Here is a 70,573-nt window from a genome sequence, read left to right as displayed (position 1 = left end):
CCAAAGAAAGCAGCAAAAGGAAGTAATGGTAAAGCTGTAAGAAGGGTTCTTAATCCCTAAAGCCATGCTGGGTAGATGGGAAACCCTCCTTTTGGGCACTGCTCAGAGTTGTGCGTTAAAACAGGAGAAACTGGGAAGGGTGGGAGGTGGGTGAGGTGACTGGTTCTGGTCCAGCTGTGGTCATGCTGGCCAGTATCTCACTTCTGATCCTATAAGGTGACTTGAAGGTGACTGTTCTTGCTGTGGAGTGACCTGTCTGCAGGGCTGTGTTGTTCCTGAAAATCAAGGTGGCCTCATGTTTAGACAATCGATAGAGACCTTCATGTTCCTTGGGAGTCTTGAACAGAGAGCATCGTGAAGGCTGAAGCCAGGTCCTCAGTTACTTTTCTTTGTATTAAGGGGGTCCCCTTCCTTAATTCTGCCAGCTGCCCCAGACTTGCCCCTCCCTCCACCCCACAGCCTAGGTCCCTCCTTTCAGCTGACCTGTAGTTTGTGATCTCAGGTGGCCTTAGATACCCCCTGAAAAACTTGTAGGGAAACTTGTTGAGTGCCAGGAAGTCACACCCCCTTCCTCCTCAGGCCTCAGGGCAGTTGGGCCTTGAGGTCTCAGATCTGTGACTCAGCCAGGACGGGGAGGGGCAAGGAAGAGGAGGAATGGAGTGACTCAGCACCTCATCACAAGGTTGGAGGTTGGGGTGAAACCATTTCCCACTTAGCATTGGGGCCACCGCAACCTTCTAGCTCCATCCCCTCCTTCTATTCCCTCCCCTGCAAAGTCCCCTCCCCCTGCACTTAGAGAGCCTATGGCCATCTTGGTGCTCTGTGGGGTCAAGGGCATCTGGACTGAGCTTTCTCCTGTGTCATTTAGTGACAGCTAATGGGACAGGGGTCTCAGAGCCAACAAGCAAGGATGGAAAGGCCTAAACACACACACACACACACACACACACACACACACACACACAGAGCCAGGCCTAGCAGCCAGAAGGAGGAAATAGGGGAGGCTGGGGCTGGGGACTGTGCGTGTGTGTGTGCATGTATGTGTGTGTGTGCGCGTGCGTGTGTGTGTGTTTGTGTGTGTGTATGTGGGGTGTGTGTGGTGTGTGAGGTGTGTGGTGTGTGTGCATGTGTGTGTGTGCGTGTGTGCATGTGTGTGTGTGTGCGTGTGTGTGTGTTTGTGTGTGTGTATGTGGGGTGTGTGTGGTGTGTGAGGTGTGTGTGCATGTGTGTGTGTGTGTGTGTGTGTGTGGTGTGTGTGTATTCAGAGGTAGCATGCTGAGGGGAAGCTGTGAGCTAACCCAAACCCCAGCCAAGGCTGACTCTGCCTGACCCTGAATCATGGCAGAGAGGAATTGAGGCTCCTGAGCAGAACTTAGGCCAGCTGACAGGAGACAGAAGCAGAGGCAACCTCCAACAGGCCTGTAGTCCCAGGAACGTCCAGAGGTCTTCGAAGACATTTCCCAGCCTCCTGAGGGAGCTGGGGAAGTGGACCTGGGAACTGGCTCAGAGGGACCACCCACAGGGACTCAGACAGCATGAGAGCCCTTCTCTACTCCTAATCACCTTTAACTAAGAGCTCAAGGTTTACAGGACCAAAAGCCTCCTGCAGTCTGCCTCTGAGGCCTGGGCTGCTCCTTCTGCTGCTTGAATGCCACATTTTCATCACTCGTATTAGACAAGAGTATCATTGTCATAAAGAAACCCTCGGATACTATACATTTGCCTCCCTCTCCCAGTCCTCCTTACTCACGATTTTACCTCAACTCTGTTGCCTTTTCAGTTAGCAATGTGTATCTCTGGATTTTTTTTTTTTTTCGGAGCTGGGGACCGAACCCACGGCCTTGCGCTTGCTAGGCAAGCGCTCTACCACTGAGCTAAATCCCCAACCCCGTATCTCTGGATTCTTTTTTTTTTTTTTAAAGATTTATTTATTTTATATATGTGAGTACACTGTCGCTGTCCTCACCAGAAGAGGGCATCAGATCCCATTACAGATGGTTGTGAGCCACCATGTGGTTGCTGGGAATTGAACTCAGAACCTCTGGAAGAGCAGTCAGTGCTCTTAACCGCTGAGCCATCTCTCCAGCCCGTATCTCTGGATTCTTAAGTCATGACTCCACAGCTTGATTGTTTGTCACCCCGAACCCTATCCTGCTCTGTGGACATAGACCACACTTCTATCCAACCACTGTCTGAAAGACGTCTGTGTTCCTTTAGGTTAACACGATTGTGGATAAATCCCCGTCATGCTGCATTCGAAAGGTTTTGCACAAACGTAAGTTTCTTTTCTGTTCTGTTTCTTGAGACAGACTGGTCTCCAACTCTCCTTCCTGCCTCCGCTTCCTCAGTCACAAGCCCTCCATGCCTCACTTCAGTCTCTAACTTCCCTGAGTAAATACCCAGGAGAACAATTGCTGAATTGTATGGCGAGAGAACATTTAGTTTTGAAAGAGAACACCACGCTGTTTTCCAAAGTGTCTATACCATTCTGCACCCTCACCACAATGAGTGGGACTGCCCACTGCCTCCCTGCCCTACCCTAAGCCAGTGTCGTCACCCTTTTGGATTTGGGCTACCAAGTAGGCGTGTAGTGGTGTCTCATTGTTGTTTTAATCTGTAATTCTCCTGGTGATGGCAGGTGACAGGCATCTGTTCTGAATAATTGCCTTTGAGATTCTGTCTTTGGCTGTGTGATTGTTCAGACCTTTCGACCATTTTTGTTTATTATTTGTATTTTTAAGAAAGTGTCCCACACGATTACTCAGATTACCCTGGAACTCAGAGCAATCCTCTTCCTAAACCTTGCTGTTTAAACAAATCTGCTGCTTCCCAGGCAACGAAGGAGCCATTTTTGTGTTTCCTTCCTCCTAGGTCTTCAGTGCCCCTGGGATTTATTGATTGTTCAGTTTAGTGCAAGAGAAGCATCATTAACACTACTTCAACTTTAGTGCACTCAGGAGTAGCTTTTCTCCACTGCCCTTCCCCCCATCTGGATAAATCCTTGGTGATCTTCTTCCTTTGCTTCCACCTACTGTGTCCACACCATCCTGTCCTGATTGCTGAACAAAATGCTCACCCCTCTTCACTGAAATGATTGCTGTCTGGGTCAGATTGCTCAACCCAGCGTTTGACAGTGGTTTCTGCCTTCCACCTCATGCATCAGCCAGGCTGCCTAACCTCATGGCCAGACCTTTCATAAGACACTTTCTTCAGGGCTCCCAGGTTACTCCTCTCTCATGGCTTCTGTCTCCAGTGGTACAAAACTTTGACCGAGGGTGATGTTCTGCTTCTATGCCAGGTGGCCCTGTCTCCTGGACTCAAATGGCTCCTGCTACTCACCCATACCTCAGGCATACCCTGCAGGTGCACGCTGGACCTGAACTTGTAAAGTTGAGCTCCTGCCTCCTTCCCTAGGTTCCTTCCTCTCACAGAGCACCTCTTAACCCAACGAACACCACTAGCCTAGCTGTTTCAGATAGCCCTCTGCAAAGTCACTACTGATCTCTAGTCCTGCTACCATGTGTGGAGCCAACAAAGAAACCTTCCTATAGAGCAGAGCCCGACTTCCTCTTCCCACCTCAGGATCCAGGCCCTGCTGCTTCCTTGCACCCGGACAGCTGCTGAGGCTCCAAGTTGGCCTCCTCCCTCTCCTGAGGACCCAGTGTCCCTGTTCACTCCTCTGCCTGTTTCTTTCTCTCCTCCCCCCATAGACTGAGACTTGAGCTATCTTGAGCCTCTTCTCTTAGTCATCTAGTATCCCTGGCCCTTGCCCACCTCCTTAGAGCTGCTCAAATGAGGCCTCTGTAATTGCAACATCCCCCCCCCCATGACTTCCTGCACCCTATCTCTGCACCAGCTTTTGGGTTTTGCATGAACTTCCAGGTTCCTGTTTTGTCTGTCCTCACCTCAAGGAAGACTCCAGGAAGGCAGGACTTTCTGCATTTTTCCCTTTTGACACCAAGAGCAGAGGCTGGTGTACAGTTGGTATTCAGTAGCAATGGGAACCCAAGAGGAATGCAGCAATACTGGGAGACCCCAGAGAGGCCTGGCCCATGAGGCATTGTGTGACCCCTGTGGGGGGTTCTGAATCGAAGTCTAGCAGAGTAGCTTCCAATCACTTGGGCCTGGGCTATCTCACCTCAGAACCTTGCAAGGCTGGGGATGGTCTCTAAGCAATGAATGTCTCCACGAGAAGGAAGTGTTACACAGAGGGTGCTGCACAGGCCTGCTCCCCTTCCTGCCCGTCCACCATATCCGGACCCATTGTTAAATGGATAGGAGAAGCTTGGGGTGGGAAAGATGCTATGCAGCTCCCTAGCCTGAGGGCCTAGTCTTTAAGGAAAAGAAAGGACCACTCTGTTTCTGGAGGCAGCTGCACGTGCTGTAGGTACCCAGGCCTCATATCTAGGCTGGTTTCTCCCATCAGCCTCTTCATTCCCCTCAGGCTACGCACCCAATAAGACCTGTGTCCCTACTGAGTGCATCTGTTCTGGCCTGGTGTACTTGGAACCCCAAGAAACCCCTCTGCTGTGTCATAAGTCAATGGGCCTCTCAAAATGCACCAGGGTCAGTGAACGGTGCAGTTGGTGAGGGTTGAAGACTGAGCCCTGATGAGTGTATCGCTGGACCGAAAGTGGATGACTAACGACAGAATTACAGGACCTGAACACACTGACCCTTTACTGGCTGGAGAATATAAAAGGCGAGCCTGGTGCAAACAGGTCGTTAGTCAGCCTAGCAGGTGTAGAGGGCCTGAAGGCCTGAGACAGGCAGAGAGGGAGGGTATACTCTAGTATGGTGGGCGAACTCAGGTGTTCTAGAAGCTATGGCCCATCCCTGAGCTCTGTCAGGTGAGAGGGGATCAGAAGATACACACCTGAGCCTCCATCTCTGAGCCTCCCAGGTCCAGTGGAGTAGCAGCTACAGGACTGGGTGCATCCAGGTATTCACTCACACAGACTGTAGGACTCCTACCATGTACCAGGTATGGGGGAACCCAGGGACAGAGGCAGCTAGAGCTCTTTGTAGAAAATGGATGGCAGAGGGTCTCTGGGGGTCCCTGCTAGCCTCTTACCCTGTGGCTTCTATGAGCCACACATGAGTGCAGCTGACCACTACATCCTGGCTTGAGTCATGCTGACACACACTGCTCATTCCCTTAAGCAACCTGGTCATCTCACAGATATCTGTATTGGCACATGAGAAACTCACAACACTATTTATGGCAGGGCTGGGAGACCCAGCTTGGTGCCCCAGAGAACCTTTTACCCACCCATGATCCAGCAGTTGTCTCTAGATAGCAGCCCTAGGAAGCAAACAACTCCAGGGCCAGGCTGGCCTTGTCTCTTGGGCTACCAAAGAATAGTCTTAGATCCAAAGGAGTAGAGGGTCAGATTTCAAGATCTTAGGGCAGCTCTTGCCCTCACACGCAAGCTTTAGGCAATGTGTGCATTGCTGATTGTGGAAGAAGGATCCAGGCTGTAACAGTGACCCTGAGAGGAGAGCCTTGGCGGAGGTCAAGTGCTCAACTTAATGTAACAGATGAGAATTGTAGCCCTGAACCTGGGGAACCGGTATAGCTCATGTGTCCATCTGTAGAGGGGACTTTGAGGCGTTTACCTCCTTAGTACAGGCAGATCATATCCAAAAGTGGTCCCTGGATCAGATCCTGGCAAGGCTCCTCAGTGTTCCCGTCCTTGTTTGGACACCACCTCTAAGAGAGCACTCCCCCCACCCCCCATGATGAAGAGATGGACTCTGCCTCTCTCAACCAGCACCCAATTCATTTGCTGACACCAAGCAGGGCAATAAAGAGTGAAGTAGCAAAGACCCAAAGGGCCTCTTCTCACTGCAACCCCCTGCCATTCCCCCTCTCTTCTCTTCAAGCGCACACAGGTCCTGACTCCTTGTATCATTAGATGCATGGTGCAGGACTAGGCCTGCATTCAATATTGCTACATTTTGAATTTTATTGCTACATTATGAATTTGCATGCTAGGTGTTCCAGCTTAAGCAAAAAGGGTATCTCTCTGGGGAGATGAGTAGGTAGTGCTTTGAAGAGGTTGGAGAATGCTGGTCCAAGAGTCCATAGAGGCTCCTGGGAATCTCTCAAGGAGGAACAGAGCTGAGAGCAAAGGGTTGAGTTTAAGCTGATACCTAGGAAAGGGTCAGGGCCCAATCAGACAAAGACCACATCCTGGTAGTGGTAACCCCAATTATGCAAGAACACAGATCAGGGAGGGGCGAAGCTGAGAGCCGGGTCTGTCCCAATGGAAGCTTCCGGGCCTGCCAAGTCTTTCTTCCCCCACGTGACTCGCATCCAGAAATTCTCTAGTCTCAGGAAAGTCAGCGGGCGCGTTCCCGAGCGCCGTGCGTAGGCCCAGAGTAGGGCACGCCTGCGCTAGGGCAGTGTTGGAGGCGGGTCCGGATCGCTCCGCCCCTCGCCCGCGTCTCACGTGACCCGTTGAGGGGCAAACAAGCGGATCAGCTGACTCCGCCGGACTGCGGTGTCATCCTGCCTATAAGCCGGCGACCTCTGGCATTAAGCTTTGCTCTCTTCGGGCCGTCGCGACCATGCAGACCCCCGGCGTCTTGCTGCTCATTCTCGGCCTCCTGGCTGCGTCCTCCTCCGCGCTTATCAGGTGAGGACCGGCTCTGGGTTCGGAGATGCAGGGCGCGTCACCTGGAGTCCCGCGTGCTCCGGCCGTGCTGGAATGCACCTGTGCACCCAGCACAGCCTTCCGCAGGGTCCCACAGACTATGGGGCGAGAGACTCAAAATGCAGGGGTCTGGGTCCATGACTTCTATGGTCGAACAGGAGGGGACAGTAGGTGCCCACAAGTGGGTCTGGGTCCAGCCTCCCATAGGGCGGTGGGGGTGGGCGTGGGGGGCTTCTGAGGAGCAGTGCTGCTTCATGGGTAGGATTCTAATGAATACCAACCCAGCTGTGAAAGTCGGAAGACCTAGTAGGCCCTTGTCCCCCCCAGAACCTCGGCAGGCCTTTCCTTTTAAGGGACTCAGGTTGACAGCTGTGCACTGGTGCATAGTCTCCGAAGTTTACTCAAAGATGGTCCCCTTGTCTTGGGTGGTGAATCTCTCTCCTCCTCCCTCCTGAGTTACACAAGTCCCAGAGAGAGAAGGTATGGAGTGGCCCAATTCAAATACCTTGGGCCTGAGGTCTGCCCCACTGGGAACCAGGCCCTTCTTAGGTCTGTGGACGAGGCTTTTGTGCTGGATGAGGCCTTTGTGGTAGGCTGTGTGTTTTCCCACTCTGTGATGGAGTTCCTATTCATGGCTGGTGGATGAGGCCATAAGCTTTTAGAGTAGAGCTGGCTCGGCCGGCTGGGCACCAGGGTTGGATTGGAAGGAGCACAGCCTGTAGGCTGCAAGCCGGGGCTGGGTAGCCTCCGTGGAGCCATTGTAGGCAGTGGCCTAGGCTCGATCCTGCCCTGGTCTTGCCTGCCCTACCCTCAGGCTTCCCTTCTCTGGGAGAGGTGGTGTTGGTAGTGGTACAAGGAACTCCAGGATCCCGGGGAATAGGCACCAGAAACAAAGCCGTGCTCTTAACGATTGTTGGCATGTTTCCTGACCTTTGCAGGGCGTGTGCTTCCCCCAAGCCCCAGGCCTCTTCCAGCCCACTACTCTTAGGCAAGAACCCTATCTTTCAGGAGCATGCACTGAGCATGCCAGGAAAGGTCAGCTGTGACCTTGGATACAAATCCCTGGGCAGAGAAGTTTCATCAAGTGATTACAGATTCAGGCCAGCTCTCCTTGGGAGCAGGAGCAAACTGGGGGTGCAGAGGTGACCTGGAGGACAGGGCAGAGACCCCTCTCCCTCTGCTAACTAATGATGGAGTCCCCTATTTAGACCTGCATCAGGGCTGCAAGAAGCATATGTGGGCCTTGAGTATGTGTGGTGGTGGTAGAACATGTAGGTTTCTTGGGTGAAGAGTGCTGGATCTTGTGCAGCAGGGATGGCTAGGGAGAGCATGGGGACTTGGTGTTGAAGTTTCATGGGTGGTTAGGGGAAGAACCTCTAGAGAGTGTCCAGGATGATACCTCACGGCAAGCCTGGTGGTGGTGGTTGGTGGGCCTCCTTTTTGTAGAGTCCAGATAGGAACTGATGTGGCTAAGGGCCAGGTTCAGTGGATTAACCCGTGAGTTCTGTGTGCACCTTGCTTTGGATGCACCTGCTTCTCCTCCTCCTCCTCCCCCTCCTCCTTCCCCTCCCTCTTCCTCCTCTGCCTCTTCCTGGTATAGGATTGGGTTCACCAGGGCACTGGATACAAGTGCCTAGCCACACCCTAAACAGAACCCACTAGCCAGGGAAGACTAGAGTAGGCAGAGGAGAGGAGCTGGGGCCCAGTATGTGCTGTTTGTTTCACTCTGGAACGACTGAGAACCACCTGACTGGGATGTGGTTGGTTAGGGAAAGGGGTGGGCCCACTAGCCTATCCTTGGACACGAGGAGCGAGCTTCTGTGACTGAACTGAGGAGTCTGTGGTAGTGATAGGATATCCGTAGCTGATTTGGTGGGCCGGTGGGCCTATGGCTTCAGGGCAGGAGTTTGTTACATGTTGTGGCCATTTTGAGATATTTAATTGGACATAATTTGCTAGAGGCACTGAGGTATGTACAGGCCTGGCTGGCAGTCATTCTGTATTAAGAGGGCTGCCCTGGACCAGCCTGGAGTATCCTGAGGTGGGAGGTTGGAGGACACAGCAGTCAAAGTTGGGTGCTAACATACCTTTATCCCATCTTGACAGAATCCCCCTGCGCAAGTTCACATCCATCCGTCGGACTATGACGGAAGTGGGAGGCTCTGTGGAAGACCTGATCCTTAAAGGTCCCATAACCAAGTACTCCATGCAGTCATCTCCTAGGACCAAGGAGCCAGTGTCAGAGTTACTAAAAAACTACCTGGATGTGAGTGGAGTTGTATTTTGGGGGTCTTGCTTGGGGGGGGGGGTGAGTATGGGAGGGGCCAGCTCCCTTGGCTCAGTAGCCAGTTCTTTATGGAAGGAGCACCTTCTCCGGAGGGTGGGCTTCCAGGTTCAGCCATGCCACTCCTTGCTTACCAGCTCCTCATTCCTGCCATCCTAGAATCCTTGCCCCTCTGCCTGGCCAGGCCTGCTCAGGCTAAAGGATGGGTTAGGGTGGCATTGCTTGGTATTTGCAGAAGGCTCTTCCTGGGTCTGAGATTTTTTTCCTTTGTTTTGTCAGTGGTACTAGGACTGAGCCTAGGGCCTCCTATAGGATGGGCAAATGCTTGGCGACATATCCAGTCCTGCCCTCTCTAACCCCACATTGTCTTGAATATAGACTTTTCAGCTCAGCTACTGCTGGTGATAAGTCTCATCCTTAGGACTGTCCCATGGTGATGGAGTGACCTAGAATCAAACCAAGTCTGGCCTGAGCCTGCCCCAGGGCTGAGTTGTGGGAGCCTGGGAGAGCATTACTGGACCTATACAGGTCTAACTTGTAGACCTGTCGGTGTCCTATGAGAGACTTATGATCCTCTTCAAGATTAGCCATGCTCCCTGCTTTTTTCAGTGCCTCCCTCCCTCCCCCTTTCTCTGGGCTTGACTAGGGCCTTGTACACATTAGGCAATTGCTCTACCACTGTATTCTGTAGCCACCCCCTTTTCTTGTTTTTGAGCCAGCCTTGAACCTACAACAATCAATCCTCCTAACTTGGCCTCCTGAATGGTTGAGATTACAGGTCTGGCTCAGCGGCCCACTCTCCTCTAAGGGAATATAGGCCCCAGGAGAAACATTCTGCAAGTCACGAGGTGAGCTGGTCCCAGCTCTGTGGAAGGTTCTGGGCCAGAGGCTGGCATCTCTTATGTCCCTGCCCCCTAAGTCTTATAAGCCAAGGATGACTGCAGCCCTGGACTTTGTGGCCCACTGGGCTAAATTGGCAGTGCCTTCTGTCTTGTCTGACCCAATCTATGGCAGTGACAGGAAGCATGAGACCCAGGCTTGTGACTGGCTGAGGAAGGTGGAAGGTCTGTCTGTCTGGGTCCAGCTGGTGGTTTCCTAGACACGCTCACACACTAGCAAAGTACAGCTTGCTGAGTAACAACCCCTCCCCCAACCACCCCACACACAGTTACTTCTCTTGGGTTTTCTGACACTCTGTTGTTAAATGGGATTGGACCCTGGGTCTTGTATCCACCAGTGGCTCAGACTTCTTCCTGGACAGAGAGAATATGAGTGACCCACAGCTACTAGGTGACAACTGGGCTTCCCCTTGGAGAGGTTTGGGAACCCCTGTGCTTGCCTAGCCCCTGGAGCTGGCAGCCCTGGTGGACTCTGCTGTCTGAGTGAATAAATGGGGAACCAAGGCCAGATTTCTCTGCTGTGATGAAGTGACCAAGTTGGGACAAGTACTGTTGTCCCCACGGTGCCCCTCTCATTTGTCCCATAGGACAGTCTCCAGTCTGAGGCTTGTGGAGGAGGGGCAGGCAGGAATTAAGGCCTTCAGTCGGGTGTGACACTCTCAAACAGCAGAGGGGCCGTCCTGGCTAGCTTTATCCATGGCCCAGTTCTTCCCCAGTCCCACAGTACAGTAGGTAAAGGGGCCGAGAGTTCAGCACTGGGTCTCAGGCTCACTCGCCTACAGTCTATTCTTTGGGAGTCCTACTCCCCGTTCAGGGTCTAATTGGAGATGCATGTACTGGCTGAGGCCTGGACCCTAGAAGCATTCCCTCCCTCAGCCTAGGCCTTTCAGAGTTTGTTTCCTATACAGCCAGAGCCCTGTCAGGTACCTCCTCTCACCTTGATGAACATTGTTTCTTCCCCAGGCCCAGTACTATGGTGAGATCGGCATTGGGACTCCCCCACAGTGTTTCACAGTCGTCTTTGACACTGGCTCCTCTAACCTGTGGGTCCCCTCCATTCATTGCAAGCTGCTGGACATAGCCTGCTGTGAGTCTCCCTGCTACCCTCTCTCTCGGGACCCTTGAGCATGCCTCGCTCTGGCGTGCTCTGGCTCTGCTATTGTATACTCTCAGCCATGCTTAGTGGCCTTGGAACAATGAGGGTGACAGAGGCTCTCCTGTGAGGATCTGTGAGCAGCTAATATCTACTTCCCTCTCTGGGGAGAGGGGTTCTAGCTCCATCTCTTTGAAGAGCTGGCATATAGGTGAGGCTGTGGGAGGCAGGTTGGGCCTCAGATGCCTGGATATAGACCACCTCCTGGATAGGTTTTTCCTACCTGTCCAGTACATCAAACAGGCTCTGCTCCTCTGTTCTGCCCTGAGGTACCCACTTACCTGGTCTTGTCAGCTGCAGCCTTGGTAGAGAACCTGGGGATCTTGCTGGTCAAGGATTGAACAAGGGCTGGGCAGCCTGTAAGGCCAAGGCCGAGGCTTCATATATATAGCCCACGGGCCACGGGGTCCTCAGTGTGGGCATGGGTCATGCTATAGGCCCAATGGGAGAGGTAGCCTGAGCTGCTGGCCCCAAAGCACCCCCGGGAGGCAGGCAGACTAACAGGAAGACCTGTTCCCTTACAGGGGTCCACCACAAGTACAACAGTGACAAGTCCAGCACCTATGTGAAGAATGGCACATCCTTCGACATCCACTACGGCTCAGGTAGCCTCTCTGGGTACCTGAGCCAGGACACTGTGTCGGTGAGTCCCTGGGGGCCTGTCCTTGGAGCTCAGAGGCCCCATCATGGCTTGTGAGCAACTGCTGCTGAGGGGAGAGGGCATGGTGTCACTAGCCCAACTCCAACAGCCTAAGATGACTGCTGAATTTGGATGACTGTGGCAGTGCTGGGTGATAGGGAACAAAGGCCCTGGAGCAGGAGAACCCAGCTTGCCAAGTAGTGAGGAAGCAAATGGGAAGGACACGGGAGTGGGCAGCCTTAATGTATCCAAACTGGAGGGACAGTCAAGCGTTCTCAGGGTTGGCAGAGTCAGAGTTGAAGCATAGAGTGTCAGCTAGTGGGGACTACCACGCTGAGGGGCTGCTGACACAGCCTGGTCAGTGAGCCACGAGCAGATCTGCTGCTGGTCTGCTGGTGTTGGCTTGGGAGGACTGTGCTGGATGCGTTAGATTTGAGGTGCTGGCAGGGTATCTGTTTTTCTTTTTTCAGTTTTTCAAAACGGGGTTTTTCTGTGTAGCCATGGCTGTCCTGGAAATGGCTCTGTAGACCAGGCTGGCCTCCAACTTGAAGAGCTCTGCCTGCCTCTGCCTCTCAAGTGCTGGGATTAAAGGTGTGTGCCACCACCACTCAGCTGCCCGCCTACTGTCTTAAGGATGGCCTTGAGGAAGGTCTGGGCCAAGGGGCCAGGCCTGGGATAGAAAAGGTCCTGAAGCCTGCTGAGGCTGAGATGGGTTGGGAAATCTTGTCTGTATTGGAACAAGTACTGTGAAGGAGCTAGGAGGGAGTGTGTCTGGACTAGGCTGGGCTCTTTGTCTGTAGGAAGGTCTTGTAGTTCGAGCCTTCTTCAAAGGAGAGGCCATTCATAGCACCAGGACAGCAGGGCTGCAGGGACTGAAGGACTATGTCAAGCAGTCCTTCCAAGATGGGACAGGAAGCTGCAAATCCTGTCAACTGGGCCCTGCCGCTTGTGACTAGGAGTCCAGCTAACATCCTGCTTACTTGGCCTTGGGTGGTGATACTCTGTACCTGTGAGATCAGAGCTCTTCCCTTTCCTTGTCTGTGGAGGGTTCCTTGTGGTACTTCTCAGGGGCCCTTCAGTGCACAGGATGTTAGCCACCTGCGTGAGCGTCTTCCGACACGTTCTCCGCAGCAGCTCTTTCCACTTCCTGCTCTGGTTCGAGCTGCAGTCTCAGCTTGGTGGGGCGGGCTGATGGCAGGCAGAGGGAGTGTGGCTTCAGGGTGACAGTTGTTGTGGGCTACCCAGCTGCTCAGGCTGCAGGCCTAGTGGCTTGTCCTCAGGTCCAAGGGCAAGAACTACACTGTCCTGGTAGATATAGATATGGAAAGGCATAGGCAAGGTGAGAGCTGAGGCAGAAGCACCTCCCTCCTGCTTCTCGTGCCTGGTTAACACGAAGTCCTCATAAGTCCCTCAGAGAGGAACCCTGTGTCCTTGTCTTCAGCTGTGTGGCTATGTCAAGCACTTCTGTACGAGTTCTGCTTTTTTGACTGTCCTGAGGGAGAATGTCAGCTGTGACGTATCTGCTCTGGCTTTCAGGTTCCATGTAAGTCAGACTTAGGAGGTATCAAGGTGGAGAAACAGATCTTTGGGGAAGCCACCAAGCAGCCTGGAGTCGTATTCATCGCAGCCAAGTTTGATGGCATCTTGGGCATGGGCTACCCTTTTATCTCTGTTAACAATGTGCTCCCGGTCTTCGACAACCTGATGAAACAGAAGCTGGTGGAAAAGAACATCTTCTCCTTCTACCTGAACAGGTGCAGTAGGAGAGGCGTGGCTCTCATCCTCCCTGGAGCTCAGCTCCAGGGTGAAAGATACAGCTGGGACTTGAGAGCCTGTGCTGAAGGCTTGGCCATGGCATCAGACCTAAGGGGATCGGGTAGGCAGGAGTTAGTTACTGTTACCTGCTTGGGAGAGAAAGCCATGTGCCAGGGACTTTAGCCAGGAGATGCTGGTTGCCTGGATCAGAGTCTCAGCTGCTGGGTCAGGACCCAGGCACTGGTAAGAGCAGATGTAGTCTCTGCTTGGGCTGCTAGTCGCTAGGAGAGACATGGGTATGAGCTTTGATCTGTGACACTCCTCTGGGGACAGGGTCCGGGAACCTTTCCTAGGGCAGAATCAGAAGTCACTGGGGAGGTCTGAGAGCCCTGGGTTATACATTGAGAGTGGCCTTGGGGGAGGGAGTTGTCTCTCCCTGAGAGATTGGGGACCTTTCTGTTAGCAGAGATCCTACACACACGCACACGGACATGTACACACCCACCCCCTTGCAGGGAGCTTCCAGCCTTCCAGTCTCCTGCCTCCTGCAAGCCTGTCCAACAGTCTTGTTCAGGAACTTCACAAGATGGGCAGCTGGGTATATGGGGCTCCTCTCTTGCTAGGTTTAGCTCCTGGGTGTGGGTGGGGTGTAAGTAGGTAGCCTCCTTCCTACTCCAAGTTGCGCTGCCGACCACACCCTCCTTCTCTGGGCTGACTTACTTGCATGTCTAGCAAGGGTAACCTCCATACTCTATTTGTAGGTCTGAACCCTAACCCTTATTGATGGGCACTGGCCCCGTGCCAGCCCAGAATCTTCTAGTTTTACTTTTCCCTGTCTATTTCTGTCCCTTGTTTAAATGGTGACTACCCAGTTCACTCTGGGCATAGTGGCTTCCCTAGAGGCAGGGGCATGGATCAGTGGACAGGGTCATTGACTTCTGGGCTCTGCTTCCTAGAGTAGGTGGGTGCCCCAAAGTTAGACAGGCTGGGCATAGCAGCACATGCTTTTAATCCCAACACTCAAGAGGCAGAAGCAGGAGGATCTCTGTGAGTTCAAGGACAGCCAGAGAACTACATCAAGAGACACTGTCTCAGAAAACAAAAACAAGTTGGCCAAGTCGAAGCCTGGAGACGTCTGTCTTATCTCAGTCCCATGGTGCCTTAGGGGCCCACAAATACCACTTGGCCTATAAGTCTTAAGTCTCTGTTCTAGGATCTCAATATACCCATCTTCCCTTGCTGGTGCCTGTCTTTTAGGAGGAGCCCTCCCAGGCTCAGCAACTAGGAATGGATGTGGTAGCTACAGCCTGGGCCCCAGGGTACTTACTGTGCCAGCTGGGTTTCAGGCTGGTGACCCAGAGGTGTGGCTACTGAGTAGGCGGGTGTAAAACCAGCAGAGTGATCAGGCAGTGTGGGTGGAACGTCGGCGAGAAGAGGAGAGGCAGGGCCGGTATCCATCGTGTTTCCACCTAGGATTTCAGAGGCAATGACAAGCCAAAGCCAGGCCAGGGTGGAGACTTGGGTAGGAGAACAGGGTGAGGCTTGGGGATCCACGGGCCAGGAGGAAGATGTGGAACCTGATTAGGAAGGCCTGGCAGGATGGCAACTTCCCTTTAACTTTGGGTAATTGTGCCCCAGAGTGATGCCTAGCCGGGTGACATTCATGTTCCCCGGACCCCCGAGGTTGGAGGGGACAAGCTTATACTTACTTGCTGACTGCCTGAGAGCACTCAGTGTTGTGGCTGTAGACTGCGCTCCCTGTGTTCTGTTTGAGGGTATGGTGGGCATTCCCATGAGACTAGAGGTGGGGGGAGTTGAGAGAAGGGTTTGGAGGAGAAAGAGTGATAGCAAGTGCTACATCCATGGCTGAAGCCTGCTCAGCCTCTCAGGACCATGGCCCTGGCTTCCTCTTAGAAGCCCGCCTTGAATTTTGCCAGGCAGAGAAGGCATCCCTGTTCTTCAGCTCCAGCCTGACTGAGCCTTGGCCTTGGCTACCAGTGACTGACCCTGAACACCTGCAGCCAGCATCCTGCAGAGAAGGGCCAGCTGTACCCAGCAGCTTATGTGGGACTGGGCTGGAAGCCCCTCCCTGGGGTGACAGGCTCCACTTTCCTCTTCTCTGTGAGTCTTCCTATACCTGTAGGATCAAGGTTGCTCAGCAGGGCAGCAGATGCAGAAACGGGAACTTAGCTTAGGATCTGAGCCCTAGGCTGGCTGAGCCCTAGGCTTATCTCTGGCCAGGCAGGGCAACATGAATGTGTCATGTCAGAAACATAAATGGGCATGTTTCTGTCTTTCAGCAGTGTTAGAATTTATTGAGTAACTCTAAATTCACATGCTAAATAAATGCATTTACTCCAATTTGCCAAGTAACCCCAAATTTACTTGGTAGCCAACCGTTGGTATCATGGATTTTTTTATTCTGATTTTTTTTTTAATGTGTGTCTGTGTGGGGGTATATTCGTGTGTGTGCAGTTGCCAGTGGAGGCCAGGAAGAGGGTGATGGATTCCCAGGAGCTGGGAAGTGAACTCAGTCCTCTGTAAGAGCAGCAAGCTCTCTTAGCCACTGAGCCGTCTCTCCAGCCAGTTATATTCAGATCTTAATTAAAAACACCAGCAGGTCACATGTTACCACCCTTCACACAATATTGCCTGTATATAGGGTCAGGTTCCAGACTAGCTAAGAAAGGGCTGCAGGGCCCAGGGAGGGTGTATAGAAATCAGAAGTAGAAAGCTGAAACAAACACAGGAAGAATAGGGAACCACAGAAGAAGTCAGTCACAGACACAGAAATGTCAGTCGCAGGTTTTGGTGACAGGGTCACTTTGGAAGTGCACTGAGTTCAAAGGCAGGAGAATCTGTTTGAGCCTACAGCCTGGGGACAGAACCAAGGGTTCTTTGCCAAGGAAAGAATTCCTGGATCAGGCTCATCAGTAGGCTTGCTGCGTTTCAGCCTTAGGTTGTCCCTTGGTAATCCCAGGTGAGGGGTTGTCACATCTGGTGTGACTGATAAGCTGGAGTTCACATAAGCTAGGATCCGATAGTCTCGGTTGTGGTTTATCAGTTCGTTTCTCCTGGTGTGCTGACAGTGGGGATTTGCTTGTGTAAATAAGATACAGAGCCATTCTTCCTGCTACTTATACTCAGGATGGAATGACTGAGGCTAAGGATGTCCCTTTCAGAGCAGGTCCATCTGTCCTCAACAGTTCCCCAGGTCTCTCCCCAGGGAAGCCCTTCTTGGTTATCCCACTTAACCCCCTTCCTCTGATTTCTGGCCCCTTGCTGACCCTTCTGAACTGTGGGTAGAGACTGACCACTTATTTCCTCCCAGGGACCCAACCGGGCAACCTGGAGGAGAACTAATGCTTGGCGGCACTGACTCCAGATACTACCACGGGGAGCTGTCCTACCTGAACGTCACCCGAAAGGCCTACTGGCAGGTGCACATGGACCAGTGAGTCATGGGTGTTGCTGGGAATGTTATGTTGGGGTGGCGTGCGGGAAGCCTGGGGCTCTATTTAGCCATCTCCTCATTTTGTAACCCTGAAACATTCAGGGTCCTGAATAAGTTGGTTGGTCCTGAGATAAAAAAGAAGCAGGTGTCTTCACAGGGGGGGTGGGGGTCTATACAAGCTGTGCACCATACTCACCTGTGACAGGGCGAGGTTATTAATACATCTTCCCCCACCCCCCTACTCCCAGGCTGGAGGTGGGCAGCGAGCTGACTCTGTGCAAGGGAGGCTGTGAGGCTATTGTGGACACAGGGACGTCTCTTCTGGTGGGGCCTGTGGACGAGGTGAAGGAACTACAGAAGGCCATTGGGGCAGTGCCTCTCATCCAGGGCGAGGTAAGCCACAGGCCTGTGTGGGCTGGCCAGCAGGCATAGGGGGTACCCGAGACCATACCTTCAATGCCATGTTCCCTCTTGTGTGTTTTAGTATATGATCCCTTGTGAGAAGGTGTCCAGCCTGCCCATTATCACCTTTAAGCTAGGAGGCCAAAACTATGAACTACACCCAGAGAAGTACATACTCAAGGTGAGTGGGTGTGGGCAGTGGCAGTGTGAATCCGGGACACCTTGAGTGAAATGGGGATCATGTGATCATGTGACCATTCTGGCCCTACAGGTATCGCAGGCTGGAAAGACGATCTGCCTGAGTGGCTTCATGGGGATGGACATACCCCCTCCCAGTGGGCCGCTCTGGATCCTGGGCGATGTCTTTATTGGCTGCTACTACACCGTGTTTGACAGAGAATACAATAGGGTCGGCTTTGCCAAGGCTGCCACACTCTAACTTGCTCCTTCTTCACTGTCAGGGAACTGGATCAGAGTCCAGTAGAGAAAGCCAGCCAGCCCCATCCCTCCACCTGCCCCACTCACACATATTCACACTCGCCTAGTGTTGCTGGGCCCTTGGGAGGCCTGGCTGGAGCTGGTCCAGCTGTTCTGTTCTGTGGTCCCTGTCCCTGGGTTCAGATTGCTGCCCTCCGCCTGTCTGAAGGAGGCCAAGGCCTACCCAGTACAAAAGGCTGCCTTTAAAGGCCCCTACTGGCTTGGTAGCTGCCGGGATGGATTGTCTTGTCCTGCTGCCCTTTGCTGCGTGGGCAGCACTCTGAAGCAGGCAAATGGGTCTTGGGATCCCTCCCAGAAACCTGCTCTGACCAGACCCTCAGGCAGCCTGGGGATGGCACCAAGCTCTACTGCCCCACTATCTCTGGCCTGGCAAAGGCCTGAAGGTGAGCAGAAGGAGCAAGAGGACAGAAGCAAAACTATATGAACCTGGGGGGGGTTACCTGGGACCTGACCCCACCCTCCTGGGAAGGCATGCTTCAGCCTGGGGCAGAGGTAGGATGGCTGACTGGTTTTGGCTGGCCTCTGCTGCCCTCATCCTGGGCTAGTCAGATGGGAGCCAAAGTTGATATACAAATAAAGTTGTTTTGGGCCTCTTTCTCTGTTGTTGGTGTGCTCTGTACTGTTCCTGAATTGGGGTCTTAGGGATGGAGGTAGCTAGACCAGGGGGACCCAGTGCTACTGAGGGCTAATTCAATGGCAGGCTGGCTGCTGGTGGTGGGTGCAGGTTTGGCTTTCGGCACCAGGCCAGTGAACAGAGGGGACTCCTGAGGCTCTGGCTTGCTCTCTGGCCTTGTGGGCAAGATGAGTCTGGTCTAGAACTGGCAGGTTCTGGGACCTCAGGCAGTAGTCAGAGGCCGGATGTGGCCTTGGCTAGAGGCCATGAAGCAGGCCTAGAATTCTGGGTTAGGGCCTGTGTTGAATCATTTTCAGAGGTGGCCAGGCTAGCACCTGCTGTGCTTTGCCAGGGAATCAGCCTATTCCCAGAAGAAGTGGAATAAGCCTTATGGGAATCTTGGGCTCCATACTTTCCCTTTTCAACAGTCAGTCCTTTAGGCCTGGGTCAGAAAAGCCATCTGCTGGTGCTGAGTGCCCTGGACAGTCTCCTTGCCTGGGGCTGTGCCAGGCCCAAGAAGCAGCCTTGTGCTTTTTTGAGTCAAGCCAGTGCTGGAACCTACCTGCCTGCCTGCCTGGGGTCTTTGAGTTCAGAGGTCAGAACTTCCTTTTCATGGGCTGCAGTTGTTCTAGAAGCATTGGTGTGAAGGTTGGGCTTCAGGGGGAGAAGTGGGTGAACACAGGTTCAAATACAACAGTGAAGGCAACCAGCAGGGTTTTAAACAGGAGTTGGCGACTCCTTACTGGTAGGAGAGAGATCCCTTTTGGAATCCGCTCTGGAGTCTTAGAGCCCCTTCCCCATGCTAGCAGGAGCACGATATAGGGAAGTGTGACTCTTGTAACCTTTTGGGGTTGTCCTGGCACCCTTTGCCTGCTGGGCAGTGGCAGTCATTGTTTTCAATAGGGGACTTTTGGGGTGGGGGGATATGTCCCAGAGCTGAGCCCTGTAAAGCCACTTCTGGGGAACGTCCACTGAGGAGGGCTGCCAGACTGAGGAGGGCTGCCAGAAGGCCAGTGAACATGTACCCAGTGTTCTCTGAAATCTGAGCAAGGAGTCTCACAGGGCCTGGCAGGGCTTCTGGAGACTAGTGTTATCAAAGGCTTGTGCACCAAAGCTTTACACAGCTCCTCCCTCCCCTGTGGGTCTGAGGCTGAGCTGCACTGCCAGGCCTGCCTGCTGCTGCTGCTCCCGCAGCCGCCAGCCGCCGCCGCCACCACCACCACCCAGGGATGCCCTGGGGAGGACCCTGGACTCTAGCTCAGGGTTCACATCCGTCTCTTAGCAGAATGACCTTCACATCCGATTGCGTGCGCCTTCAGGCCCTGGCAAGAATCAGGACCCTGGCTGCAGGCAGGGCTAGGAAATCTAGCTATAAAACCCTGTACTCTAGCTTTCTCGTGGGTGTTTCTTCCCCTCAATCCCCTGACCAGGGCATTAATGAGGCCAGACCATACCCAAGCCTTTCCCTCACCAGCTGAAGGTGTAAGAGTTGGGACACGGACTTCAGAGCCCTAAAGCTGACTTTTGGGAAGAGGATCCTGACTCAGCCTTCACCTTGCCATTGACCTTGAACGGACCCTGCCCTGAAGGCCAAAGGACCAACCCTCTGCTTCCTGAAGTCTGAGGCTTACAGGCTGAACGTGCCAAGGGCAGCACCTGACCCAGGTTGTGTGGTGAGGAGGGTCTCCAGAGTGCACATGGGTGTAATTAGTTGGGTGGTACACAGCCACTTGCAGACATGTTTGGTTGTCAGGCCCTTGGGATCCAAAGGAGTGGTGGAGTTGGATGAGGGAGAACTGACTTCCTGGCACAGCCCACTTGCCCCCAGGCTTATTGGATGAACAAGGCTAGGCTCCATGAGGGAGTGCCCAGAAGAAAGCCAAGAAAAGGTGGGAGGGGTCCCTGCCGGTGTGGAAATTAATTCCACCCACTCAAGGAGGGTGGCTTTTTTTTCCCCCTACATTTAGATCCACTTCGCACTGAAAATTCCTGATATGCAGAAATGAGCTGTGCCAGGGGTCAGCAGGGGTCAGAGGTGGGGTTTGGGCTGGAAAGGGAGGATCTTGGCATGGGGCAGGGCTTAATCAGGAGACCAGGCCTTGAAGAAGGACTCAGGGTTCAGAGAGCCCAGGTTCCAGGAGACCAGAAAGACTAGGGTCTAAGCAGCCTGGGAAAGGGTCCCAGAGAAGAGCTAGGGAGAAAGGGATGGAGAGAGGAAGGCAGAAAACAAGACTTTTGCACAGAGTTTGGGAACTTCAGAGTAGGGTGAAGAGGACCTACGAGAACTCCACCTCCACATGGTGAGGTAGGGATTTTGAGGGAGTGAAGGCAATTGGGGGCTCTCTGTGGCAAAGGAAGCCCATTGGGGCATATCTGGAGCTGGGGATTAGTTGAAGACAAATGCCCAAGAAAGACTGAGGATGGGGGTAAGGTGGGGAGAGAAGAAACTGCTTGGGACTGAGCCTTAGAGGACAGTATTGTGTGAGGGCAAGTCTGTATAAGGACTGAGCAGTGTCAGGACCCAGGATGGGGGTCAGAAAGGCCATGAGCAGGTACATGAACTAAGCTCCAAGGAGGCCAGCAGAGCGGTGTCTGGGAGGAACCAGGCTTCTGAGTAGCACACCTGTCCCTGAGGGCAGAGGGGAACTTGTGAAGCAGGGGTAGGCAAGCCTGTTACAGGTCAGATATTTCAAGCCCCACTTATGATGAACAGGATCAGAATGACTGAGCCAAGCTTGCTAGGGTCAGACTTGGGAGACAGGAACTCCAAGAGTGGGGTTCAGAGCAGGACTCTGAAGATTGTTGGTGAAGGGCCTGGACTTGGACTCTGAAGGAAAAAGCCCTGGACATTGACCTTGGGGGCTTGGGAGACAGGACTGAATGAAGATGGCGTTCCTCTGGGGTTTGGTGTTGCATCCCCAATCAGGTAGGAACTATGAACTGCCGTCTATAGACTTCAAGGGACCAGAGATTCCAAAACGAAGCCTGATTAGGGATGGCGACTAGAGCCGCTCAGGCAGGGCTCAGCTAATAGTGAGGTTGGAGATCAGCTGGGCAGGAACAAGAAAGAGAGAGGTGGGTGAGAGCTTAAAAAGCTGATACCAGGACAGGGCCTCATGGGAAAAGGCTAGGACTGTCATAGGATTGAGAGTGGCAGGTGGGACTCAACAGGGCAAGAGGATGAGCTGCTAGGTAAAGGGTTCTGAAGGCACAGGTCTTGGGACTAAGAAGGCTCAGTGGATAAAATGTAGGGAGAGGGAGGGCAACCATGGGAACAAAGTGGAGTGCTCAGCAGACAGACTTGCCAGGACCTGAGGACCCATTTGAGCACAGGTGGAGTAGGGTAGCAGCGGCTTGGTGGTCGGTGGATATGGGAACCATGCAGCTGATGGGTTAGAGGGGTGTCAGCCTTGCCCTGCTCCGGACTCCCCGGGGTCCTGGCTTCCGGGCTAGCGGGCCCCCTCCCTCCCTAGGGAGGAGGCGGAGGTGTCTGCGACGCTGCCGTGAGTCAGGCTCTGGCTGCAGCCACGGCCGGCCTGGCGCTGCGGAGCGCGCGCGGGCAGCGGGGGAGGCAGCGGCGCCAGCCCCGCTCGCTCCCCGCCCCCAAGGTTGGGCCGCTGGGACGCGATCAGCGGGCAGACAGCGGCCCGGGAGAGCGGAAGGACGCGCGCTCCGAGGCTCAGGGGTCCGACCCACTCGCCGAGTCGCCAGTAGGTGAGCGGTACTGGTGGCTGCTGCAACCAACGGTTAGATTAGGGGCCACCCAGCCCTGCCACAGCCCCCTGCTATCATCTCACGGGCGCCGGGTGCGCCTAGTGGCGCAGAGCTCCGGCGCCAAGCTGTCTCTTGGAACTGTCTATTTCGCAGAGTGTCATTGTGGGTCTCCTGGTGACACGGGGATGGGGGTGGGGGGACAAGAGGGGAGGCTTGACAGTGTGCGCTCTTAGGGTCTCCCGGTGCCGCTTTCTGTTGGCTTTGGGAGGCGATGAGCGCGAGTTTGTAGTCCTGCACCTGCGTGGATCCACTGGTGATGTGCCTGAGCCTGTGGGGTGGTGTGTAGCGCTGCTTGTCTGGGTGGGCAATTGTTTACCTGGCACGTCTGGGCGCGCGGGTGTGCTGGGGCTGGAGGCCGGTGATGGTGTGTGTGGTGCGTCTTGGTGTGTATGTGCTTCAGCGAGCGCTTTTCATTCTGCCAGTTGGTGACTAGAGCAGTGTCACTGTAGGTCTGAATGCCCTGAGTGCGTGGAGATGCGGGGCGCTCTGCTTATCGCAACAGGGTGTCACTCAGGGTGCTGAGGGGGTGCTGTTGTGTGTGTCAGTAGGCGCAGATGGCAAAGCGATGAAAAGCCCTGATGTGCTTGCCAAGACTACTGCGAATGGCTTTGGTATTGGCTGTGGCTGGCTGGGTGGGGGAGGCAGGTGGCAGGCAGACTGGCAGCTGGCAACCTCGCGGGGATTTCCATCTCCTGAAGATCATTTATGGGACTGTAGGGGAGATGCTGCAAGGCTCCAGGGTGGGTGTTACTGGGCGCACAGAGCCCAGCAACTCCTCACTCTGTCCCTCCCTCCAGGCCCAGGGCCCCAGCCAGTGCCCAGCCCTGCTGGGAGCCCCGGCTAGCACCACGGACGGCACCCAGGAAGCCCGAGTCCCCCTGGACGGGGCCTTCTGGATTCCCAGGCCACCAGCAGGTTCGCCCAAGGGCTGCTTCGCCTGTGTTTCCAAGCCTCCTGCCCTGCAGGCTGCAGCAGCTCCAGCTCCTGAGCCTTCAGCCTCGCCCCCCATGGCACCCACCCTGTTTCCTATGGAGTCTAAAAGCAGCAAGACAGACAGCGTTCGGGCATCGGGTGTCCCGCAAGCCTGCAAGCACTTAGCTGAGAAGAAGACCATGACGAACCCCACAACAGTCATCGAGGTCTACCCCGACACCACAGAGGTGAACGACTACTATCTGTGGTCCATCTTCAACTTCGTCTACCTCAACTTCTGTTGCCTGGGCTTCATTGCTCTGGCCTACTCCCTCAAAGTGAGCCTGGGCAGGGGGTGGGCAGGGTTATGGGGGCTAGCAGAATGTAATGTCACTTAGTGGAGCCCAAGGTAGAACATGCAAGCCCAATCAGGAGACCTCTTACAGATTCAAAGAGGCAAGGCTCTGGGCTGGGAGCAAAGGGTTACCCCTTCCCTTCCCTGAAAGCCTGACCCAGTTTGGGGAGTGGGGTAGGGTTGTCTGCTTTATACTTAGTTAAGTCGTTGAGAACAGGCATTCAGAGCTCAATGTTCTGTCCTTTGGTCGGGGGACATGGGAGTCAATGTGGCCAGTAGCCATACCTAGGTAAATGTGACCGAGATTGCAAGGAGCCCGGGGGGCTTGAAATCCTGTGCCCATGGAAAGCAGAAGGGGTCATCTTAGGGCTCTTGCAGAACCTCTTTCCTTGGCCCCTTTCTGGAAGCTCTGTTGCCAGGCACTTAAGCTTACCAGCCAGGTCTGTGGTGGAAGGCCAAAGCCTGATGACCAGACTGGCCAGGGGGGAAAATTGGAAAACATCCTAACCCCACCCACCCTGTACCCACAGTGGCTACAACTTCCAGGTCCAACTCCCTTTTGTACGAGGAGTCGGTGGGTGAAGACAGAGCAGGGTGGCAAGCCTTGGGAACCCCTTCTCCACTCCTACCCCTACTCTTTCCCATGACAAAGCGAGAGAAACAAACACAACTTGGGCCTGGGGACAAAATGTGATAGACAGCTTCAGTGTCTCAGCCCTTGCATCCCAGGTAAGGACTGAGCATTCTTGGACTGTTGGAGCCACACCCGCAGGGTGCAGGAATGGTGCCTGGGTGCCCTCCTCCCATCCTGCATCTCCGGAAGGAAGGGTTTGGCTCACAATTACACAGATCATCACTTCCTGAGCCCAGACTTGAATGGCCCAAGCCAGATGCAGTCCAGAAATCGCAGCTGCCTGGCGAGGAGGGGTGCCAGGGGCTGGGAGAGCAGAAAGAAGGGTGCTGCAGGGATTTAAAAGTGAGGGTAAGACTGACCTGGGAGGAAGGATCCCCAGGCAGCTCAGCCCGTGATTCATATGCAGGCATGAGTCCCACCTTGCCCTGTATCACATGCCTGGCCACTGGGCTCTCCTCTTTTCTTCCTGACTCATACTCAGCATATCACACCATCAGCATGCCTTCTCCAGGGTTCCTCACCTTCACATGTACCACATGCGAGTTGTGTACATGAATAGGCATGTCTGTGAGATCATGTAATCATGCATGAACTCATGTGCTCACACTGTATAATGCACTGTGTGCGTGTGGAGAGTATGAATGGGTGCGTTTGAGTGTGTTGCATGGATGTTTATATGGAGTGTGGATGCTTGAGTGTAGGTCTAAGTGTTATTTCATGCATGTGATCATGTGCATGCACATATGCACATGCGTAAGCAAGTGCAACAGTGTGTGAGTGTGCATGTACATAAATAGAAATGTATGTCTAATTGCATGTGAGGGGTGCCAGCCTAATCACATGCCTGTATTCACTTAGGTGTATATTGTGAATGGACACATGTTTGAATCAATATGTGTTTGCATGTAAGCGCACCATAGATGTGTGTGTGTGTGTGTGTGTGTGTGTGTGTGTGTGTGTGTGTGTGTGTATGTATGACTGCTTGTGCTGAGAGACAACATGAGAAGACCTAGGGACTTGGGATGTCCTAAGGCCAGCTCAGCTCTGTTCTCTGGGGCAGTGCCAGGCAGAGGGCACCATTGCCAGGTTGCTAGTGGAACATAGCCTCCCCCTGGTGCCCTCTTTCCCTGTGCTGTCTACAGCCTGAGGGTTTGGGCATGGCTGCCTGGGCTCTGGTCCGGGAGCTGTTCCTTCCTCCCCTGGCTCAGGCTGTCTCTGGCTGACTGGGCAGGGTAGCCCATCTGGTGTGGGTTGTAGGTAGGTCAGGCATTTCTGGATGGTTATGAGTTTGTATTGGGATGTGAGGTTGACACTTTGGAGGGGAGAGAGGGCTCAATTTCTCTCCCTTGTTTGCTCCTTGAGGTCTTCCCCAGGAAGAGTGGACAGGCCTTGGGGCTTCTTGGAAGGATGTGCAGGGTCAGAAACTCTGATCCTGATGCTTGAAAATCAATCCATCTGTGCATCTAGGCTGTGAAGCCTTCTAACTAGCTGTGCCTGCCACACATGCAGCCCATCACAAGTGTGCCCAAGGACAGTGGATGGAACAGAGGTCAGGAGGACCTGGGGCTGGTTTTCTAGCCACCTTTCCTTGCTAAGCCCTTCCCTTATCTGTTCACAAATAGAGACAATGCTATTCAAGCCATCCTGTGTTCAGGTGGTGCAGGTGGGCTGATGGGGGGAGACACAGCTGTCTGCTGTGTGCATACACTGGCTCACAGGTACTTTTGTATTTTTTTTAAGATTTTTTTATTATATGAGTACACCATAGCTGTCTTCACACCAGAAGAGGGCATCAGATCTGATTACAGATAGTTGTGAGCCACCATGTGGTTGCTGGGATTTGAACTCAGGACCTTTGGAAGAACAGTCAGTGCTCTTAACCACTGAGCCATCTCTCCAGCCCGGTACTTTTGTATGAAACCTGTGTCTCTCCTGCAGAGTCTCTAAGACCTATTTTCCTTGACATCTGCCTGACTCACCCTCAGGACCAGACTTCCAGTGTCCAAAGCATGGTAACCATTATAGGAGAGGTCTGAGGGCATTCGTTGGATAGAGGATGCCATCAGAGGAGATATATAGTTCATTGTCTCAGGAGAGGAAAACATCACCCTGGACTTGGGGCCAAGTAAGGTTCAAGGCAAGGGCTTCTGGGAGGAGGAGGTATTTCCTGTGGGCTTTGAAGGATGACTGAAGGCAAGTTCTACCTGGAGAAAGGAGCAGACACCAAGCATGAACATCCTCTGTGGGGATCAGACTGTGAGGCACAAGGGAGGCAGTGCAGTGCAGCCAGCAAGCAGCAAGGCAGCTGCTTGGTTGGACCTTAGGAGGCATGGACACTTCCTGAAACGGGAACACCTGAAAGAGTGGATTGGGAGGGTAGATTCTGGTTGGGTTTCGTATGTATGCATCTGTCTGTCATCCTTCCTGAATGTCAATGCTACCAGCCCATCCATTCAACTATCCATGGTAGGCATTCAATTTTGCAACCGACTTTTAATAAGGGTTCAGCCTCTTTTCTAGCCCACCACTCAGCAGAGGTGTATAACAGACAAGTCATTAGGATATGTGGGAAGTAGGCCTGTTCAGCAATATTTCTTTTGAGGCCAGCCTGATCTTCTTGGGCCCAGTTCAGTCCTGTGGCAAACACCAAATACGGTTCAGCAGCTGAAGACCAGCCTTCTAGGCAGGCAGACACCAGGCATGAACCAGCAGCTACAGTACTGTCCTTTCAGCAAAGAGACACCAGGCTGCTGTAGTTCAATCCTGAAGAAACTGCCATACTCACCAACTAGCTTAAGGCAGGGTCTGACAGGCAGCAAGCTACTGCAGGAACCTCAGGAGCAGTTCCTGGGAGAGTTTCTCTCAATGGTGGTGTTAGGACAGGTTGAGCTCGACAACACTGTATAAGGCAAACCAATACTTGTATGGTGTTAGCAAAACACAGTGAGGTGGAACAAAACAAACCAAAGCTCAGTACCTGTCTCCCACTGTCTGTGGGGTCATATTTATACTCCTTCATCAAGCATCCTTTCATGTGTCTGCTGTATCAAAACATCTTTTAACCTGTGTCTGCTTCAGGAAAACAGTCTTTCACGAGTTTGCTTTAGCAAGACATCCTTTCACCTGTGTGCTCCAGCAAAACATCATTTGACATAACTGACTTTCCAAAGAAGTTTCTATTTCAAGCCATCTATCTACCCACCCATCCACCTACCCATTCATCCCATACCCATCCATCTATTCATCTACCCATCTATTCATTCATCCATCTACTCATCCACTAAGTCAGCCATTCATCCTCCCACATATCCATCCTCCACCCATCTATCTACCCATCCATCTATTCACACCACACCCACCTCTTTATGCATTCGTCTACCCATGTACCATTTATTTATCCACATCATACTTATGCACACCTAGCTATTAATATATCTCTTTACCCAACCATCTGCCCATGTGGTCATCCATCCATTCACCCACTCACCCATCTATACACACCACAACCATCACCCTATTTGCTCATCTACCATCTGTCCACCCACTCATCCAGCCCTCACCTGTTCATTCACCCATCTACCCACCCACACCACCATTCATCCACCCACCCTTCTACCCATCCACATGCTCATCCATCCACCCATCCATTGGCCCAACCATCTACCCATCTACCATCCTTCTATCCACACCTCATCCATCCTCCTATCCACTTGTTTGCATTTTTACCCAACTGTCTGTCTATGCACTCTATTACTCATAAGCTCACCCTCTATGCATTCACAACCCATCCATCTACTCACCTACCACTCATCCATGTATGTAGTTGTCCCAGCCACTTACTCACTCATATATGACATGTAATGTCATATGTGTCATAATAGAATGATGTTTCAGGCAACATCAGGTCACATACACAAGACTTCATCACCTAGTAGTGCCATAGCTGATTCTGTGTAGATACTCTGTGATGTTTACAGATGATGAGGTCATCTGGAGTTTCTCAGACACTCCTCATTAAGTGATACACGGCTATGTCAATCCATCCTCCACATTGTTCACTACATTCAGTTCATACTTCCCTCACATGTTGACACATAGTCATTGTCCTTCTGACTCTCCTACTGTCCCTTCCCATCCTTACCAACCTCAGCACTGACTCACTAAACTGTTTCTCTAATGTCATTTTCTCACAACAGCCTCACTTCACGCACCAGCCCGATCAGTATGCTCACTGCTCCCCATTGATTCATGCTTTGCTATATCCTCCCTTCTTCCCTCCGTTCGTCCACACCAAGTAGCCGTGCATGCCTTTTGTCACTCAGCTTTCCTCGTTTGCATTTTCCACTCTCAGTTAATCCACCCCAGTTTCTTTTCCTGTTTCCCACCTGCGTATCCTTTTGTCCACATTAGTTTTCTCTCCTCTTTTGTAGTTCCCCCCTTCAGCTTCACAGGCTAGACTCATCATCTGTCCATCCACTGTATTTATGGATTTAATTTATTTATCCACCTGCTTGCCTAGCCCCCCTGGTGTTTTCATGAATTTATCCATACTCTCATGCATTTCCACACACCCACCTGCTTGCCTTCCTAACCAGACTCCCTCCTCATCTCCCTTGCTTCTCCCAATCATCCCTCAATGCTATCCGTCCACATATCAAGCATTCATCTCCACAGATGTGTTCATCCTCTGACCCTCTGCTCATTCTTTTCTTCCCCTCTTCTTCCTGCTCTTCTTCCCATTCCCAGTGCTCTCCAGCCAGTCACTACAGTCAGCTCATCCATTTCCCTATCTCTCATCCCTCCCTCCCTCTATCTCTTTCATTCTCCGTGCGCAGTCGCACACCCACATGTTCACGGTTCAGAGCATACCAATAGTTTCTGTGAGACTCTTCTTACGTAAGTTTAACTACATTCATGCTTCATTCTCCTCCTGAAGCTACTCTTCCCACCCTCACCAAAGTGTGGCTGCAAGACATTGCTTTATATGATATGTCAGGGCAGCAACTTACTAAAGTCATTTCTTCTTATGATTGTTCCATCCATCCATCCACCCATCCATCCATCCACCCATCCATCTAACCTCTCCTCATGCCAACCTTCATGACCCTCTGCTCCCTCCTCCTTGTATAGAATTTTACTCTGGCATCCATCCATCAATGTACAAATCTATTAACCTCAAACATTTGTCCTTCCTCCGGTTTTATGCCCACCCAAATATCTTCTCTCTTGTTTCTTCTTCCCCCTCTCCTATATGCCAGACTCTTCCCTTTCTGTCTGTCGCATGCAGTAATTCCTGGGTCTATGTGTGGCTGTGAACATACTTGCACATGCTCCCTTCCCACTTGTCTCACTACATACCTAATGTCTCAGCCATGTGCTTGTCAGCCATCTCCTGTGCTCCTCCATTGTTTCACCCTCTCTTATTTTTAGAGACTGACACACTCTAGAAAAGCCAGATGTGCATACCTGAAATCCTAATAGTTGGGAGTCAGAGGCAGGAGGATTTAGAGTTCAAGGTCAGCCTCAGTTAAGACCCGTCTTTTAAAAAAAAAAAGAAAATGAAAGAAGGCAGAAAAGTGGAAAGAAAAAGGCCACAAGCACCAACACAGATTCTACTGTGGTTTACCTGCCAATCTGTCTGTTTGGTTTCCCACTTTTTCTTATTTTGTCTTTTATCCATGGATCACCCCTTGCATTCTTCCATCCTCCCTCCTTGAACTATTATCCTGCTACTCCACACAGATTGCTTTAGTCAGGATTTTACTGCTATGAACAGACACCATGACCAAGGCAACGCTTCTAAAGACAACATTTAATTGGGGCTGACTTACAGGCTCAGAGGCTAAGTCCATTATCATCAAGGCGGGAGCATGGCAGCATCCAGGCAGGCATGGTGCAGGAGGAGCTGAGAGTTCTACATCTTCATCTGAAGTGCACTATGAGAAGGCTGCTTCCAGGCAGCTAGGATGAGGGTCTTAAAGCCCACGCCCACAGTGACACAGCTACTCCAACAAGGGAACATCTACCCCAAGGCCACACCTCCTAATAGTGCTACTCTCTGGGCCAAGCATAGTCAAACCATCACACAGCCACCTGCCTCTTCCACCGTCTGGTCACCCCACACCTACCATGTACTTTCTTCCCCATCATGTCTGTTCCCCACCCTCTTCTTTCTATGGTCTTGCCCTAGGACCACATGCTTATCCATCTCACTTCCTTTCTGTGTTTGTGTTGGGTGTGCATGTCTATGTTCATCTACAATGTGGTGTGTGTGTGTGTGTGTGCATATTTGTATGCATGCTAATCCACATGTGTGTAAGCAAGCATAAATGTGGAGGTCAGAGGTCGGCCTCAAGTGTCATTCCTTAGAATCCATCCAATTCATTAAAAAAATACATACGCTCTGTGTTTGTGTGAAGACACATTTCATTCACTGCCATGTATCGTGTGGAGGTGGGAGGACAGCTTACAGGGGTTTATTCTCTTCTTTCACCACACAGATCACAGGGGCTGAACCCAGGTTGTTTCCCTTGACAGCAGGTGCCTTAGTCCATTGTGCCATCTCCTCAGAACCCCACTTTGCCTTTTGAGATGAGTTCTGTCACTGTGACCAGGGGATCAACAGTTAAGTTTGACTGGGTATCCATCAAACCTCACCAATCTGCCTGTCTCTGTCTCCCCAGAGCTGAGATTATAGGCGTGTGCTGCTAGGCCTGAATTTTGAAAAGCATAGTTTGAGATTTATTGATTTTGCTTTATGTACATGCGTATTTTGCTCACATGTATGGATGTGTACCATGCATATGCCTGGAGCCCAAGGAGGTCAGGAAGAGGCTGTCAGGTACCATGGAACTGGATTACAGATGTTTGTGAACTACCCTTTAGGTGCTGGGAACTGAACCGGAGTCCTCTGCAAGAACAAAAAGTGCTCGGAGTCTTTTCTCCAGCCCCTCCCTGGCTGTTTATGATTGGCATTAAGCACAGGTTCCTTGGATCAAATGCAGGACTTCTTGATTGTTTGGCATGAACAGTTTACAAGAAACGAGCTATCTTTCCAGTCCCCATCTTTCTTTACCTTGAAACTTATGCCCTCTTCCTCGTCTTCTCGTTTGCCCCCTCCTATGATGTCACCATTATGGCCACTCATTAAACTGTGTAGCTCACCATGTAGTTAGTCATCGATTCCTCAGAATGCCCCAGCACTTACCCACTATACTTCTCATGCAGCAAATGACTGCCCAATGAATGATGAGGGACAGGCCACACAGTCCCTGCCCATAGGAGCCTTCCCTCTGGCAGGGAACTCAGACCATCACAAAACTCATTGATGTCGGTGGTAATGTCATCTGTGAAGTCCAAGGAGAGTGGCTGGGATTGCTATGTCATACAAAGTGGGCTCAGACAGAAGTCCATGTTGGTGTATTGAGTGTAAGCCCAAGGTGGTCCAGGCCATAGACGCGTTTGTCTGAGGAAGTGTGTGTCACAGGATGGGAAGAGGCCTTGCAGAAGCCCAGGGACAAAGTTCCATAGCCTGTGTGATTGAAACAGCAGAGGGAACCAGACAAGCCTGAGACATAGCCTTGCTTTCCACAGTGAGGGCACTGTCATGGACTGTGAGTGAGTTCGTGTGATGAAGTTTCCATGTGGGGACAGACTAAGGATGCAGTGAGATGGGGCTTGGAACCCACGTGGGAAAAGCTTCCAAGTGACCCTGGGTGAGGAAGCCTTCTACTTCTACCTTCTCTTAGAACACAGAGATTGGTTCTACAGACACCCAAGTTCACAGACTCACAGGTCCTTATTTAGAGCAGCCAGGTGTTGTTTAGATTCCACACACATGCTTGCATGACCACAATACCATCTCCATCTGACATATAACCTTGCTAAAAGAAAGGGCAGTTATTGTTCTACTGTATCATATCACTTAGGGAAGGGGGGAGCACACACGTTCAGTACAGCGTCCACTTTGTGTCAGATGAAATTTTCTCTGACGTTCCATTGAACCTGCAGACAAAGGAGCTCCCAGGTCTGAGACTCAGACAACAGACTGTCCTGATGGAGTCTCAGAGCGAGAGGAGCTAGAGGAGGTTGGAGATACTTGCCAGGACAGTTCTTGCCCAATCAGCCTAAAGTGTACATGTGCCATTCACACGGGTGAAAGGCATCATGGGAGAATCACTCTATCTCCATTATAAATCTGCCAGTTCATGCCCTTGAGCTTCCACCATTCATAACCCAATAAACTCACCTACCCAGCTGCTTGCTTCCTCAAAAATGTCAGCCACAAGATCTACTCATCCCCCCATTTCTGGTCATGGAGCATATATTGCCCTTTCTTTCTCCTTCTTCTGCTCTGTTAACCTGCTAGGCTACCCCACTGCTCTCCTCTGCCCTCCCACCCACTGTCTACCTCATTTCCCCCCCCCCCCCCACTCTTTCAATCCCCCCTCCAGTCTCCCATTAGCAAGACAACTATAAACTATCACGTGATGGTTGGGCTCTTAGCATATTCCAGGCCTCCAGGCATGGCCCCAACCTCACACGATTACATTGAATATTTTAATTAATGACAACAAGACCTTGTGAAGTAAGTGCCACTGAAAAAACTGGGAAACTACACACAGTGCTACAAGGCGCTCCCTGCAGGTCACCAGCAGAGTGTCACAAACTCTTGTTTTTATTTGTCTCCAGGCTTCCTCAGCCCCTGTCTGCCCACCCTTTCCTTCCTTTCTTGGATTTTCTCTTTTCTCTCCTCTCCTCTCCTCTCCTCTCCTCTCCTTTCCTCTCTTCTCCTCTCCTCTCCCCTCCTCTCCTCTCCCCTTCTCTTTTCCCCTCCCCTTCCTTCCCCTCTCCTCCTTTCCCTTCTCTTCCCATCTCTTCTCCCCCTCTTCATCTCCCCTCCCCTCTCTTCTCTTCTTTCTCCTTTTCCCTCCCTCTCTCCCTTCCTCTTAGCCTAGGCTGTCCTCAAATTCACCATGTAGCCAAAGATGTCCTTGAATTCTCAGTCCTCTGGCCTCCGCCTCCTAAGTGCTGACTTTTCAGGTGTGTAACACCCCCCCCACACACACACACACCCACCACACACACACACACACACACACACACACACACACACACACACACACATCTATTTGTGGAGCTGAGGGTCAAACCCAGGGCTATGTGCATGCTAAAGCACTCGGCCAACCAAATTCCATCCCCAGCCTTTCTGTCTGCTTTCTAGCACTTCCTTCCCTTCTCTGCTGGTCTGTTCTATCCAAGTGAGCCCACTCCTTTCTGCCCTGTCTAGTCTAACTCCTCAGCCCACCATTCTACCTGTATGTATGTATTCTACCTGTATGTACCTGTAGAATTATCATACAGGCTAAACCCCTGCCCATGTGCCCTCCGGCCTCCCTTCCTCCTCCTCTCACGCATCCCTCGGGCTCACTCACTATCCCAACATGTCCTCTCTTTTTTCCATCCTTCATGTGTTCATGCCTGCTGGGTCACCCCACCCCCACACAGTTTGGCTGACTGGAACTTTACAAGGCCTCGACACAGTCAGGCTCTGGTCAGGTCTGCCCTCTTCTGGAGTGTAAGCTTAGTCACATTTCTGTGAGTCCCCACAGAGTGGAAGGGTTAAAGTCTCTTAGAGTCTGTTTTAGATGAGAGCTGCCTCACCCTCCAAGGCCCCACATCCTACCATCTCTGGGGGTCAGAACCTTTATTATATAAGTTGATGGGGTACATACCCACAGCACTTCCTAGCCATCTGGTCACCATCGGCCTCCCTCTCCTTTCCTGTTTCCTGTTCTTTCAGCACCAGAGGCTAAGTTAGTACCCACTCACTGGTCTGCCCCCCAAGCACCTGTCCTTCCTTCCTTCCCTTTATGGATTTATCTGTCAGCCCACCACCATTCACCATTCACCAAAAGGCTGCCCATTGATCGCCCCACTCATCTGCTCATCTTGCCCAATGTCCTCATCTTCTTCCTGTACGTGCTTTGATGGACTCACCCAGCTTCCCTCTGGTCTCCCCACTACTACCCTCTATTTTTTTTGTCTACAGTAGACATCATCTGTCATTTCTTGGGCCCCACTGGGCCTCATGTGTCTTCCTTCCTCTGGTGGCTTCTCTAGTGTTCTACTCTGGCCCTACCCACCCGCCTTGTTCCTCTTTGTTTTCTGGTTGTTCCTCTGTCTACTCTCCCAAGTCCTCTAATTGGTCTTTGAATACTGCATCATGGTGGCTCCAGCTCCCCCAGTGCCTCAATGTGGTCTCATCACCACCACATGTGTGGTGGTGCCTTTCACATGTTCATCTCTCCACCTCACCCCTGAGCTTCTGACTCTGCGGCATTGCTTCTCCAGGTGTCTAGCCGTAGTCCAGAAAGCAGCTCTCACTAGTGCTGGGGCCTGCACCACCAAGCGCCTTAGCCCGTGCCTCCCAGGTTTCCTTCTGCAGCCTCTCTTGCTTTACCCTCAAGGCCATCTCATCATCATCTCCCACACTGAACTCAGTGCTGCCTTGAACACAGATCCAGAGATCCAGTCCACTTTCACCGCCACAGCTCTCATCCATGTGAGAGACTAGCCTTCCCTCGCTGGGCCAGACTCTACCTCCTTCCTGCCTGATCTTAATCCCCAGCCAACTGCTCTGCTAGTCTGTCCTGCCTTCCCTTTCTTCCGGCTCTATGTCATTCTGAGAAGTCTTCACAAAGCCCCCATGTCTTCTTGGCAGCTTCCTTTGTTCCCTGTCTGTGCTCTGCCCTCCCATAGCAGCCCCTGACTGGCCCAGCCACCCCCTCAGGGAGCTCTGTTCCCCCACACACACTTGGTGTGTCTCCCTCCTGGAGTACACCCCATCAGAACCAAACTTGTCACTAATCTCCTGACAAACATCCACTCATGAAGTCTGTCTGGGACATCTGCTGAGGCTGGTTGTCCCAGGACACCATCAACCCTCCCCCCTGCCCCCAACATCTTCAGCTATCTCCTTAGCCCACCTGTACCTGCCATGCTTGCCTTGTGTCTTGTGACTCCTTGCCTGGTCTGTGAACCCTGAGGACAGAGGTTTTGCTTTGTTCCTTGTCGTGTGCCAGGCCAGCTGCAGTTACACAGCTGTACGACAGGGCAGGCACTGAGTAGAGATTGGCTGGCTGACTGATGAGTTTAAGACTCCGTACCTATCTCCCCTTCATTGGTCAGTGGTATATTCTTTCAACATCTTCCCTCTCTCCCTTCACCCATCCCACATGCCATCCTAAATCTGGTTACCCATTCCACCCATCCAGCGGATATGCCAGGAATCCATCCCAAAGATACGAAGTGCACTACTCCAGGCCACACCCCAATTCTATCATCTGACACACCTTCACAAACCCATCTGGCCCACCCATCCAGCACACTTCTGTGTGTCCATCCTTACTACATAACACAGAGTACTATTCCCCAACGTGCCTGTCCAAACATCCGCCGTATCCCACAATCCAATACATGTGCTCTCTCCTCACACCACCTACTCCACTTACCCAGAACACACTCACATATTCATGCACTCATCTATGAACCCCCACAGCAAACATCTACTCGTATCTGTCTATCCTCTGGTTACTCCCATTTGACATATGTCCTTCTGTGTACATATCTCACTCAGTCAGCATATGACAAGATCTACCTACCCATTTCTCCTGTCCATCTAACACACATCAACACACCAGTGGTCTTACTTGCCTTATCTACTCGACACACACACACACACACACACACACACACACACACACACGCTCACCATTCACACTGTTCACTTGATGCTCATTTCGGTATGTATAGTTGTCTCGCCTTGAGAATTGTACAGAAACATGAGGTTAACCATGAAGCCCTTTCCAACACTGTGAAGTGGACATTTTTTTTTGTCCACACCACAGGCGAGCACCTGGAGCAGCAAGAGAGCCCAGTGACTGTGTGAAGTTACCCGTGGGCACCCCAGAGGCAAAACCCAGGCCCAGAGCTCCAATTGCACACCTGCAGCCTGGAGGAGGGGCTTGCAAGAGGAAGTAGAACAGCTGGTTTGTTAAAGAGAACACCTGGCTAATGATTGCAGGGGAGTAGGTGAACTAGATACGGAATCTCACTTGCTAGAGAGCCACATGTCTACACAGCTGCAAGTGTCAGTTAGGGACAGGATTTTACATTACAGTTGAAAAAAAAAAGTGGGCCGTTACTAAATCCAAGGGAAGAGAGAATTTAATTTTCTGGAGAAAACAATAAAATCTTATCAACTATTTCACTCCAACTGTGGGAGCTAAGTAAATGGGGACATGCCTCCTTCTGGGTGACAGAGATGTTGGTTTTCTCCCATATCAGAGTCTCACTCCTACCTTTACTCTTCTGACCTCTCAGCCCTTCACCCCACGTGCGTTCTCTATCCAACTCACCTTTTGGGTCACCCCTCTGCCCTTTACTGGGTCCCTTCCCTTCCTGTCACTCTACCCCACCCCTGTCCTTCCTCCTCCCTGCTCCTTCTGCCCATTGCTGTGTACTCATCCCATGCCTCCCCCTTCTCCTTGTTCCTGTCTTACCACTTCTTCCTCCTCAGGACCATCCCTCCTCCTGGCAGGCTTCAGTTGTCCTCTGTTTAGTCGTACTGCCCTCCCTACCCTTCCCTCCCACCACATTTCCTCCTCAGGTATCCACTTCCCTAACTCTGGCATCAGCCAGGCCAAGTCCTCTGCCCACCTTTCTTCTTTTGCCAAACCCAGTCCATGAATAGAGCTATCCCCACCTCTGTCTGTGCTCATCCGATACCCCATTCTAGGCTCCGATTTCAGCTTGCGTCAGGCTCAGCTGGCACTCAGGATGATGTAGCTCACAGGGGCTGTCCTAAGGCCTGCCTGCCCTGACCAGGTAGCCTCTTAGAAATGGACAGCTCTGTCCCCATCTTCCGAGGATGTCTTGTCCACTCAGCCTCCTCATTAAGGTTTAGCTAGGTGGAACTGGTTACAACTGGTCACAACACACTGGGCACACTTGTCATTACACCCCACACCCACTGTCTCTGCTGTCGTCCTTCTATTCACTATGCATCCAGTGTCTCAGGGTCACCTTTCCCTTTTACACTAGATCACTTCAGACTCACTGAGCTGTTGTTTAAAAACAAAACAGCAAAACCTCCTGAGCATCCTGTGTTCCTCATTCTTCTCTGATTAGACACCACTTACAAACTGTGAAGGATGAGTCTTTCATTGACTATGTTCCCCAGACCAGAGGCAGGCGCTTGCAGAACAGAAGTCCTGAGATTACTCAGCTCTTACTCCCCTGCTTCCCACCACCACAATCTCCCTCCTCTGTCCTCTTTCTACCTCCACTGGTGACCTCTGTCCCCCTCTTCTGCTGGCCTCCAGGTCTCTTCCTTCATCTCCATATCAATCCTGTATTGGCTTCAGTCTCTTCTATCTCCCTTCGTCTGCTGGCCTCTGTCCTGCCTCCTCTCCTGACTTCTGCCTCTCTTCCTCCTTCTCTGATGGCCACTGTCCCCTCCTTTGCTGGCCTTCCTCCCCTCCTGGCCTCTGACATCTCCCTCGTTTCTTCCTCCTTCCTTAGGCTGACTTCTCTCTTCCTCTCCTGGCATTCACTCCACTGCCTCCTCTGACCTCTACCTCTCTTCCTCCTCCTTTTGTCTCCAGGTTCGGGACAAGAAGCTCCTAAATGACCTGAATGGAGCCGTGGAGGATGCCAAGACAGCACGGCTGTTTAACATCACCAGTTCTGCATTGGCAGCCTCCTGCATCATCCTCATCTTCATTTTCCTGCGGTACCCGCTCACTGACTACTGAGCTAGCAGGCAATGGGTCTTGGAGACCCAGCACTGAGACTGATGGTCACTGAGATTCAGGATGCTGAGTATGTGGGGCAGAATGGGCTCCCACCAAGGCCCAGAGCCATGCATGGCATCAAGGCCACCAGAAGCTGAGTGCCCGACCGAGTAGAGCACTCTTCCCAGCCACCCTGTCTGCCGCCTGCCTCTGTCCTGCTGGCACCGGGACTCTGGGCTTCCTCCCATGATGCTGCCTGGTTCCCAGTGGCTGCCCTCCCTGACCCATGCACCCTGCCCAGGATCCTGGACCCCTCAGACCTGATACCCAGCAAGAAGGGCTTACATGGGAGCTCCTGAAATAGGGGCTGCCAGCACCTGGGGTTCCCAAACTCCTGACCCCCAACTTCTTCCAAGCTGTGACCCCTTGCTCCAAGCTCTTGTATCTGTGAACTTTCATTAAAACTTGTGCTCAGCTCAACTTCAGCTTCTGTCCGTGTTCCAAGCAGGGCCTAGATGTCACCTGGAGGTTTGGGGGTGCTGTTTTGCTGTCTATGCCCCCAGGGCCTGCACACAGCTAATTCCGTAGGAGGCTTGCTCAGAAACCAAGTGGTCTTAGGTTGATGTGCAGAATGCTGAGGTTAGATGGAGGGGTCCCACACAGTTCACAGAGTCAGGCACCCATATGGAGTGGGTGGATGGATGATGTGCAGTATCCAGGAGAAGCATCCTATAGTGGTGGTTGAACCCTGCCAGTCCCTGGGAACCCCGCGGACTGGGGTGTTGATGAGGTTCTCACCTACTTATCTCCTGAAACAAACGGGGGAAGAGACTCCTTGTCTGTCAACTAAAGGTCACTGCTCAAGGTCAAGATCAGCTGTGCTGCTCCAGGAAGTGGTGCTGCCCGCAGAAGAAGGCTGCCCCGTGTGCTGACAGGGGAGTCAGCTGAAAAGTGAAAGGCAGGAACAGGATAGTGCACAGAGTGTAACCTGTGAGGATCCGGTTGGAAAAAAGAGAGATACTGTGGGCTCAGGTAGGGGCCAATGGCACGATCAGTGGTGTGGATGCTTGACACCCTTTGTGATTTCTGATCGTACCCTTGAAAGTATCAGGAGTGTCAGGAGAAGACAGGCAGGAACAGACACTATTGCCAGCCGTGGACATAGAGTGTTGATGGAGGTTAGTGGAGGGCTGGCCAGATGAGCTGGTTCTGACCAGATAGGGTAAGACAAAACCGTGGACAAGAATGAGAGATTGGGGTAGCTCAGGGTCGCTGGGAGTTCGATGCAAATTGGGCTACAGAGCAAGAAAGAAAGAAAGAAAGAAAGAAAGAAAGAAAGAAAGAAAGAAAGAAAGAAAGAAAGAAAATGAAAGAAAAAGAAAGAAAGAAGGAAAAGAAGAAAGAAAGAAAGAAAGAGAGAGAGAAAGACGGAAAGAAAGAAAGAAAGAACCACAGCAAAGCAAAGCAAACCAAAATAAAAAGGCTGGGACTTGGGGGTGGGGTAAGAGGAGAAGGAGACAGAGCTGAGCAGTGCTCTCTGCTCCCTGGTACACTGGGTGCAAGCAAGCAGCTCATGTTTCTCTGCTGTACCTACCTGTGAGCCAAAGCAGACTCCTGCACTATAATGCTTCTCATCAGGCATTTGAGCCCAGAGACAAGAAGCTTCTGCACTCCTACACTGTAGGAGCTCAGGAGCAGTAACCACTGAGCAAAACTTTAAAGCAGCCATGGGGGATGGGGAACAAACAAAACATTATTTCAAAGCTGCAGGGAGAGGTGACTTTTCATTAAAAAAAATGATGGCAAGGCTAGCATCTGTGGGAAATGATGTATTTTTGGGGCTCATCCTTGCCCCCACGGGAGGCAGGCCATGGGGTTCCCAGATCACCTTTTTTGGTAGGAGATGCCAGTTTTGAAGCATATACCCTTTTTTTTCTCAGAGGTTCTGCCCTGTGGCTGCCTGCCTCCCTCCCCTGCTGCCTGGTGTTCCTCTCTGCCTAGTTCATGGTGAGATTCAATGGCAGCTTCAGCTTGTGCGATCCTGGGTATTTGTCTCCCTGACTACTTCTTGTCAGCCAGTGCTTGGAGGGTGTGGCAGGTAGCTCTCCACATCTTCCCGACACCCCTCACATGACTGCAGCTTCTCTGTAACTTAGCAACAGAAGGCATCTGGACGCTGGAGAGGTGGCTTAACAGTTTCAGTTTCATGTGACAGACCTTCCAGAGGACCCGGGTGCAGTTTTCAACACACATGTGGCATCTTTCAAATGCCTGTAAGTCCAGTACCAGGGGATCTGAAGTTCTGGCAATGTACACGGTGCACACAAGCAAATAAAACAATAAATATTCTTTTAAAAATAATTCACTCTTGGGGCTGGGGATTTAGCTCTGTGGTAGAGCGCTTACCTAGGAAGCGCAAGGCCCTGGGTTCGGTCCCCAGCTCCGAAAAAAAGAACCAAAAAAAAAATAATAATAATTCACTCTTGTTTTTTCCAAGAAAAGAGGATATTGGGGGCTGGAGAGATGGCTCAGCGGTTAAGAGCACCCGACTGCTCTTCCAGAGGTCATGAGTTCAATTCCCAGCAACCACATGGTGGCTCACAACCATCTGTAAAGAGATCTGATGCCCTCTTCTGGTGTATCTGAAGACAGCTACAGTGTACTTATATATAATAAATGAATAAATAAAAAAATTAAAAAAAAAAGAAAAGAGGATATTGGGATGAACAGCCAGCTTATATGACCATCAAAGTTCCCATGAGAGACTCAGGTGCTGGTGGGGATCAAGTGAACAATTATTTTCTAAACTTTTAAGTCACAGATTTTACTCTTGGTAGCCTCCATTCAATGTGCATATTTATAGCATATTGTTCATAAATGCTACAAATATGAGACAAGGAGAACACCCATCAATATATGCTTCCCATGCATAAAGAAATATGTCCTTGAGCACATTTTGGTTTGAGTTTCCAGTAATTTCCCTAAGGGAAGTTGTCTTGGTTAGGGTTTTCATTGCTGTGCACAGACACTATGACCAAGGCAACTCTTCTAAGGACAACATCTAATTGGGGCTGGCTTACAGGTTCAGAGGTTCAGTCCATTATCATCAAGGCGGGAACATGGCAGCATCCAGGCAGGCATGGTGCAGACAGAGCTGAGAGTTCTACATCTTCATCTAAAGGCTGCTAGCAGAGTACTGGCTCCTAGGCACCTAGGAGGAGGATCTTATAGCCCACACCCACAGTGACACACCTGCTCCAACAGAACCCCACCTAATAGTGCCACTCCCTGGGCCAACCATACACAAGCCATCACAGAAAGTCACCTTTAAGTCATTCATAAATAATTACAACATAGAGCAGGACATACCTTCTATTTTTAAAGAGAAAAACACCTTTAAAAATATTTACTTACTATTGTATCTAGATATAAACTAGCTCTGTGAAAAGAAACAGGTGGGAGGGTTTGAATAGTTATTATGAGGAACTAAAATGTCTACAAAGGGTGTGGAGAGAATCTAAGAGGAAGGACAGGTGGAAAGGTTGCCAGAGACCTAGGTACAAGGATTGGTGACAGGATGGCTGGCCACAAAGGGACAGGGCATATTGGTAAATGTGTTAAAAGTTTATGGGACTCATGGATGGACATGAAGGGCTAGGGATGAAGGGAAGACACTATCCACTGTTTCCTCTGTCTGCTGTCATGGTAGACACTGCACCAACTGGGGACTCTTACCCTTCCCCCGGGAGCACAGAAAGGGAGAGGCGGGGGATAGGTTTTTATTGTTAGGTGCTCTGCATTCTGATTTTTCTGGTGGCCATAGTGTTTTTGCCTCTTGTGACATGCCTCTCTGTGAGGTTGGCCCTTCCCATAGTGACTTTTTTTATGCCTCTCTATAAGGTTGGCCCTTCCCATGGTGACTTTTTTTATGCCTCTCTATAAGGTTGGCCCTTCCCGTGGTGACTTTTTTTTTTTTCTTTCTTTTTTTCGGAGCTGGGGACCGAACCCAGGGCCTTGTGCTTGCTAGGCAAGCGCTCTACCACTGAGCTAAATCCCTAACTCCTTTTTTTTTTTTTTTTTTAAATCACTGACACTTTTGCCTGCGCTTGTCTTCTGGGATCGTTTCCACACTTGGGCACACAATCAAGCAGAGTGGAAGCAAGCACGCCTACTTTTCTGGACAGTCACCCTTTCTTTGTTCCTTCCCACATAAGTCTTTTAAGGGTCTCCCTGGGCTGTGTTCCAGGCCTGCACCAGCCATAGTCTCTCAGAGCTGCCTCATGCGGCTCCTCTTCAGAACTCTCCTGACCACTCCACTTCTGCTTTTTGTTTGGTTTTTAGGATCCATCTGTCAAATAAAAAACAAAAACAAAAGCCTAATGAGAATTTGGTTAAAGCCATTGAATACATTGGGGGAGAATTTACATTCTTAGAATAGCACTGAATTTCCCAAATCTCCAAATGTTCAGTAGACCGTGTTTACCTAGGCCTTTTTTTTTTTTTTTTTAACTTCTGCCCAGAGTGCTTCCCAGTTTTCTGTACAGCTTTAAAGAGTTTGTCAGGTTGATTTCTAGACAGAGGACTTTAATGTAGTTGTAAATGTCATGCCCTGAAATATTTTCTTCCCTGAGTGTATATTACTGTTGTCACGAAATATAGCTAATACAGCACAAGTGGCCAGTCAACACACACCACTCTCTGGGCTGTTTTCTGTTTTGATTTTTTTTAAGATGTGGAGCCTTATCCGTGTCTGCTCTGTTATATCCACTCTCATCAGCATACACTGTTTTCTTGACTATCTGCCTTTCCTATGGCCTCATTTACAGTGCAGCATGGCGGTTGGGAAAAGCGGGCTTTCTTTGTAATCCTCAGAAGAAAGATAAGTCCTTCAAGGCTGTGTGACTTCCCATGATATTTATTCCAGCTATTTGTAGTTCTCTTGAATTTGCATAAGGAAGCTCACTATTATTCATGATATGCTAATGAGGGCTTTCTTGCTAGACTGCAAAGATGATAGGACAGATTTTTGCATTTCATGAAAGCATGCATTAAAAGGTAATAAGCTTGGGTCTGGGGAGGCAGCTCAGTGGGTGAGGTGTCCGTCTTGTAACCATGAGGACCTGAGTTTGGATCCCCAGGATCCACATAAAAGCCAGGTGCTGGCATACATTTGTAATCCAAGTACTGGGGAGACAAATCCCAGTGGCTCACTGGCCAGCCAGCCAAGCAGAGTCAGTGAACTTCAGTTTCATCAAACAACAACAACAAAACAAAATACCCGTCTGATGATAGAACGGAGAATGACTGAATAGAACACCTGACATCAACCTCTGTCCTCCACAGGCACACCTACACATGTGTGCACACATCTAGACACACATACAGACATACACCCACACACAATTAAGATAAAACAAAACTGAAATAATAAAAGCTCATACCTCCCTTGGGCATGTATCACAGAGGTATCTGTACACAGGTATTCACTGCACTGTTATTCATAATAGCTCAGCTACAGGGCCTGGCAGGGCACCCATCAGTGGGGAAATGGATAAGAAGAAGGTAGAGCATTTCCACAGTGGCCTTCTCTTCAGCCAGCTTGGCAGCCTGAAGACGCTGGAGTCTAAAGTGAGCAGAGGACAGCAGCAGCAATATGTAACCACCAGTCTTGGTGTGAACTTGACTGTGTGTAGGATCGACTGAAACCCAAGGCGATAGATGCTCTCTCGAGGAATTTTCTTGATCAAGATTATCTAAAGTGAGGAACTGCACCCTGAATCTGAGAAGCATTCTGATGTCAGACCATGTAAAGAGCACGAGAGAAGGAAGCGTTTGCTTTTTTTGCCTGCCTCTCCCACTTTTGCTGACAAACTCATCCATCCTGTTGCTGCAACATTGCTTTGCTGACATTAGCCTATGTCTTTAGGCTTCCAATACAGACTGAAGACTACCAGCTCTTCAGGAATCCCCCAGGCCTTCAGCGACAGATGGTGACTGCTAAGACATCTAGCCCAGTAGGCTGAGCGACCAGTGATTCTTGGTCTCTGCACTGTGAGACGGCCATTGTTGGACTACACACCCTGAAAGCCCTAGTAACCCCACTTTATATAAGTATATATGTGTATGTGACTATGTGTATATGTGTGTATGCATATATATGTGTATAAATATATTCATATATATTCTATTGGTTCTGTTTAAGAGAACTTTGACTAATATGAATAGATACACTCAGGAGAAAAGAAAGGCTGTCTGGGAACAATGGTTTCCTTCAGCTCTCTGCTGCCTGCTGGAAGGTGCCCACCCTGAGGGTGGGTCTGTTTTACTTAGCAATCAATGCACACATATAAATCTAAAAGTGCATCTCCAAGGTGACTGTTAAAGGATTTATTTTAAATTTCATTTTAACTGTATGTATGTTTATGTTAACTTGACCATAGTCCCCCCACCCCCCGCCTTATTAAGTTAAGGTAGAAGCTGGAGAGATGGCTCAGTGGTTAAGAGCACCAGTTGTTTTGCAGAGGACTCAGTTTTGGTTTGCAGCACTCACAATCGGGAAGCTCAGGATCACGTGTAACCCCACGTCTTACTCCCTCTGTCCTCTACAAGCAGTACAAGTACTCAAGCACACACGTACACATAACACAAACATTTTTATTTTATAAAAATAATTCTTACAAAAATAAGATTGGTTTCGAAAACAAACAGACTTCTTGTTTTTTTAACATTGAAACAACCTTGTGTGTCTGGGCCAAATTTAAGGTCTTTTCGTTGTATCAGTATTTTTAAAACACTGCTATATTTGCTGTTCTTCAGTCACAGAGGCATGTGATAGACTTGCGATGTGCTCTTCCCACTCCCTAGGGTACGTCACTGGGAATGGGGTGTCTCTGTGCTGTTTGGAGCAGCAGATGATGGGGCCACGTGCTCTGGAGTTCCTAAGTGGGAAGGAGTCATGCTTTCAATTTGAAATGCCCTCCACAGGCTTAAACACTGGGTCCCCAGAGGCTGCTGCTGTCCTGGGCACTGCTAGAGCCTTTAGGACACAGGGTCAGTCTCAACAGTAGGCATAGTAGGTCCACAGAGGTAACGCTTGAGGGGGTCACAGGCTGGGTCCCCGTGATGAATGACCTCTCTGCTTCCTGATCCACTGAGATGTTGTCACAAGCCATGCCGTAAGCCCCAGCTGCCTGGCCTACCCCCACCCCCAGTCCCATCTTCCCCATTGTAGCAGGAGGCAAAGTGAAGCCTCCCTCCTCTCAAGTTTCTTCTTCTGCGGCGTTCAGTCACAGCGGTGAGGAAGGTAACTGATACAGAAGGTTTTAATTTGGTTCTTTAAGAGTTACTGTTCTTTTTGCTGTTCTGTTTGCTATCCCGTCTCAAGTATTTCACCCTGAATTTTCAGCTCATTTATTTATCTCTCTCTCTGTCTGTCTCCTGTCTGTCGTCTGTCTGTCTGTCTCTCTGTCTCACATAGCCAGGCTGACCTTGAACTCTATGTAACCAGCTTTACCTTTGCCTTTGTGTTTTATTTTGTTTTTTGTTTTGAGACAAGGTTTCACTAGGTAGCCCAGATCAGCCTAGAATTTACCTCCTGCCTCAGCCTCCCAAGTACTGGGGTTATATGTGTGAGGTGCCATGCTGCTCACTTCTTCGTATTACAAACACAGCCACAAACACAGACACACTTGCTATCCTCTGTGATGCTCCATTGTAAATGTGGTTGAAAATCTGGGCTGCCTCCAGTGAGATTTCTTTTTATTCAGTACACAGATCTACACACATGTGCACGTTTATGTATCCTAAAAGGGGAATGAATACACACACACCACACACCACACACACACACACACACACACACGCACACACGCACACACGCACACACGCACACACGGACACACGGACACACAGACACACGGACACACGGACACACGGACACACGGACACACGGACACACGTATGTATACCTGTACACACAGAAACATATGCACAAAACACACAGTTTCACATGTTCAGCCTGAGATTTCAGTTAACAGTTCCTAGTAGTGGAATCATCAGCACAAGATTAAGCCAGCCAAAATTTCAACATTTAAGAATAATTTCATATTCTATTGTGTGTTCACTGCAGCATCTGTGATATTTTCTTATATCAAGCCAACATGCATTTTCTAGTTTTTTTCCCCAAGGAGTTGTAGCATAATTGCACTGTGGGTGGGGAATACCCATTGTTTGCCTTTAATCTTTTAAAATGTTACGACGCATATTTTATTGCCAGTTTTTAGTTCATGAGCCAAATGTCCTTGGGCAGAGGAGTTCCCATGTTGGTGCTGGATTCTTCGTATGCGTATGTCTGGTAGACCAAATTTATTTGTGGGGATGGAGGCCCATTGACACCCTTCCGTCCTGGTCTGTGGGGCCAGCCCCTGGAGAAGACCCCAGCAGTCGAGCTATGAGGCCTGAGACAAGTGCACAGTACTGTCTTGAGCCAGTCCCACTGCTCCTGGGAGCCATTTTTGTACACGGCCCAGTCCACATTCACTCCTGTGGTTGAGGATGTGTGTATTGCCTTGCTTCTTATTTTTCCTTGAACAATCTAGGAATTTACCAGCTGTTTCGGATCCTGAAGTGGAAACTGAGTCACATCCCTATCATGGTCTTTTCTGATGTGGGTATTGCCTGCTCTCCACTGAGAAAGCCCGGATCAAACAAGGTATTTTCTGTTCTCTGCCATCGTGAAACAATTTCTAGTTTCCTTTCCTTCCTTTCCCTTCCCTTCCCTTCCCTTCTTTCCCTCCCCCTCTCCTCCAATGTACATGGGTACATACCATATGGTGGATCTGTGGTTGACTTGTTAACTCTTGAAGAGGTGAGGCTATTGGCAGATTACACTGCAGAGGGATAATCCATTGATCCAGTCACTGAAACAAGCCCTTGTTTCGCTAGGATCTGACTGAGTCTCCCAGACTTCCACATTGTAGCGTGGTCTCTGTCCTGGGGCTGTATATGGTAATTCGATGTCCTTGGGCAGGGCTGGGTGCTCACCGGTGGATCTGCATCCTACCGAAAGGCTGTGGGTGTAAATGGACAGTGGCTTGGGGCCACTTCTCTCCTCCTTGGTGTGAGGACTCAGAAGCACTGCCCCTTTCCCTGGACTTCCCAGTCTTCATAACTATAAGGGCTAAACTTCTGTTCTTCATAAAGCATCCATTCAGAGTCAGGTATCCTGAGTTATAGTAGCAGAAATAGACAATAGTTCCTCTTCACCATAGTTGTCCTTTTTTCTTTCTCAGAAGCCATGTGGCTGCACTGTGTGGCGGGGATTGGTGTCTGAGCTCCCTCCCTTCCCTTGATCTCTACATCCACCTCTGTCACCACTTCCCAGTCTACACCACTGCGGCCACACAGAAACTCTTAAAACGTGAGTCAACGCCTTATTTCCCAATGATTTCTTTTTTCAGGAATTCTTTGGCTATCATTTCCCCCCTTTCCACACACATTCCACTACCGGCGTGTCCATCTCAGCGGAGCACCGTGTGTTGTTACTAAACTCCAGTGAACTGGGCTTGAGGGTCATAACATCATCACTCCTCTGAGTCTCCAAATACACCCACAGGGCATACTCTCTCTGCTTATATTTATTGATCTCTCCAGTCAGTAGCTTGTAGTTTGTAACAAACAAATTCTGAACATGTGTAGTCAAATTATAACTAAGTCCTTAATTGATTTTATAAACATAGGCTTAATTTTTTTTCAAGTAGCTTTGGGCTTACAACAAGCAGGAGCAGAACACACAGATCCAACACACATCTGTCTCTGCACACATTTTCCCGCGCACACACTTGTCCCTCTATACACACACGTACCCCCCACTTGTCCCACCACTGCCTGCACTTCCAATTGTCCTTCCATCTCTCTCTCTCTCTCTCTCTCTCTCTCTCTCTCTCTCTCTCTCACACACACACACACACACACACACACACACACACACACACAGACTGGTCATCCCCACCCCCCACATACAGCTTCATCCATTATCACTGTTCACCCTAGAGAGGAACACTTGCCACAGTCTAGAAGTCACATTTACACTCCTTTGTCAACCGAGCTCCTAGTTCTCACTGCACTTCTGTCTGGGCGGGAGACGAGTATGGCTTCTGATAAGTGTATGGTGCTGGGGACTGGCTATCACTCTACCAGAAGAATTGTTTCTTCTGTGCTGAACATCCTGATGGTTCCACTGCCGCCCTCTTCCCCAGCCCTGGAATGCCGTTGACTGCCTTACAGTCTCCGCCATGAATCTCTTTCCCCAGAATGTCACATGGTTAGATCACACATGCAAACTTTCCACACTGGCTCCTTTCCGTTCCCTAGACACACTCCAGATGCCTCTCTCTCTCTGTGTTCATGGTTCCACAGCTATTTTTTCAGTTGCAAGTCTGTGTGCGTAGGAATGTACATGTGTGTGAGACATATACAGGTAGGCATGTGTGTGGTATGTGCATACACATGTGTACATGTGGTATATACAGGTGTGCCCATGTTGTGCATGTGTGTGTTTGTATGCATGTCTTAGTCAGGGTTCTCTGGAGTCACAGAACTTCTGGGTCGTCTCTATATAGTGAGAGAATTGGTTGATGACTTACGGTCTGTAGTCCAACTCCCCAACAATGATCATCAGCAGCTGTGAGTGGAAGTCCAAGGATCTATCGGTGGCTCAGTCCCACAAGGCAGGCAGGCAAAAAAGAGAAACTCTTCCTTCTTCCGACATCCTTAAGTAAATCTCCAGCAGAAGGTGTGTCCCAGATTAAAGGTGTGTACCACCATGCCTGGGTCTGGGACTTGATTTGTCCCAGGTGACCTTGAATTCAGAGATCTCCTTGCTTTAATCTCCTGGAATTCATAGCCACTTTGCCTCAAGATCTCCATACCAAGATCCAGGTTAGAAACTTGTATCTCCCAGCCTCAAGATCAGGATCCCAGGTGAGCCTTCCAATTCTGGATTGTGGTTCATTCCAGATATAGTCAAGGTGACAACCAGGAATAGCCACTATAATGAGTATGTATAAATCAGAAGCCTTATCAGGTTATCTCCCTCAGTGGCTTTCCACCTTATCTTTTGAGGCAGGGTCTCTCACTGACTCTGGATCTTGTCGATTTAGCAAGAACATCTAGGCAGCCACTCTGGGGACCCTCCTGTCTCTGCCTCCATAGAGCTGGACTCATGACATACATTGCTATGTTTGGCTTTTTGTGGACTGAGGATCCAAACTCAAGCTCTTAGGCTTGCAAGCTTAGCACTTCACTTTCTAAGCCATCTACCTCCTCAGCTCCTTCCCAGTCCTTTTATGTTGTGGCAAAATTCACATGAAGTTTACCATCTTCCCATTTTTGCTTTTTATGTAATGTTTTTATTCAGTCTTTGAAAATTTCATACATACATACAAACTATCTTGGTCATATCCATCCCCACCCCCTCACCCCCACCCCTGTACATCCTCCAATTTTAAAAAGAGCAGTTCAGAGCGTAAGGACAGTCACAGTGTCAGTGCAGCCTGCCTTGTTATCTGCCACAGAACTTTATCTTTGCATACTGGAGATCTGCTGGTATAAAACAGACACCCATCCCAGCCACTGGTGCCCATCCTGCCCTGTGGACACCACGACTCTGGAGTGTGTCTCTTTGTGACAGGCCTATCTTAGTCAGCACATTGGCTTCAGAGGCCATCCCCATTTCAGTCGGTGTCACAACCCCTTCCTTTTCATGGCTGGATTCTGCTGTGTGCATGGTCACTTTGTTGTTCCCGTTGTTTGTTGGTGGACACTGAGGTCACTTTTGAGCCATGCTGGGGATATTGCTACACGTACAGCTCACCACTGATGCCTTAACTTTCAGTTCCTCTGGCTAGAAACCTTGAAATGGAATTCCTGGATTACATTATATATTAGTTTCTTTTTTTATAACTGCGGCCAAAATCCTGACCAGAAGCAACTCGAGGGAGGAATGGTTCACAGCTTGAGCAGATGTAGGGCACCATGGCAGGAGAGGCCATGGTGATGGGCCAGAGGGGTAACAATGCTCTGTAGTCAAGAAGCAAAGAGGACAGGAAACGGAGGCCCGCCCCTGATGACAGACTCCCTCCATGAGGCCCTGATTCCTGAAGGGTCCCCAACTTTCCAAAATGGTGCCACCAGCTAGACATCAAGTGTTCAAACACATGAGCCTAGGGGAGACATTTCACACTCAAATCACAGAGTGGTAGCTCTGTTTTAAGTTTTGAGGATTTCTATCTAGAGCATTTCTCCATTGTATGGCTGGAGATGGAATCCTGAGCCATGTGCATACTGGGCAAGTACTACACTGAGGCACATCCCAGGTCTAGTTCATTTCAATTGCTGCACCATAAGCCACTGTCTGGAAAGACCTGTTTGTCTATCCATCCACACATTGAAGGGCAACACTGGATTGTCTCTGAGCTTTGCAATTATAGCTGTCACAAACACCCACTCGTAAGGCTGTGTGTGGACATGTTAACACGTTACTGGGTGAGATGTTTGCAGACCAGCTGGCCGGACCAGTTTTCATTCCTACCAGCTGCAGGTGAGAGCTCCTGCCGCTCACGTCCACGCCAGCCCCGTCTTCGCTCTGTGCGCCCAGTACTGTGCAATGCGTAACTCTCTGTTACTGTGAGAAGCAACTCCCTGAAAAGTGGATGATGTCATCAATACTTCGGAGGCTATTTGTGTGGGAGCCATTTTGAATGATATTTCTAATAAGTTTGGTCTCTCGCTGTTCTTCCACTCTCATACCGAGTCACAAAACCGCTTGTTCTCTTGGGGGTTGTCTTGTGCTCTGTGTCCTTGATTTTCACTCATTCGGTTCTAGCAGTTCTGGTGGAAGGATGTGAAAATTATTTTTATCACCTTCATTAGTACATCTGAGGGCTCAGCAGTTAAGAGCGTTCATTGCTCTCGCTGAAGTCCCCAGAAACCACATAATGGCTCAGAACTATCTGCAACTCCAGTTCCAGAAAAATCCATACCACTCTTCTGGCCTTCGGAGGCACTTTGTAGATGTGCACTTGAATTCACAAAGGCATACACCACACACATAAAAGATTTAAATGCATACATAAATTCAACACCCATGGACCAGAATGCTTTCATTTTCTCTTCTATATGTGAAAGGGTCTTTCCCTGAACCTGGGATCGCCGCTTGACTAGACTGCCCGGCTAACGAGCCCTAGGTATGTATCCTCCTGATTCTTTCCATCCACCAGCACTGGAATTACAGGCACGAGCCGTTGTATGGGTGGTGAGCATGGCACTGGGGTCATCAAACTGTGTGAAATGCACTTTCCCCACTGAGCTGTCTCTCTGGGTTCCCTTCTACATCTGTGCTCTCAGGTGCCCTAATTGCAATCATGGTCACGTGGGGAGGGCAGAGTGGACTTTCCTGTCTTACTCCTAATGGTAGCGTAAGTGCTTCTCCATTTCAAATATTAAGTACAACACTGCTGTGGGTTTGTGGGTGTCTCAGGCCTGCGCTGAAGGAACTCTTCTCCTTGCCTTCCTGTGAACGTTGCTGAGGTCTGACTGGTGGGCTCTGCCCAATACTAGCTTCTGAGTCTCTTCTTACGGTCAATTATGTTCATGTACAATGTTTCCCCAGCTTTTCACTCCTGGAATAATCACGCTTGGCTGTGGTGTGGGCAGCATGGGGAACCCCCTCGGGTGTCCACATGCCTAAACCTGCTTGGTCTGTTTGGGCCCTGATTATGCACCTCCCTTTTAAAAAAAGGAGAAGAAATTGAAAGTGGTCCTTCCTCTTCTACTTTTGGGGAAAATGATGTGAAATTTGTGCTATTACTTCCTCAACGACTCTATGTACTTCACTAGTGAAAATGGTCTGGCTTCGAGGGCTCTCTTCTACATTTGCCTTTCCTGTTCTTAAACTGTAAGGCAGAAGATGGCTCAGCCTGGTGCCTCACTCAGACCTGGTGCCTCAGGTCACTGCAGATCTTGGCTCATTTCATCTTCACAGGGAAATCTGTCTGTTTACGGTATATAGTGTCAAGGTTACAAATTTCATGGCTTCCACTTTGAACGAGAAGGTGTCTTAGTTAGGATTTCTACTGGTGAAACGAAATACCAGAACCAAAAAACAAGTTGGGAGGAAAGGGTTTATTTGGCTTATACTTCCAGATTAGAATCCATCATTGGAGGGAGACAAGACAGGAACTCAAGCAGGGCTGGAACCTGGAGGGAGGAGCTGATGCAGAGGCCGTGAAGGGATGCTGCTCATGGCTTGCAGAGGCCGTGAAGGGATGCTGCTCATGGCTTGCAGAGGCCGTGAAGGGGTGCTGCTCATGGCTTGCAGAGGCCTTGAAGGGGTGCTGCTCATGGCTTGCAGAGGCCGTGAAGGGGTGCTGCTCATGGCTTGCAGAGGCCGTGAAGGGGTGCTGCTCATGGCTTGCAGAGGCCGTGAAGGGGTGCTGCTCATGGCTTGCTTGCTCATGGCTTGTTCAGCCTGCTTTCTTATTGAACCCAGGACCACCACCAGCCCAAGGATGGCACCGCCCACAATGGGCTGGGCCCTCCCCCATTGATCACTAATTGAGAAAATGCCCTGCAGCTGGATCTCATGGAATCCACTTCCTCAACTGAAGCTCCTTTCTCTCTGAGGACTCTAGCTTGTGTCAAGTTGACACACAAAACCAGCCAGTGCAAAAGGCGAGGAACTTCTCCTGAGCCTGGCTTATCTCACCCCAGTGTTCTCTCCAGCTGCTCCTGCTTTGCTGCCAATGTCAGGACTTTGTTATTTTATTTTATTTTTTTATTTCTGACTACCGTTCCTGACTGGGTAGTACTCCAGTGTTCATACGCATCTTTTCTCCATCCATCCATCCATTGATGGGCTCCTGGGCCATTCCACATTTCAAGTTTTACAAACAGAACTGCAGACAGCACAGGTCTGCAGATGCCTCTTTGTATAAGGGGTCCCATTTCCTTTGTCTGTAAACCCAGAAGTGGAATGGCTGGATCATGAAGTAGGTCTAATTTTAAATTTGCAGGAAGTCTCTATGCTGTTCTCCTTAATGCCTGGGCTAATTTTCATTCCCACTGAGAACTCACCCTCTTCTTTCCATGCTGTTACCAGAACCCTTTCTTCTTTTTCTTTTGCTATAGGTTCTTACTCAATAGTCTCAAACTCAAGGCGATCCTCCTGTCTCAGCCTACCAAATGCCAGTCCTATAAATGTTGACCACATAACCGCCTTCATTATTTGTATTAACGATCCTAACAGGATGAAGCAGCACCTCCTTGTAGGTTGGTTTGTTCCCCAGCAGTGCCAGGCATGGGTCCTATGGCCCTTAGCAGTAGCCTACCACTGTGCTACCTCTGGTCCCTGGGTCATTCTGAGAGATATGCTGTGTATTTGTGGACGCATGTCCTCCTTAATGTCCCATTTTGGATAGATTACTTGATCTCGGGTTGTTTTCTGTATGTACCCTGGATGTTCACCCTCTGCAGCTAGTAAGCCCTCCTCCTACCCTGAAGGACCTCTCTATCCTCTTCTGATCAGTTCTGAAGAGGGGTAGACACTTTTTGTCCAGTTGTGTATGTGTGTGCACACACACATGCATGCTATGTGTTTCATGTGAGTGTAGTATCTGCAGAGGTCACAGACCTTTATAAGCCACCCCACCCAACATGGACACGAGAAACCAAACTTGGATCTTATGCAAGAGCAGCCAGTGCTCTTAACCTGTGACCCATTTCTTCACCCCTGAGCCATTTCTTCACCCTCAGATGGACATTTTTAAGCTTGATTTAATCCTGCTTCTCTGTCCATGGATCTAAAGTGATTTCTTCTTTATTTAGTAATATTGGTCTTTGTGTCTCCTTTCTCTTACCTGTTGCTGAGACTTTATCAAGTATCTTGATCTCTTAAGACTTCACCTTCTCTCTCTTCCTTGCCCATGCTTTTCTGGAATTATGAGAGATGTAGTCCACTTTCACTGGCTAATTAGAATCAGCATACTCCTGCCTTCAGGGAACAAGAAAACTTCATTGGGCATAGCCTCACCTTGGGTCCCTTCTATGCTTGTCTCTTGATTATGTGTATACATAGAGTCCTCAGAACAGCCTACCTTTTATAGTGATAGGCACTGTGGTGGTTTGTCTATGCTGGGCTCAGGAAATTGCACTATTTGGAGGTGTGGCATTGTTGGAATAGGTGTGCCACTATGGTCTTGGCCTTTACTACCCTCATCCTGGCTGTCTAGAAGTCATATTTCTCCTAGCAGCCTCCAAACGAAGATGTAGAACTCTCAGCTACCTGCCTGGATGCTGACGTGTTCCTACCATGATGATAATGGACTAAACCTCTGAACCTGTAAGCCAGCCCCAATTAAATGTTGCCTCTATAAGAATTGCCTTGGTCATGGTTGTCTGTTTATAGCAGTAAAAACCTAACTAAGACAGAAGTTGGTATCAGGGACTGGGGTATTGCTGTGATAGGCCTGACCCTGCTATTGTCTAGAAGAATATGGATTTGGGGATTTTGAATTTGGAAAGCAATGGAATGCTTTAAGTGGGGCTCAATGGGCTGTCCTAGTTAAAATATGAAAGGCTTTATTGTAGAGATTGATTTGAACTGTCCAACCCTAGCCCAAGAAGGTTCAGTGGAGGAGAATTTCAGTGTGTGGCCTAGAGACTGTTTTTGTGATATTTTGCTGAAGAATGTAGCTGCTTTCTGCCCTTGTCTGAAGAGTCTACCTGAGGCTAAGGTAAAGAGATTTATATTAATTGCATTGACAAAGAAACTCTCAAAAAAGCGTAGCATAAACTTTGTTCTCTGGTTAAATCTCATGAAGAGTGTTTTGTGTTTTGAATAAGCATAGCAAGCTTAGGAAGAAAAAATATAAAATATATGAGGGACACTAGGAAGTGAAATGGAACTGAATCTTTTGTTCAAGGATATTTAATTGAATTAAGGGAGTAGTGACCTTGGGGCCAAATCTCACCCAGCTAAATTTAGGACCAGGAGTGGTAGTGCTAAATTTAATTCCAGGAGACTGAGGCAAGCAGATCTCTGAGTTCAAGGTCAACTTGGGACAAAGCAAATTTTTGATCCAGGCATGGTGGTACACACCTTTAATCCCAGCATTTAGGAGACAGGCTTGAGTTCAAAGTCAGTCTACAGAACAAGTTCCAGGACAGCTAAGCTTAGGCAGCGAAGGAGTTGGAAAACAGAAAGCTGGTGATAACGCAATAGGACGAGGGGCCATGTTCCAGCCCCAGAAAGCAGCAGAACTCAGAAGCTTTGACCTTGTGGCTCTGGTTTTATACTCAAGAGGAAGAGGAGACTACTGGGACAATTGATGCTGGTCAGCTGGAGCTAATAAATTAGTGGTGATTAAGAAGAGACCAGCATCACTGAGACGAAATCTTCTGAGATGTGTTTTCTGAGTGCACAAAGAAACTGTGTTCTAGAGATAGCCAAGGTTATACCTTGTGCTGCAGCTGGACTTGGTGATGTGTAAGAGTTACCCAGGTGGTACTGGTTTTGAATGCATTAAGGGGTCATGAAGAACAGCTGAGGCTGGGCACTGTGAGAGGCCATGGAAGGACATTGGTGAAGGTGTAGCCTCAGTTGCAGTTGACAGCCCAGGACTGAAGGGGTCATGCAAAGGAGTTGAGGCTTGGCACCATGAAGAGAGGCTATGAGAGGCTATTGGTGTAGCCTACTTGGCAGTGGGAGACCCCAGTGTATTGGAGACGCCAGTACCATGATCTGATCACCAAGAACAAGAGCAGCAGTGAAGTGGATCAACCTGAGGTTAGGGTGCTACAGAGGACAGAGCTGGAGACACCAGCCCTTTGGAAGTGCCCAAAAGATCATATGTGGATCCCAGACATTGAAACAAGAAGCTGTAACATTAAAGTTGCCTTGGAGATCCAAGATCAAGATGTTCATTTGAGATGCCAGAGCCATGGGCTATCTGCTAAGGAAAGCTGCTGACAGGGAGTGGAACCAGGCCAGGAGAAAGAAGTTTGTTGCAGTCAACAAAGATGAAAAGGCAGTTGGAGATCTGAGACAGCTTTGATATCAGACATGGAGATGCAGACTCTGGAGTTTGCCCAGCTGGTTTCCTGTCTTTCTTTGGGGATTACAATTAAGTGATTGGCTGGACCTCAGAAGAGACTTTGAACTTTGGACTTTTAACATTGTTGAGACTCCTATAGACTATGGGGACTTTAGAAGTTGGACTAAATATATTTTTCATTATGCCATGTTTATATATGGCGCCCACAGACTCATGTGTTTGAACAAGCCTATGGGGGCCAGGGAGTGGAATGTGATGCTTTATCTATGCTTGGTCCAGAGAGTTGCACTGTTTAGAGGTGTGGCATTGTTGGAGTAGGTGTGTCACTGTGGGGTTGGCCTTTAATATCCTTGTCCTAGCTTCCTGGAAGTCAGATTTCTCCTAGCAGCCTCCAGATGAAGATGTAGAGCTCTCAGCTCCTCATGCACCATGCCTGCTGGATGCTTTCATGTTCCCACTTTGCTGATAATGGACTAAACCTCTGAACCTGTAAGCCAGCCCCAATTAAATGTTATCCTTGTAAGAGTTGCCTTGGTCATGGTATCATGGTATCTGTTCAAACAGTAAAATCCTAACTAAGACAGGCACATTTCAAAGAGTGGCTGATTCTCAGGACAGGGAATGTAACTCAGTAGAGTGCTTGCTTAGAACTTAGAGCGACACTCTGAGTTTGATCCTCAGCACACAACAAAGGAACATGTTATGACGCATACTTGTAATCCCAGAGTTTGGGAGGTGGAAGCTGGAAGATCAGGAGTTCAAGGTCATCCTCAGCTGCAAAGAAGTTTGAGGCCGGCCTGTGCTACATGATTCTATTTAACCATAACTGGAAAGCACCTCCCACACTGATCAAAGTCCCACGGAGCCAAGAAAGATGGAGCCCACTGTCGAAGCTGGGGAGGTGGCTCATTGGTTAAGAGCAATTGCTGTTCTTGAAAAGGACACAGGTTCAGTTCTCGATACCCACATGTCAGGTCACAACCACCTGTACCTCCAATCCCAGGGGATCTGATGCTTTCTTGTGGCCACTCTAGGCACCCACATACTCACAGGACACATACACACACACACACACACACACACACACACACACACACACACACACACACAAAGAAAATGAAGCTAAACAAATTTTTAAAAAATGTCAGTTACTTAACTGATGTTGTGGTGGTGGTGGTGGTGGTGGTGGTGTGGTGTGGTGCAGTGGTCAGTCGAGGCCCCATCCCGTGGATCTCTTCCATCCCTAGCTTCACCTAAAGCTGCTCCCTTCCTCAGGGTCTAGGTGTGTGTGTGTGTCTGGAGCTCAGACCCTTGGGGCTCTGTGGCCTTGCCTAGACTTTTCCTGTGCCTCCTGCAGGCAGCTCTGGGCAAAGGTGGGGTTTGGGGGTCAAATGAATGCAGCCCTGAGCCTCATACCCATAAGCATGTGGCCGGCCTCCCCAACTCAGAACAGTGTCCCTCCTTGCTGTCTTCTCTTGCAGTAGCAACAGGACAGGACCCACCATTTTCCGGCAGTATCCTCTTCCATGCAGGAGTCTCAGCTCTGATTATTCACATACAGGCCTCAGATTCCTCTTCTGCCCTCTGGAGTGTTCTCTTTGTTCCCATAATGCACCGCTAGAAGATCTCTCTCTCTCTCTCTCTCTCTCTCTCTCTCTCTCTCTCTCTCTCTCTCTCCCTCTTCCTCTCCCTCTCTCTCTCTCTCCCTCTCTCTCCCCCCCCCCTCTCACACACACACACACACACACACCACCACCACCACCAACAACAACAACAAAACAAAAAACAAACACAAACAAAACAAAAACAGCCAAGTATCTGTACCACTTGGGAGACGGAATGGCTGGGTTCTGCTGAGCTAGGGGCCTCCACCCCCTCCCCCCAACCCCATCACATACATCCCAGTTCCCACCAAAGGCAGTTAAAAGTAAGAGCAGTAACAGCAAAGCCCTTTTGACTGTTTTTGTTTGTTTGTTTGGTTGGTTGGTTTGGTTTGAGACAAACTTTAAGGCCCAGGTTGGCCTTAAACTGGTTATGTAGGCAAGATAACCTGATCCTCCAGCTTCTACTTCCTAAGGGCTGGGGTTACTGGTGTGCACCACTATATCTTGTTTCTGTAATGCTGGGGATTGGTCCCAGGGCTTCCTGCATACAAGATAAACCTTCTCCAGCCCCAGCCCTGTAAACCCAGTACTTGATGGGAGAGTTCAAGGTTGCGCCTGTGTAGAGATGGCAAGGACAGGGCTGTTCTGAGGGAACTGGAGTGTTCTCGATCAGCTCTGCAGCCCGTTAGTCCAGTGCAATATGGCCACAGAGCCGCAAGCAGAGTGTCTGAGGGGTGCTGGATGGCAGGACAGGGGTCAGCACTACAAGTCCCAGAGTCTGGTTAGTCTGTTCGTCCTGATAATCACCGTCATTCTCCAGAAAAGGACAAGTCCATTTTATCCCACAGCTGCAGCAGGCAAAGGGTCTAAGGTCAGTGAGTTGGTCAGCAGGAGCCCACCCTTACGGATCTCCACCCTACTTGGTGGTGAGGTTTAGGGGGAGAGAGGACCAGAGAATAGAACCTGGGACACAGGAAAGGGACTGGCCAGAAGTGTAGCCTGGCTCCTGGACTCCGGCTTCTATACTCCTAGCCGTTTGATTCAAAGGCGAAGGTAGGGCCTTTGATGTCTGATGTTAATAGTGCAGTGGCCGCAAAGGTTCCTGGGAGCTCACTGGCCGGCCACACCAGAGGTATTGGAGTGCTCCAGAGCCAATGAAGGACTCCATCTCAAAACAATAAGGTGGGTGTGATTGAGAAAGATACCAACATTGAACATTGATCTCTGGATTCTACACATGTGCAAGCACATGTGCATCACACACACACACACACACACACACACACACACACACACCCCGATGATCAGGGACCTGCTACTACTACCATACAGTTCTGGAGGATGGGAGGCTGGGATCAAGTGCCACAGGGTCATGTTTTCTGTCTGAGAATTCTGTCTGCCTATTCCAGCTTCTGGCAATTCCTAGGTTTACAGTCATGTTCATGTGTTCTCAGTCTCGGTGACCCTCCTCACATGGCCCTGTCCTCCGTGTTTATGTCTCTGATGTCTCCCAGAGGCCAGGACTCAGGATCAGCTCAGGTCTCAGAAATAGGGTAAGATTCAATATCAGGGAACCTCTGGGGATCAGAACAGGACTGGAGGTCAGGGCAGGCGTTAGGATCAGGGCTGGAATCTGTGCTACAGCAGGACTCGGGATTAACACATCACTGGGGATCAGAACAGAAATCAGTACGAGGGCCCCAATCAGAATTTCTCAGACCTGCAGTGTTCTGGTTGGATGGTGGAGGACTACTGAAGCTTAGGAACTTGGGTCCTGCATAATTGACTGGCTGACTCATGCTTATTCAGGGCTCCGAGATGGCATGTCATTTGGTACCTTATGGTCTCTGATGGCACTGGCTCGTTGGCTGGCAAACATGGAGTCACATGGAAGCAGGCACAGCACACAACAGGCAGGGAGCCACTCTGATCAGCCTGCCTGGTGGGCAAGCACAGTGACTAGAGCACTGAGAGCCACGGCGGTGGAAGGCTCGTCCCCATCCTGTGCACAGGACAGTGTCCCCTCTGGAAGAAAAGCACCATATGGCCAACCCAGGTAAACACTGGAAAGAACATGGGTGCCTACGTATGTAGAGTCTCATCAGAAGTCAGGGTCAAGGGGACCCTGTCACTATGTCCGTAGGGCCCTGCAGTAGCCAGAGCACAGGCATGTATAGACATACACTAAACACCTAGTGGTATCGTTTCTATGGACTCAGGGCCACACCTGAGTCTGAGGACCCTGGAGCAAAATAAAAGCTTATCATCTAGAAGGAACTCAGAGAGGAAGCTGGGTGCTTGACCCAGGGTGTCTGTGCACCCTTGGTGAGCAGTATTCTACCCCAGGAGCATCTCAGTCCTTCAGATGGAAGACACACATTGCTCTGCGTTCAAGGACAAGGTCACAGTGACCATCCTATCCACCTCTTTCTAAAATGGAGTCTACAGGCCGAATGGCTGGGTCAGCATCTAATCTCCTATAGAATCAGCACCCTTCCCCCCAATTACTGGCTTCCAGCAATTACAGAAAATCTCTGGCCCCTCATCTTGTCTATTTTTTAAAATCCAGTTTGATGGGAAGGGCTTTGGAAATCAAAGGTCATGAAGATCACATTGCCAGCTCTCTGTGAGAGACCAATTTGTCCTTTCCCTGTCATCTTGGGTTCCTGAAACTGGGGTCTCTATCATCAGCTGCCTCCTTTTTTTCTTGGCTGTCCTGTGGGTCTGCAGAAGCTGCTTCTGAGAACGTGTTTAGACAAGAGCACATTTGAGTAGTGCACGAGTGCCCCCTGGTGGCTATGTGCTTTGAGCCTGTGGTTCGGACAGGGCAGGCTCTGACTTTGCCGGCACCGTGGCAGGGACCACCATTTTGAGCAGTGAGAGTTCAGAACCCAGCAGGGTGCCCGAAAGGTGCTGCTTAGGCTGATCTGTGGAGGTGCCCACTGGCCCATTTGTGGGCCTGGTTGATAGGTGCTCTGGTTGGTCTCCTACTCTTTCCCCCACGACCCACCTCCTAAAGAGTCCCTGAGGCAATTCATGTAATTCAGGCCCCACAGTGAAAGGCTGACAGGGAAACAGGGCAGAGGCTATGGTAAAAGCATGGACTTCTGGGAAGATCACAGCTTCTTCCTGCAGCATCGCCAGCTGTTCTGGGCCCTCAGTGATCTTGCTGGACCCTGTCCTGCCCCCTCTATGCCCCACTTAAATCCACAAGAAAACCACTTTATCTATTTCCTGTTCCTTCTGCAACATCTTGCTCCTTGTATCCCCTCTGTCACTGACAAGTCCCTGTGTCCAGGTTGGACGCCAACTGTCATCTCAGCTTTGGTCAAGCTTTCTGCCTCTCCTCCACTTTTTCCAGCTGGGACAGGTGTTCCACACAGGTGACGGACACAGAACTGCTGGCCTGCAAAGGGGGAAGTACTGAGGCTGAGAGGACTTCACCCAGTGCCAAAAGGACAACCTGTGGAAGGACCTTTTCCCAGCATAAATCTCTGTTCCCAGTCCTACTCTGGAGGGTGACAGTGAGGGTTGATAGTTAGCCATCTTTAGTTAGGGTACCACTGATGGACATGTATCTGTGTGGGGGCTGAGGATTCATCTTCCCATGAGGGTAGAGGAGGCAGGAGCTCCTGAGGCAACCTCATCAGTGGAATGCAGGGCCCTGGACTGATGAGGAAGCAGGGAGGGGAAAAGGGTTGCCCTCCAGTGGGGGGAGGTCTGGGGTCATCAGGACATCTCAGAGTTGCTGAGAACAGGAAGCTCTGAGTGTGTCTGGCTCTCAGCTCCTGTGGCCAGGGGGCTAGTCAGCATTCAAGCAAGTCATAGGCCCTGTGGCTATGCTCAGCTGCTGCTTCTAGAACATTCCAGAGAACTCAGGCTCCTACTGGGTCCACTGGCCCTATTGAGATATGGGAATGAAGCAAAACTTGTCCTTCTTTGGGGTCTGTGCCCACCGTGCCCTGTGTCCTGTGTCTTGGGGTTTCCATATCTTCACAGCCCACTCAGACCTACACTGCCCATTCTGAGGCCTTGCCAGAAATGTTGAGTTCCCATGAGGGCTGTATGGGACTGGAAGACTCTAAGGATTCCGCTGACCCTCCCAAGCAGGCCCAGGGAGACCTGCAAAATGTCACAGAAAAATGAAAGGCAGGGAGAAGGGGAGACAGCTGCGGCCTCCTGTAAACAGTCTGATTTCCCAATGCGAACCAGATTGTGGCCCAGGACCTCAGGTAAACATGTGCGTCAGCACCCCCCAGCCCCCCACCGCCCAGGAGGCCCAGGGTCTGCATGGCCCAACTCTGGGATGCATCACCGTCACCGCCCAGACGGTTCCTAATTAGGCAAAATTAGGCCTTGCATTCCTCCAAAATCCCCAAGATCTCTGCAATTTCAGGTCTTCCCCAAAGGAAAACATTGGGTAATTAAACAGCATGAGCAAGAATGGTATAGAATGTTCTCTGGCTGAGGAAGCAGCTCTGGTTTCCCACCCACCTTGGCTGGACAGAGGATCTGCTGGGAAGTGGATTAACCATGGCCTTTTTCTCAGGGTCTGGGTGGCCGTGGGTGTGGGGGAAGGGGGCAGCTAGTCCTGGTCCCGGATCTCTGCTGGTGGGGTGAGGGGCTGTTAGGCCCCATGACCTGTGCCTCACCTGTGAGAAGTTACCGACGACAGTGATTTTTACAGTGCACCCTTGTGATCAGACTGCGTCCAGTCAGAAGCAACTCCGTACTGTGTAAAACAGTGGCTTTTCCAGCTGTAAGTTACCTGGAGAGACTCTATTTTATGAGTACCTTTGACTTCATTCTGAGGATGAAGGAAGTGTCCGATGGACACACGAATAGCACCATCTGTCCAGCACCACACACGAAGCACGGGTTGATAAATAACGTTCTCCTGGGAACTGAAAGAGTGCCACCCTAGAGTTTATCAGTGAACTGAGACCACAGGGCCACATGGTGTATCAAAATCATACCTGGAAAACCAGGTCCAACGACTTGCTTATCAGACATGCCAGACCAAGGGAAGAGTGGACACGGTAAGGACGTAGAGACTTGGTGTGTTAATGGAGTCACCCGCCCTGCACACCCCAACATGTCATCTGACCACTTGACTGAACAGTTTACAGCACTTGCTGCTCTTCTGGAGGCTGCAAGTTTGTCTCCCAGCACTTACATTGTGTGGCTTACGGTCAACTGCTGTACCTCCAACTCCAGGAGACCCAGCATGCTCTTCTGGTCTCTTCAGACACCAGAAACCACATGACACCACCCCCCCCCCCCCCACACACACACAATTTTTTCAATGCTTCTTGTAGAGCTCTTTATGGAAGAAGCTTGTCGAACAAGCCTCGGGCCGACACAGTTGAGTCCTCTGGCTCAGAGTGGTGTTCACCTCTGTGACATTCCATTGTCCCCAACGCAGGCCCTGTGTTTTACACAGACACCTGAGAGGGCCTTTACTTCATCCAAAGTGTTGGTGTTGGCTTTAATGGTTGATTTGTTTGAGGCAGGGTCTCACTATGGAGCCTTGCCTGGCCTGAAACTTACTATGTAGAGCAGGCTAGCCTCTTCACAGAGAGCTGCCTGCATTGCCTCCTGAGTGCTGGTGTTAAAGGCATGTGCCACCACTCCAGGCCTCACGCTCTGTGTTGCCTCTAGACCTTTCGGGCACCAGACATTCCACCCCACACAGATAGCTCTCAGCTTCTCAAACTGTGGAATGTGGATTAGTGAAAAACAAGAGAGCAGTAACAGGTATCTGAACTCACAGAGACAAAAAGTTAATTCAAAATCAAATGTGTAATGAATCCATGATGTTTCTGGTGGGGCTGACCCATGTTCTTTTATGTGTGCGTGTGGAGGTATGTAAGTGTGTGTGTGAGTGTGTGTGTGTGTGTGTGTGTGTGTGTAACTGTATGATGTATATGTACTTGTAATGTATGTATGTGCCATATATGTTGGGGGGCATTGGGAGAGGATGGAGGTGTAGGGGGTAGAGATCTGTGTGATGTGTGACTGTAGGTGTGTGTTAGGGGTGAGGTGAGGGTGGGGTAGGGGTGTGAGGTATATGTGTGTATGTGTGTGTGATGTGTGTGTCTGTGATGTGTGAGTGTCTGTAGGTATGTATGTATTGAGAGGTGTGTGTGTGTGTGTGTGTGTGTGTGTAGTGTGGGGTGTGTTTGTGGGTGATGTGTGTCTGTAGGTGTGTGTGTCTGTGTGTAGAAGTGTGTGTACATGTGTGTTTGTAGGTGTATGTGAGTGTGTGAGTGTGTGTGTGTGTGAGCGTGTAAGTGTATGTGTGCGCGTAATGTGTATCTGGGGAATAATACAGGGCACATGTGGAAGTCAGAGGACACCTTTACAGTTGGTTTTCTCCTATCTTCCTGTGAGTCCTAGGGATCCAATGTAGAGCTCTAGGCTTTTATAACAAGTTCCTTAACCTACTCAGCCATCTGTTCACCCCAGCAAAGTTCTCTTCTTAAATATATGGTAAAATTGTAGGTACACTAGAGACTTGCTTTAAAATAACTTTATGTATGTAAATGATTAATATTACATTAATTCTCAGTGCATGACAGTAGGCCTAAAGTGAGTTTGTCAGGAGCGGGCTATGAATCATACCTGTATATGCATATGTATCTGGAGTTGACTTCAAATTTCTCTTATTAAAAGAGAGTTGTGGGAGAAAAAAGTCTAGAGCACTCGTTCCTTGTGGGCCAGCAGCTGGGGACAAAGCTAACCAGATACGTGTTCTTTCCTTCTCCCTTTCTGATTACCCACAAGGCAGAGCTGCCTGTTAGGTCTTTGCCCACTGGCTGTGGTTTGTGCTTTTGTCTATGTTGTTTTGCACGCTGAACCCAGAACGTCATGCATAGGGAGTCACTTTGCTGCCGAGTGACACTTTTAGGTCTTAAGATTTTTGTTGTTCTGGTCTTTAGAGGCCTTGCTATGTAGCCTAGGCTGCCTCAAATTCACAGTCCTCCTGCTTCTGTCTCCTGAGCACTGACATTCCAATCCCAGCTCAAGATGTTTTGTGTATGTGTCTGCACAGACACACAGGCACGAGTGTGTGTGTGTGTGTGTGTGTGTGTGTGTGTGTGTGGTGTGGTGTATATGGTGTGGTGTGTGTGGTGTGTGTGGTTGTGTGGTGTGTGTGGCGTGTGTGTGTGGGGGGGTGTGGTGTGTATGGTGTGTGCGTGTGTGTGTGGTGTGTGGTGTGTGTGGTGTGTGTGTGTGTGTTTGTGGTGTGTGGTGTGTATGTGGTGTGTGTGGTGTGTGTGGTGGGTGAGTGTGGTGTATATGTGTGTGTGGTATGTGTGTGTGTGTGTGTGTGGTGTGTATGTGGTGTGTGTGATGTGTGTGGTGGGTGAGTGTGGTGTATATGTGTGTGTGGTATGTGTGTGTGTGTGTGTGTGTGTGTGGTGTGTGTGTGTGTGTGTGTGTGTGTGTGTGTGTGTGTGTGTGCCAGTCTTTGGGGAGAATCTAATCCACCCAAGATGGGATAAAGGTGACCATCATGGGGCCCTGCCTGATATAATAGTAACCTTATCTCCACCCCCCAGTAGAGGTGTGGCACTCTCCTAGCTCCCTGATCCCCTCTCTCAGATAGGAAGGGTGTAAAACATGGGCGACCATCCATGCCCCTGCCTGTTCCTTCTCCAGAAAGGCTGGGATTGGATTGCTAGACTGTGTTCATGACATAGGCCCACGGATCTCTGCACACAGCTGTGTGTGTGTGTGTGTGTGTGTGTGTGTGTGTGTGTGTGTGTTACACATGTGTTTCCATGTCACACAAAGGCAAGTCAGAGGTGAGCATTGCTATTGTGACTGTGAGGACCGATCTGTCTCCATGTTGAATATGTGGATGCACTCACACACAGGACAGGCAACCTGTTGCTTCCACTTCAAAGCTCTTGAGGTGAGTAATATGGTCCCTTCCTGGGGCCCTGATCATCAGCCTTGCTGGCTGGCTGGCAGAGGGTGTGGAGGTAAATACTCAACTAGCATCAGGGACTAAGGACAGGGTGCCTATGTGTTCTTGGTGCCTTCACTGACATGTCCAGCATTCAAACACTGTGAATGTGTAGGTGACAGGCCTTGTGTTACATGGCCATTCGCTGGTTCTCTGGAGAAGGAGGAGGACACCCGCAAATGACAGAGCCAAGGGAGACACAGGACAAGAAAGCTAGGTCGCCACTCAGAGCATAGCAAATTTTCCCTGTTGGCCATGAAAGGACCATCTCCCAGGGATGTCAGTCAGAGGTTGACATTGTGACTTTTGCCATTTGGCTTTACCTTTGCCTCTCTGATAAGACCATTCTTTGCAGCTTCAGTGCTAACTCACTCACACACACGTCTGTATGAGTAATGCCAGGCCCCTTGTCTGTGGCTCTGTGAGACCTAAGAGGCCTGTATTAACTGCCTTATCAAATCCTGCTTGACACATCCTGTAGGGAGGTCTCTCCCACCACTGACTCTCAGGCCACAGGGTAGGGAAAGAGGTGAGAGCTGAGGAGATAATCTCTTATCAGCTGTGTGTGCCCAGCTCCCAGGACAGTTTCGAGGCTGGCCTAATCCCCATGGGCCCTTTCCCTTCCCGTTGAAGGAAATAGAGGCTCAGGGCCCGGAAGGCATGCTGACCACGCTGGAGGAGGCCAGCTCCCTGGGGAGTCCTGATTGTACCACATGTCAAGTGTGAGTATGGGCAGACTCAGGCCCAGCACCCTCCTCCAGAGCCAGGAACGGCTTTCCTCTGGCGTGGGAAAAGTACACTGGGTCACGGCTCTTCCGTGAGAAGCTGCTTACAGTGGGGCCTGCCCGTGTGAATGCTTTACACACAGGTCTGCCTTTCCAGGTCACTAGATTCTGTCCCTACCCTAGCCTTCAGGTACCTGTCCCTGGCTTCTTACCCAAGCTGTCCCACAGTAGAACTGTAATCTCCCAAGTACTCAGGTCTATTCTCTAGAACAGTGGTTCTCAACCTGTGGGTGGTGACCCCCAAAAGACCATAGGAAAACACGGATATTTAAATTCCAACTCATAACAGTAGCAAAATTAAAGTTATGAAGCAGCCACGAAAATAGGCTTATGGTTGGGGTCACCACAACATGAGGAACTGTATTGAAGGGTCTGCAGCATTAGGAAGGTTGAGAACTGCTCTTCTAAAGGGACACAGGATGATTTTCGAATCTTAGGGGGTCCAGGTAAGATTCTGTGGCCATGGGTACACTGAACGTCCATCTCACTAGGAAAGCTATTAGCATTCCCGTGGAATCAAAGAACTTTCTAAGAAGGAAACAGGGAAAGAGGAAAGTACATGCAGACTGCGAAGTCTCCATGACCACGTGTGCATCACACTTGTGTCTTCTAGTGTCATGAGTTAACTGCAAGAGGAAGCTTGTGACAAAGGGGCGGTGACTATAGTGGAGTAGGAATCAGGTCAAAGAGAGCAACACCCATGAGTGAGGCCATCATCAGACCCACATGCTCCTGTGCGCCATCAGATGTAGGCTGGCAGCCCTACAGATTCCCCAAAACTGTACCACAGAATTCTTAAATGGTTACAGAAATGACAAGAAACTGTTAACACTTTGGATACTTTTAAATGGTATTTTTTTAAAAAGTCCATATTACTATATTGTTTGTTTGTTTGTTTGTTTGTTTGTTTGTTGTGGTGGGCAGGACAGTCCCATGACTTGACACATGTAGAGGTCAGAGAATGACTTTGCAGAACTCAATTCTCACCTTCCGCCGTGTGGATCCAGGGGACCAAACTCAGCGCCTTTACGCTGAACCAGCTCAACAGCCCTTAAAAGGGGCTTTTTAAAGAGGACGTTTCACCATGACTTCTTGAAAGACAGCTTAGAGCAAGGGGGAGGGGGAGAGAAGAGGAATAAGAGAGAGAGGGAGAGAAAATGGGAGGGAAAGAGAGAGAGAGAGAGGAGGGAGAGAGAGAGAGAGAGAGAGAGAGAGAGAGAGAGAGAGAGAGAGAGAGAGAGATCCACACTAGGAGATGCAGATTCACTCTTCCCCTGGTGAGCCAGGCTGAGCCCATCTTGGGGACCGGCGTCCCAGCACTGGCTCATCAGGCTGGCTTTCCCAGCCAGAATCTCCGGAGCAGGCAGGAGCAGGCAGGAAGGAATAAAGCTGAAAGAAGCTGGGTGTGTGGGTCTGAGAGGTCGAAGGTCTTGTTTTCTCTCAAAGGGTGCTGGAGAGATCTGCTGTGTAAGAGACCACCGGGCCTGTGTGCTGGGGCACACATACAATCCCAGTACTGGAAAGGCAGAGGAAGGAAGGCTGAGAGTTCTAGGCCAGCCTGGATGGCACAGCGAGACAATGCCTTTGGGAAGAACAGTGGCTCCGCTCTGTGGTTGTTAACTGCAGAGCACAGACTCCCAGCCTTCAGCTTCCTTAAGGTACAATTCACACGTCGCACAGCGAGGTGCACCATCAGTGGGTCTGGACGCAGTCACAAACCTGGGCAGCATGGCCACAGGCCATCCACGAAGATGGAACTGTCAGTAGCTACTCTCCCTCCACCGTTGCTCCAAGACCACACACCCATCAATCTCCTTGCTCTTTCTCCCTTTGCCAGTGACAGAAATTGAATATTGGGGACTTCCCCTGGGCTGTAGCCCAGGATGCTGGCCTCCTTCACTCTAGACACATGCACGTCTCCTCCCTTCTTACAGCCAAATACGATCCCATTGCATGCATGTACCACAGGGACACCCACTGTTTGGGCTTCTGGGACCTTTACTGCTATGAACTTATGTGTGCACATTTTAAAGTTTTTTTTTTTTAAGATTTATTTACTTACTATATATAAGTACACGGTAACTGTCTTCAGACACACCAGAAGAGGGCATCAGATCGAATTACTGATGGTTGTGAGCCACCATGTGGTTACTGGGAATTGAACTCAGGACCTCTGGAAGAGCAGTCGGTGCTCTTAACCACTGAGCCATCTCTCCAGCCCTTAAAGATTTTTTTTTAAAACATTTGTTGCTTATGGAGGATGCCAAGCACGAACTGTGGTGTGCGAGTGGAGGTCAGAGGGAAGCCTGTGAGAATTGGTTTCCTCCTTACCTAGTGTGGGCCCCAGGGATTGAACCCAGGGGTTTGTAGATTTGGTGGACACTGCTACACCATCCGACTAGCCCATGTGTGAGACAGACTGTATATGGACACGTGCTTCCATTTCTCAATGGTGGGTCAGGGGGAGCTGCAGGAGCACATCAGTTCGTGTATACTGACATAGCAAGGCCATTTTCCAGAGCAGCCCTGTTCTTTAATAAACCCACCATCACACAGGGTCCAAATCTCTCCACATACTTGCCTTTTCCTTGTTTTCCATGTAACATTAGTGTTCTCAGAAAGACTTTTTAAGAATTATTATGAGAGAAAGAGAGAGAGAGAGAGAGAGAGAGAGAGAGAGAGAGAGAGAGAATGCATGAATGCATGTGGAGGTCAGAGGGCAACCTGATTGAGTCCCATCTCCCCTTCTACCACACGGGCCGTGGGTCTGAACTCAGGACATCAGGCCTGGTGTCTAGTGTCTTGGCATGCTGAGCCATCTCTCTCAGTGAGGTTTTGATCTGCCCACTGGTGAACAACTTGAGCCCCTTCTCTTGCATGCTGGTCACCCGCACACGTCCTTTGGAACCTTTCCGTTCCGACGGTGGCATTACTCCTTTAGAGTGAGGTTGCCATCTTGCTGACTTGGCCTTGTGCACTGCACTTTTACCCACCATCCATTGCTCCCAGTGGCTTTTTGATGACCCTTGCAGAATTCCCACATGGGCAGGCGGGCAGCCTGTCTTCCATCTTCCTCTGCAATCTGTCGCCTTTCTTGTTTCTCATGCCTCACAGGCCAGACCCGTCCTTGAAGGATGGCAGACAGGGCCGGGGAACCACATTCCTGCCTTGTTCCTTATCTCTGAGGGAAGCATTTAATCTCCCAGTACTTGCTACAAAGTCCGCTGCATACTTTTCGCAGATGCCTTTTTTATCAGATAGAGAAAATGCCTTTGAACTCCCAGCTGCTTGGGAGCTTTAGTCTGAATACATTTTTTATTTTTTCAAGTGTTTTTCTCATATAGATGTCTATAATCCCATGGGAATTTTCGTCTGTTAATACTGTGAATCCGGTCTGTTTATATGGGGAATTTGCTGACTTCAAATACCTAGATACTCTCACTCCTGGTGAGAGCTGCGTGCTTCCACCACAGCTAATCCTTTGTGTATGTTCCTGGATCTGACGTACCAGGTTGTTCATGGAGGATGCTGGACCACAATCTCCTCGATGCTCCCATCTGATTTCGATATCAACGTGGAACCACGTGAGCCTGGGGTTTGGGCAGGGAACATAGAGCACTGTGGCTTTTTTTCTTTTTTGCTAAGGATTGGGTGGATTTATTATTACAAAGTGTTATAGCAGCATATGACTTCGTCAGAACTTCCTTAACTCCAGGTGTCACTTCCTGAGCAGACGTGGCTGGCCCTCTCATCCAGCTGTTCTGTGGGCTAAGACCTTTATCATAGGATCCCCTTCTAGTCTTAAACTAGTTTTTTTTTTTTTTTTTAAGATTTGGTTTTAGTTTTTCATTATGTGTTGGTGTGGGACCTGGTGTGTGCGTGTGTGGGTGCAGGTGCCTGAGGAATCCAGAAGAAACTGTTGGGTCCCCTGGAGCTGGAATTACAGGTGGCTATGAACAGCCCACGTGACTCAAACTTGGGTCCCCTCTGCAAGAGCAGCCAACAAACTTAAGCATGGGACCACCTCTCCTGCGCACCCTGCACCTATCCTCACCCCTGTGTCTCCTGGTTTTATATATAGAATCTATAGAATCAAAATCCAAACTGAAAAACAAAAGCACCAGAGTTCTGAAGGGAGATCCAAAGAAGCTTCAGGGACCCTGAGCTGGGGTAGGGGAGGGTATAACAGAAGAGCCAGTGAACACATAAGAGGACGGACTACTGAAAATAAAATCACTTCAAAAATAAATAAATCAAACGTGTCTCCACTG

The 70,573-nt window shown here is 50.2% G+C and overlaps 2 protein-coding genes across 16 annotated transcripts; both read left to right on the top strand.

Moving 5' to 3' along the window:
- The first annotated feature begins 6,462 nt into the window (after window positions 1–6,462).
- Window positions 6,463–18,339, top strand: Ctsd (cathepsin D). Its single transcript, NM_134334.3, has 9 exons — window positions 6,463–6,641; window positions 8,766–8,925; window positions 10,806–10,929; window positions 11,520–11,638; window positions 13,172–13,389; window positions 16,722–16,844; window positions 17,093–17,237; window positions 17,329–17,427; window positions 17,518–18,339. Exons 1-9 carry the CDS (start codon window positions 6,574–6,576, stop codon window positions 17,683–17,685), a joined length of 1,224 nt encoding a protein of 407 aa, NP_599161.2. The 5' UTR covers window positions 6,463–6,573; the 3' UTR covers window positions 17,686–18,339.
- Window positions 18,340–20,477: 2,138 nt separating this feature from the next.
- Ifitm10 (interferon induced transmembrane protein 10) lies at window positions 20,478–38,308 on the top strand. 15 transcript variants are annotated; one of them, XM_087660442.1, is made up of 3 exons: window positions 20,478–20,662; window positions 22,929–23,291; window positions 37,700–38,308. In XM_087660442.1, exons 2-3 carry the CDS (start codon window positions 23,139–23,141, stop codon window positions 37,847–37,849), a joined length of 303 nt encoding a protein of 100 aa, XP_087516568.1. In that variant the 5' UTR covers window positions 20,478–20,662; window positions 22,929–23,138; the 3' UTR covers window positions 37,850–38,308. The 15 variants fall into 15 exon arrangements, 14 of the variants coding, with proteins under 14 accessions (XP_087516568.1, XP_087516520.1, XP_087516561.1 ...); XM_087660394.1 differs by having other exon boundaries at window positions 22,929–23,381; XM_087660435.1 differs by having other exon boundaries at window positions 20,478–21,283.
- The last annotated feature ends 32,265 nt before the right edge of the window (window positions 38,309–70,573 follow it).

The sequence above is a fragment of the Rattus norvegicus genome, chromosome 1 (assembly GCF_021556685.1).
Source record: "Rattus norvegicus strain SHRSP/BbbUtx chromosome 1, alternate assembly SHRSP_T2T, whole genome shotgun sequence".
In the NCBI taxonomy this organism is placed as follows: domain Eukaryota; kingdom Metazoa; phylum Chordata; class Mammalia; order Rodentia; family Muridae; genus Rattus; species Rattus norvegicus.
Note: the sequence above shows the minus strand (reverse complement) of the source record. Positions and strands in the feature narration are given on the sequence as shown.

Coding starts and splice junctions, on each gene's coding strand:
- Ctsd (NM_134334.3), top strand. CDS start 6,574: ATGCAGACCCCCGGCGTCTTGCTGCTCATTCTCGGCCTCCTGGCTGCG. Junction 8,926..10,805: donor TACTAAAAAACTACCTGGAT/GTGAGTGGAGTT, acceptor TTTCTTCCCCAG/GCCCAGTACTATGGTGAGAT. Junction 10,930..11,519: donor GCTGCTGGACATAGCCTGCT/GTGAGTCTCCCT, acceptor GTTCCCTTACAG/GGGTCCACCACAAGTACAAC.
- Ifitm10 (XM_087660394.1), top strand. CDS start 23,139: ATGGCACCCACCCTGTTTCCTATGGAGTCTAAAAGCAGCAAGACAGAC. Junction 23,382..37,699: donor CTCTGGCCTACTCCCTCAAA/GTGAGCCTGGGC, acceptor TTTTGTCTCCAG/GTTCGGGACAAGAAGCTCCT.